We start from the raw sequence: 72,089 nt of genomic DNA on the forward strand, positions 1-72,089 counted from the left end.
GGGGCCGTGCTCTGGGAACCGACTACAGAGGCAGCGGGGTAGGACAGAGACGGTGACATCTTGCCTTCAGTCCACTACGTCCCAGACAGCCTCCCTGGCAGGGTGCCTAGTGACAGCTACCATAGAAACGACCTTTCTCCACACATGTTCAGGCTACTTCCATCTGGTTGGGAGACAGGGGTAGCTCCCTGCAACCTTGGCTAATTCTGGACAGAGCCCTTCTTTTTTGTTTTATTTTATTTTTTAAGACAGTGAAAGAATGAGGCTGAGCAGGGGTGGAGGGACAGAGGGAGAGGAAAAGAGAGAATCTCAAGCAGACCCCACACTTAGTGTGGAGCCCAAGGTGAGGCTCGATATCATGACCCTGAATTCAAGACCTGAGCAGAAATCAAGAGTCTGATACTTAACTGACTGAGACACCCAGGTGCCCCATGGACTGGTCCCTTCTTCAGCCAAGACTGACCTTGGAGCAGGTGACACAACAGGCATCTGGCAGCAAGCAGTCCCCATGGCCCAAGCCGCCCTTGGAGAAACAGCATTGAAAACATACACACGTCATAACAAGACCCCCTGCCAGCACACACTTCCCTCCTAGCTTCCTAGAAACGTACAACTGTCCACGTCACCCTCCAGCCTTGCCTGCAGTTTAGTGGTGCTGCTTATCAAGAACTGATGAAAAATCTGCATACAGTCCAAATTGAATCCAGATACAAATGAGATTCCCCTCAAATTCTTCCCTGTCATCTTTCCCTACTTTTTTTTAGACTGTTTTTTTAAAAAACACACTACTTTTATTTTCCCAAATGAAATCTTTGAAATCAACTGAAATATATGAGAGTGAAAATGACACGAAGTATTATTGCCATTATCTCCATCAGCTCTGCATAGGAAATCATGAGCCGCATACCCGATTGGTTTTAGTTCCAGCTCAGCTGTTACACTTCAAAATTCAGGATCTTTTCTCTCTGTAAACCTGAGTTGCCACCACCAAGCCCCCCCAGACTATCAGAAAGGTACGTGAAGAGCAAAGGTGACAAGATTCTGATATGTTTTCAGGTCTCAGTCTTGGATTTTTAAAACAACTTCCCTCTCGATGTTTTCAGAAATTCTTGACATTTATATAGAGCTTTATTTAGTTAGTTATTTTTTAAGATTTCATCTATTTATTTGACACAGCGAGAGAGAGAACACAAGCAGGGGGAGTGAGACAGCGAGAAGCAGGCCTCTTGCTGAGCAGGGAGCCTGACTTGGGGCTCCATCCCAGGACCCTGGGATCATGACCCCAGCCAAAGGCAGATGCGTAATGACTGAGCCACCCAGGCGCCCCTGTATAGAGCTCCCCCTCCTCACCACCAACTTGGTATTATCAGCGGCTTGGTCGACCTTAATAGGATTTGGTACCTTAAATGCTATCACCTGGGGACTGAGCACCACTGCCCTTGTGTTTTCAAGGAATTATTCTCTCATAACCTCTCATCCGAAGCCCAGTTCTGAAGCACAGCGCCATGCGCTTAGAGGGCGACAGGGTAGAGGTAGTTAAGCTTTGATGGTGGAGGCAGAAGACATGACCAGGAAAGAGCACGTCTAGGCATTTGGGGTTGGCGTGGGGACAGAGTGGATGGAAGGACGCAGCCAGTATGAGGAAAGAAGGTGGACTGGAGCCGTGAGGTGCATCTCCCTGATGAGGCCCTCAGGATTAGCCTTTTCCCAGAGCTCTGGGTCCTTCCTCTCCTCACCTGGGCTGGGCCAACTGAGCTTCTCCTTTTGATTCTCTTTCTTGCCTTAGTAGTCATTCCTGGCTTCTCACTCCTGCTCTGGTTGTCCTGAGTCTCTCCTGCTCTCTCCCTTTCTGCCCAACTTCAGCTTTCACCGTGCAAATGGGACCCGTTCGTAGGGGCTGCTGGTTCCAGGGCCCCGAGCATTACTGGCTTGATTGTATTCCTATTCTGTTAAGGAAGAAACAGAGGTTGTGTGCCTTTAGTGGGCCGAGCTTGGAATCTGACTCTTGGACTGTGAACTTGTGTGCATTTACTCTACATCTGAACGATGCAGTCAGGGGACCGTGTCACCGAGTTGCCCTTTACCATCGAGAGCCTGTGCTCTTGTGCTACAGGGGGTTTACATGCAAGCTAGCCCTGCGACCCTGATGTGGACACACGGCTGTGTGGAGCGAAGGGGAGGGAGAGGAAGGTAGGCTCTGTACAGGCAGCCACCTGGTTCCTCGTGGGCCCCGCCCCGTGCTCAGAGGAATGGACAAATGAATGAACCAGGGAACGAGTGAGAATGGCTGAGTGGATGAAGGAGTGAGTGGTCGAAGAATGCTGTCTGGAAACAAAGGACTGGAAGGTGGAAGCAAAGGATCTTGTGTCTGAAAACCATGCCCCAGCTCCCTGCAGCTGCCGCTGCATCTCCAGGCCACCCCGGGGGAGGCCACACTGCGGATGGCAGCTCTTGACCCTCGGACATGGTGCAGAAGCTAGAGACCCCATAAACAGGCTGCACTGCTCTGTGGCTTAAGATAAATATTCATACTTAGTACTGGTTCTAGGGTATGAATTTTTAGACTATAATTCTTTAAAATTTATTATAGTTTTAAACTTAATTGGGTGAAAATATTTATTGGTGGGGGAGGGGATGCAATTACCCAATTATGAAAGCCAGAATGAATCCTAGGAGGGACACTAAAACTATCTTTAAGTACTGAGAGGATTTTATTACAGCAACTCTTAAAACAATAATGAATGTTACGTGCTCCTCAGTCTTTTTTTTTTTTTTTAACAATAGAAAAGGAACACACAATATTCAAACAGAAAGCATTTTGCGTTTGTGGAGGAAGAAAGGAGAAGGGGCTCCATGCCAACAAATTCTCCTTGCAAACCCTCACCACCTCTGATCGCTTTTTCTTTGAACATTAAGAAAAAGGGTGGGGGGGGCAGGGAGGGAAACTCTAGCGAGGTTACAGACAATGAAATGGAGATGTGGGAACTAGTATTAAAAATATGTTGGCATTTTCCCAAACAGGGAGTGCTGACAAGTATAATCCTATTACCAAAGTCACATCAGCAATGGGGTAAATGAAATCAAAACCTCATCTCGTCCCACCAGAGCGGCTATTCGTCCACAAAATTCTCATTGCGTGGTTTGTGTCTGTCCCCCTCCCCCAAATTGTACATAGTAGAAAACCGTGTTAAGGAGGCTTTTAAAACACATCATTGAGATTACAGCACCTTTTAAAATAAACAGCACTGAATACCAACACAGGTAAAATGTCATTGTGAGATGGGGATCGGATATTCAACGGTGTGCTTTATGGCTTTCCAGTGTGTGATAAAATCTGTTCACCAGATGTACTATTTGTCTCCTGTGTAGCATACTTGAGCATCCTGTAGGCCTGAGGCCCATTTATTTCATGTAATTGCCTTTCCTGTGCACACCTTAGGGCACCCTAATTCTCCATTTTATTTCAGGCACTGTACAGGGTACCATCTGCTAGTTGAAAACTCATCCCGTTTTATTGCACCACCACAGCGGCTGCATTCAGTGGTAGCACAGGCTCTCGGTGCAGACAGACTTCTTACTACCAGCTATTTATTTTTGCCCGAAATAAAGTAGACTTGAGCTATCAACATGCAGGATTCACACGTAGATCATCGCTGGTCCATACGAGCTTGACAGAGGTTCCTGGGCAACCTGCAGACTCGAGGCTGTTTCGAAATTGCTGGGCGCACAGCTGTTAACTTGTAGAACTGGGATTCTAAATTCTTCGCCTACTTCTGCACGTAATGATATCTTTTTAGTATCTCATTTGTATTATTTCAGTTCAGATGAGCACCAAAATAAATGTATTCCATCACATCTGGAAAAGTACCGGAGAGAAATCGCTTCATACACAAAGCTGCACACCTCATTACGAGGTTCGTCACTCATTTCAAACCCAGCCTTACCTCTGTCCCTCATCAACAGCGGCTTTTGTTTCACTGTTGTTTTCATTACATTGTTAAGTCATTTTTCCAGGGAGTTTGCAAGATCTTGAAAAGGCAAGTTTGGAAATAATATACTCGGCAGAAGGAAAATAAATCTCAGAACCTCGCAGCTTCTCTGCAGCAGGTTCCCGATGAGAGCGCCTTCTCTCAACTTGTGCCCAAATTAGATGGGAAGTGACTCTGCTCTGTAGGGGGATTCATGTGTTTCCCCCACCCCTGCTGCTGCGCCCACACTGCACGAAACCACTTTAACAAAAGGTCCCTGGTATGCAAATAACACACCCCAGCTGCACGTTTCTAAATGAGTCATTGTTCACCTGCTGGGTTCTGCCTCACCAGATCCCTCTTGCTGCATGTGTTCTGCATTCCCCATCCCTCTGCCTTCCCTCCTGGTCCACCAAAGGTCTGTGGCTTCTGGAATGGCATGGAGAAGACTGCAACAGGAGGGGGCCGGAAGGGGCAGTGGGACGAGGTGGGTGATGAGTTGGTTTACCAGCCACTGCCGCCTCCTGACATGTGTTATCTCGGCGTTGCCATGGGAGATTACCAGTCTTTGGCCTGAGATACGGAAAGACTTCCAGGGTACAGTCTGCTACCTGGCACCAGTGACCTGTGTAAACAAACAAACCAATTAGGAGATGGTGCCATGCCTACGGGCACCTCAGCCCTTCCTCCTGGTGTTGGTTGACAACAGCTCTGCCATGGTTGGGACTGGACGAATACCGATGAGGGTGGATTGGCTGCCTGGAGACCCGTGTGCGGCAGATTCTTTACATGTTTTGCATTCGTGGCAATGACAGATGTAGCTAAATGCACCTGGTTGTAGCTGTCTGCTGTGATCTAAAGCCTGCTTGAATGAAAAGAATAACTCCCTCTGTTATTTATTGTTGGAAGCAGAGTTTACTTTGCTGTCTTTAGCCTCTGAAGAAATCAGAAATGCCAGTGTGAGAGCAAAGTGATGAGTTCTAGGCAACAGAGCAAAGAGTCATTGGTTGGTGTCTTATAAATCAGTAAAAGAGGACCAGTGACCAAATAGATTCATATTTATTTTCCTGGAGTTTCCCCCTTCTTTGACTCTCAGGCAATCTCCTTCTATAAAAATGTTAATGCTGGTCTGAATATGAAGGGTAATTTTTTTCCCCCACAGCTCTGTCAAACATATCTTCCCAATAATTAAATGTGCATCCTTGGGCTCTAAGAGCAGTCTTGTTGAACAAAGCAACCGCAAATCCAACTAACCTTTGAAGAATGAGGGTGTCAAAGTATAAGCAGATGTTTTAATTTGCACAATGCTGGGATTTTTTGGATGCCAAATGTTCCTAAAATAGTTATTGTATCTAGACAGAAGAAGAAAGATACACTCAGAAATAACCTGCAAGCCTCTTTGTCACAGCGACAGTTTCTTGTTTAGCAGAAGTGATTTTGGAAGCGTTGTTAGGAAAGCTATATGTTAATCAGCATCTAACGAGAGAGTATCGTAACTCTGGGATTATTATACACGAGGAGGGTAAAAGAGGAGAGCGTGGCAACATTTTCAAGTACACGACCCCACACAGTAAGTTCAATGCAGGGTAAGATAAAAACATTCATGCTATCCCTTGCATTTGCATTAAAAGTTTCTCAAGTGATTTAGGGGATGTGTGTGTGTGTGTGTTTTGTTTTTTTGTTTTTTAAAGGAGGATACATACTTTAGCCGTGAAATTAGAGCATCGTGTTGTCTAACCAGCTGAACTTTCATGGCTTTGGGGTAATGTTAGCACACGTTTTTCACAAGTGGATGTATGTGAGAAAGATTTATATTAGACATAAGGAAAAATGTCCTGACTTTCAGAAGAGTTGTGAGAAGTCCAAATAGTTTACCCAAAAAGGCTGTGGAATTTACCTCCTGGAGACTTTTCTCAGCAGACAGAAGACCCATATGTTTGAGTTTATTTAGGAGTAGTTTGAAATGAATAAGAGTTTCCCAGTCTTCCTCATTCTGTCACATGCCTGGGAAACAAGCTGGTAGACCAGCTGCCCTCCACATAGCCAGGCCTCTGTCCTGCCCACCTCTGACTCCATCTTCTCTCAAGTCCCAGTCCCCACCTCCCAGAAACCGCTGACTGAAAAGGTTAAGCCAAGACGCACTCCTGCCTTGCTGGTGTGAGGCTGGGGTAGGGGAGAGTGTAAATTGGGCCACTTCCTATGGTGGACAATGTTTCAAAATCTACCAAAATTAAAAGGATGCATTCCCAGTGTCCCTGTGATTACATTTCCGGGACTTGATCTTACACATCTATTTACACGTTTCGAAATGAAGTATGAATTACTGACTTATTGCAGCAACGTTTGTAATAGCAAATAATTGGAAACAACTTAAATATCCATCAAAAGAAGACTGATTAAATGAGTTAAGGCACATAGCTATTACAAGAAAGAGGCAGCTCTATATCCCTGTAAAAAGGGATTTCTAAGATACTAAAGAATGAAAAAAAAGGTGCAGAAGATCATGTATAATATGCCAGTGCTTGTTTTAACAGGTAGAAATTATGCTTCCCATTGCATAAAAAGTAACCGGTGAATGATTAGACCTTTTGAATTTGCATGTAATACCGATTAAAATTAAATAGTGTAAGTGACTAGGGTAATAAAACTTTTTTGTCCAGACCACAATCCCCCAAATAAAGTAGGGGATTGATTCAGTCTTATGTCCAGTTCTCTCTTGGTCCTTGTCAAGGAGCCACTAGTCTAGGTTGGCCGACCTGTGGTGGGGCTGGGCCGGTTTGACGCCGGTTTCCTCTTCTCCTTCCTCTAGCTGTAAATTGAGAGAGAGAGAGAGGGGAAGAAGGAGATACATCCTGGTGAATGAGTATTGGAGAACGCATCCTTGTTTCCCAGTTTGGTCATGACATAAATGTGAATTGTGTGGAACTGCCTGGGGTTGCACAGAGAATGAACTTCTGCTGAGGATTACGTGAAACAATAAGAGGGGCTAGCGGCCAAAAGATGACCAAGCTCCACAGAGGAAAGGCAAGCCCATTCCCTGGCCCCACTGGGCACAAGGTGAGTGTTCAGCCAACCATTAGGGAGGGTTCCCCTCAGTATAGCCTAGGTGATGAGGCAACTCAGTGACGTTAATCTAGGAAAGTCTCATCTAGAACTCTCTGGAAATCATTTAAAAGCACAGTTGTGGAATCACTTAAAGTATCAAACATCTGTATTTAATACTGTTGTTGGAGGTAGCAGTTGAGACACGGGACCTAACAGACGTGGGTCTCCCTCTGAGAGACCCTGGCAAGTGCCTACACTCTCTAGACTGTCTCATGATGAGGAATGTGTGTCTATGTCATTGAATTATTATGAGGTTTTGTTTTAATTTAATCAAGACTCTATCACACTACCGAACACAGAGATGGCCTCCAAGAAACAGTGGCCAGGGGTATTCTCTGCTAAAATATTTGCCATCCCAGACATTTGGATTCTATTCCAGAAGGCTCTTCACTAACTAGGAAGGAGGGGCCTTTCTTCCCATTACTGATACAAGGCAGGTAAATTAGAGATATTTTTCAACTTAATTTACAAAGTCAAGACATCAGCTCACAAAAGGCCAGAATCACCAGAAAGGCAAATGTTTAGCCGTTAGATATTATATTCCCCTAACTAAAAATACCCTACTTAAAAAGAGAGGAGAGTTCAGTTCCAGGCTCCTACTCCTGAGATTTTTATTTAAAGAAGACCCTATCTTTACTCGCAGCTGAGAGGCTGAAGATTAAAAATTAGCCACTGTATACTAGCTGAGCAGTAACAATTTTTCATAAAGGTTTTTACTACACATTTGGGATTATAATTTCAATATTATGCAAATGCATTTTATGGATCTGTAATACAGAATGTGTACTGGCATTAATGTGCATTAGCAGGCGAGCACAAAAAGGCTCCAAATGAGCCATTTTGGTGTCTGCTTTCAACATGTATTATGAATAATAAGTAAAATGTTCTGGTTTAGAACAAATAATATAAAATCTGAATTCCTCTTGGTGTACATTAGTGAGGCAGCCCTATGCAACTCCCAAGGAATTCTTCCATTGAACACAATTAAAAACCGGCTTTTAATCGATATATTTCTGCTTATGGCTTCTCCATTCTTTTTGAATGGGATGAGAGTAAAATAAATCCTTTTAATATGAAAAGGGGGTAGTTTCCTTCTGTTGATCAAAATCAGGCATTGACCACGTGAGTGAGTTAGAAAGGGCATGATCCCTTATATGGCAAGATGGTGGCCCAGGTTCCTTCTATTTTTAGAGGATCTGAGTATTAAAAATTGAAGAGGAATCTAAGCAGGGTTATAGAACATTATTTTCAATTAATGAAATTAACAAATTTAATGCCTTTAACATGAGGTATTTCAGACAAGACAATTGTGTTTTCCAAAGATACTGAAGGGATGTGCAAATAAGATTTCTTCACAGTGTGCTCCAGTCTCCAGTATAGGGACCCAGCTTGAAATTTGTCTGATGTGGGTTTTTTTTCCAACTCTATCAGTGTGTCTTCTTGGTTAGATTGGAAAAAATGCTCAAAAATTCATCTGAGGCTCTTCCTGAATGCAGAGGCCTGAGCCAGACTACTCTCTTAAAGTCTAAAAAAAGTCTTTCCTTTTTTTAATTTTAATTTTTTTAAAAGATTTTATTTATTTGAGAGAGAGAGAGCATGACGGGGGAGAGGTCAGAGGGAGAAGCAAACTCCCTGCCCAGCAGGGTGCCCGATGCTGGACTTGATCCCAGAACTCCAGGATCATGACCTGAGCCTAAGGCAGCAGTTCAACAGAGCCACCCAGGCACCCCCCCCTTTTTTTAAAAATATTTCTACATTCTGATTTTGCTTGATAGCAAAGAAAGCTAGACCAAGGAATGTCACAAGTACTGAGACTTGTGGCTGATTATTTATAAGAAAAGTGAAATTTCTCCTTTCGTTGGTATACTTAGGATCTTGGGATCTGTCATCTTATTTCTTGCATGTGTGTTTAATGCCCCATTTTTTTGCAGTTCCAGAGGAGGGCATGGTCGCACTCACCGGTGATCATGGGCTGGACATTCAATTGAGTCAATAAAAAAAAAATCTTCCCTCTCAAACAGGTATCCTTAATGTATTTTAGAATGCTACATGTTCCATGATTTATCTTCCAAGTGATAACAAAACTAACCATCTTTTTGGAGTTCTTACTGGGTTAAGTGTTTTGTATGCGTTATCTTAATTGACCCACAAAGCAATCTCCCGAAGTAGGGTTTGTAATCCCCATGACATGGCTGAAGAATCTGAAAGGCTAAGTAATTTGTATGAAATCGCACAGCTGTCCAGGTCTGTCTAATTTTACGATTCAAATTCTTAACTGTGACATACCCTGGGGTCCATTATGAATATGGTGGGCAGTAGTCTTGGCTTCATTTATCATGTAAGTTATAGCAATGCCGTTTGGTCCTTCACTCTGACACAGCCAGTGCCATTAATACTGACGTCTGAACCAATTTCAACCAGTGATTACATCACTATTGTCTACACTGCTGCAGTTGGTTACTGCTTTCCATTTTCCCCAGACCTTTTTCCATTCTAGATGGAGGTCCATGGAAGAAAAGATGGATAGAGCCAACAGTCTATACAAAAACACAATAACTATGTGCTGGACAAATAAATCAGATTTTTTTGAATTCTCCAATTCAAATTCAACTGAAAAGTCTCTAAGTACCTGTAAAGCATAAGCTGTGGTTTCTGTCCTTGAGTTCTTACCATTTCAAAAAGACCCGAATTTAAGCCTACTAGTACTGAGGCCTTCCCAAGTATTAATTCCCAATCAACATTGACAGTAATGGGTATATTGTGTCCTCATTTGGAAATAAGCTTTGGCCACATTCAGCTAAGGCTTCTACTCTATGAGGCCTTCCCAACAGGTGCCACAGAAGATGCTGAAGAGTAAGAGCTAAGGTGTAGCTCTTTTGAAGTGACAGTCCCAGCACCATTGCTGAGTCGTCTCTGTGCCTTTGAGCCTTGGCACAATCTCCCTCGATCCTCACAGCATTAAAGTAAATAGTACTGTCTTCATTTTTACCAGTGAGTACAACTTCACTTTATGGATCAACCCATGGGTATTAAACGGGGGTTTCATTTATTCCACATACATGGACCGAGGGTTTAGTTTGTGGCCCAGTCCAGCAAAGAAGACAAGGCATGTCCTCCAGGAGCTTCTGGTCCTGGATGCTGCTTAAGGAACCACGGCTCCCAGCTGGGTGTGGAGGCGCCTTGAGTGGGGCAGCCGACCCACTCAGGGCTCAGCAGAGCCTTCCCAGGGATGTTGCCTGAACCCACCCTGGGAGCATCAGTGCCAGCCGAGCAGAGTGAAGAGGGCACACAAAGCAGAGGAATAGGGATGTGCAAAGGTGAGAGAGATAAGCACGTGGTCTGTTCCAAGGACTACAAGTCCCCTGGAGCGTCTGGTTCATGGACAGGGTGAAAGGCTGAGAGAAAGAGCGGGGCAGAAGGGAATCGGGGGTGAGGTTCAGAGGCCCTGAGTGCCCCTAGCCCAAGCGTTCGTGCTTTATCTTGACCATTTAGGGAATGAACTTCAGCAGCAGAGAAGCAGGGCAAGCACATGGTTTAGAAGGATGTGGAGAACAGTCTGGAGGAGTGAGTCTGGCAGCAGGGGCAGGAGGGGAAACTAAGTCAGCGGGCCTGCCAGAGAAGAGAAGGCCGTTTTGTGTATGATCGGGAAGGACACACAAATATTTTATTAGGATTCTTAGAGCAACCCCCCCACCCCAATCCGTGTTCTCTCATCGTGAATTTGTGAGAGCCACCCGGACTGAAGGATTAAAGGCATCTTTACTTCGAATGTCCTTGTGTTCAGATATCCCAGCTCACTTCTCGGAGATTTAATTAGAGCTGCCTTGAGGCACTTTTTATCTTAACAATCTCTCTGCGGGCCAAAGTAACAGAATAACAGGAATCAATATAAAACAACCTAAGAGGAATATCGCAGAAAGAAAGAAATACGATTTTTGCTGATACACATTTTTTATTTTGAAAAATCATGACGATCTCCATTAGGAAATCATTCTTCCCTGGCAATGTGTTTGTTGCGTGCTCAACAAATAGAAGGTAAATATGCTAAAATTGGTGTCTTTTTCATGGAAACCACATAACTGTAAAGCTCTTTGTTTCCACCCAACTGCTGAAAACATTTGTGTAGGCAATTTCAGTAAACATTTGGAGAATTGGAAGTACTCTTTCCTACACATATGGTTCTTTATGAAGAGGTAATTTTTATCTATGTTCTACTCAATTGAATATTTATAAGTCTGTTTGGCCTCAAAGGTACCTGGTCTCCCCCCTTCCCCCGCCCCCAAAATACAACTGACCTGTAAAGCTAAAGTGAGATTTATCAGTTACCCTTTAAAAACTCAGCGAGTTATTCTCGTTTTCTCCCTACAAATTTATTCCCAGTACAATCCTAAATTTGTCTAATTTGCTGCGTTATCACAATTAGTCAATTCTCCCTTAGTTACACAAATAATAGCCTTCTAAGTTTGAGGCTGTAAATCATTCATCCATTAAAAATGCCATTTCCTCGTACCGCACAATTCGATTCATTTAGAAGAGAAAAACCATGGCACGGAACAGAATTATGCAATGTCATGGACACATTAACATTTGGATCAAAATTTTACATTGTGTCAGCCAGTAAACAGTATAAATGGTTCCGATTTGCAATAAATAATTGTCTATTAATACCCTGGCATGCTGTAGCAAATTACAGTCTCACTCCAGTGAGCACAGCTGTAGGTAGGCGCCAGGGCCGAGGGAGACAAGTGCCACAATTGGTTTGAGTGGAAAGAGCCCGTCATGCAGGGAGGCAGAGCAGCTCCCTTTGCCGGCGATGGGAAACACGGCTGTGGATTAAATGCCTGCGTTTGGAAATGCGGGAGGAGACCCAGTGGGCCCTTAGTGCAGCTGGGACAGGAGATGCCAGAACACAGCCCTGAGCTATAAAACCTGTAGGAAGCATACCTACTGAACCCACTGAGGGCAACTTTCCCATTGGCTGAATGTGAGAGGGATGGTGGCATATTTTATTAACCAGAAAACTGCTCCCGTGTATAGGACCAACCTTGGCAGGGAAATTGGCTCACGGTTGTAGCAGCCACAACACAATCAGGTGTTGATTATGGAGCCACTGAGGGACTGCCAGGAAGTCAGACTCTGCCCAGAGTCTGCCTTATTAGTATAGGTAGCACTTGGACCCACCTTCCTTCTCTCCTTCCAGAATCTTCCTGAGTAGCCGATTGAAAACCCTAAAATTAATACCGTGTTTGCTGTTGGCTTAAGGCTTTTTAAAAATGCAAACAAGGGGTCTGGAAGAGCTGGTAAATAGATATATTAACATTCATTAGCATCTTAGCATGCTACAGGTTAAGAGTGTAGCCAAAATTAGGACACTGAATAGGATGAGGGGGAACTTAGGACAGGTAACCTTTAATAAGGGTGAGGGGAGAATGCAGTGTGGCCCAGAGGACAATATGGAGGCACTGGGCACTGCAGGGTGCAGGGGGCACTCAGGGAGTTAGGGAATGAGTCTCAAGAGTGACTAGCATTTGCCTAGTTTATTCGTGAGGGCAAGTGTTGCTATTATCACTCCCATTTCCCAGATGAGAAAACTGAGGCCTGGAGATGTTAAGGAACCCACTCATCAAGTTCTCCCAGCCAGTGACAATTTACACTGGTGAATCAGGTATCCCTAAAAGCTCATTTATCTTAGTTCATAATTTAGCCCAAGGTTCTCCAGGAATCATAAAGCTTACTTATGTTAAGGTTATCTGGTTCAGTCAATTGAAATTGTGAGCCTTAGCAAATACCAAAGTTTTATGGAATTCTCAACAATAAAGATTCTAGACTCAAAGCCTTACTTTATTCCTTTATTCCTCCTACCATATCACTTAGCTCATGAAGAAAAAATCAATTTGCCTCCAGATTTAGCATTCATTTACTATATACATTTAAAATACATATAAGTTAAGGCAGCCTTATAAATCATATTTTAACAAAAGTATTGATATCTGAAAAAGCTGGTTGTCTAGAGGAATATAATTTTTCTTGCTTGAATTGGATAATATTTTCATCAAAATTGTAAGAAAAATTTATCGAGCACCTTTTAAGTATAGGGCATTGCCCTGGATTTTAGATGATTGCTTAATTTTGCTTTTCATGTCTGCTGAAAGCCAAGTTTAATTTGGCGCTATTTCTCAAGAAGGGGGAGCAGCTGTGACTGATTTATTTGAATACTCCAGAACATTTGAAAATCGTTTTTCTAATTCACCAGAGAATTATTAAAGCCTTGTGGTGGTATATTCTCTTGAGCAGTATTAGTTTCTCCCTCATGTTTGGACAAATGCTGTGGTCTCATAACTGTGTCTTTGCCAACAAGAGCTACTTTTTCTTGCACACTACTAGACTAATCCTCACAACAGTCATTTTAATGGCATCATTCTCCTACTCAAAACCTCTCAGTGGTTCTTCACTTTCTTACAGACAAACTCCCCAGCTTGCATGCAAGGCCTCCACCATCCAGGTCTGTCCACCACTCAGTGCATATTTCCCATTGGCTCCTTACTTTTTCCTCTGGGCCTGGCATTTTCTCTGACCCCGGTTGCTGCACCCTCCACCCTCCACACTTCCCACCCCTCCGCCATCTCCTCAGCCTGCTTGTCTCTGTCATTCTCTCCGCAACTCCTCCCACACGCCGCCTACTTCATCTGTGACAGACGTCTTTCTTTATCTTAGCTCCTTTCCTCTCTAGAATCCACAGTTCGACACTTGTCACAGAATGATAAAAAGTTAAAACTGGCAGAGAGTAGGGCCATTTGTTTTATATAGCTTCTCTCAGGCTTTATGTAGCGAAATTGTACTGGATTAAGTGTGACAAGACCCGAGGCTGCCATTTTGTCAAGAAGCAACCTTGGGCCAGCCACGTGAGCCCTTTGAGAGTCAGTTACCATATCTGAAAATAGAGCCTACCTGCTCCACAAATTAGACTTGAACATCAAATGTGATAATGTGTAAGGAAATAATTAATAAATTCTAAAGTACTAGTATTGTTCTTGTTTTTCAGATGTCTCCATAGACAGTGCTGTTCTCCTGTCTTCTCTGCCCATCCACCCAGTGCTAAAGAACACTGTATTGGGGACTTAGAAATGTTCCAATGATGATGTCCTACAATTCAAGGATATATCTCCCTGTATTTAGGAGAGACAGATCGTTTATTTTATTTACTTCCGATGGCTCTTTGAGTTGTGGACATTTCAGGCACCTACTTCTGCCATATTGCAATTGGCAAGATCTCTGGGATCCTCAGCTTCTACCCAATGCATAGAGGCATGACCTAAATCTTTAGCTGTCTATCTCCCACAGGTAGTGGTCCACAAATCTTTGTGGGCAAAATGAATAAATATTCAGTCCTTATCTCTCAATGAGGGTGTGATAACTTTTCGTTACTGATGCTTACACTTCCAAATTGGCTCATTGATTTCAATCACAGTCCTCAAATATACCTTTATTTAGTGCTACTTGCTCCACACATCTAAGTGCTTGCGTAGGTACGGAAGCCTCAGACTGTTAATATTTTTCAAATTTACTTGCCGCATGTATGCGTTAGACAAACTTAACAAGATGATCTGCCTGATAAAAAGGCCCACTGGTCCTCAAAATGTCCTCATCTTTTAGTGTTGAAACAACAATAATGATTTGCTTCATTTGTGCACTACACACCAATGACATGAGCTAATTGCATACCTACTATGAAATAATGTCTGTTATTACATGGGTAACTACACATGAACTCCATTGGAAACACCGGTAATTACACAGTATGTTACGTTCCCGCACCTGTGTTATCTTCTGATCGCCATATCATTAATTCAAGCGACCTCTATAAATCTGTTTCCCACCATCATTTTCTCATTCTGGGCTCCTTTATAGCCCTTTCTAGAGTGTTAGGAAAACAATCAATTAATCAATTAAGCTACACAATTAAAACTATTTATAAAAAAGATGATCCAAAGTACAGCTTTTGTTTTTCTTCACTTCCGCTCTGTGCAACACATACAAACAACTCTAGAGCTACATTCTATTTCCTTTTGTATGAAAATCAAACCATTTTCCCTTTGGAGAGAGTTGCAGTATGTTTTGATTAAAAAAAAAAAAAAATTCTGAAGACCTCTCTGGTTCACAAACAGAATCACTGCTTCAAAGGGTCTAAGTTCACCCTGGAAAATGCCAGCCAGGTTTTCACAACGGGAACACAGTTAACAAAGGAAGGTTCCCTTTTGCAACTAAACCCTGAGCTGACTCCCCTTCCAGTTTGCATCTGGTTGCACCAAACCTGCTTCCTCTGCCCTCCGCCTGGTCCTGACCATCCCCTGTCCCTGCAAGGCCCCCTTCAACTGCAGAGCAACTGAGGCCCAGGGGATTCAATCCCCAAGCCATATTCTTAGTTAATGGCAGGGCTACAAAACAGAAAATAACAGCAGGAACCTGAAACCAGTGCTTTTATTGGACTAACTAACGATATAAATAAAATGGTCCCTGATTGAGCTTCAGAGCATCACTGTCTCTTTATCAGGCCATAGAAACAGATCCAGGAGGGCGATAAATACGGCACATAACAGAGTGGAATTAAATGATTAGGCCTGAATTAACACCCTGTTTCTGAGCCTCACTTAGTGTTCCATGGCCCCAATGAAACACTGCAATTCACAGACGCTCAAGGCCCATTTAATTTTTATTTCGAGCTAGTTCAGAAGCAGGGATTACCTGTAACTCCCCCCTGTTCCATTGTATAACTCTTGAAGGCACAGCGCTGATCCTGTCTAGATAGCTGTGAGGGAAATAGACTGTGCTGTAGGAACCACAGACTAGAATCTTGCCTCCAGGAAGCCATGTTAATTAAAAGGGGCCAAATCCCTGTCTCTGTGAAAGGGACAGGGCTGTCTTTGATGGGAAAATAATGAATTAATTAAGTTGACTTGATTACCTTCCGGGTATTAGCCACAGAATTCAGCAATTGTTAGTCCAAATTTTTTTTTTAACCGTTTGAACTGTGACTTTGGCATGACATAGGTCCTCAGTCCTACCTGCAAAATAGAATCGAATATCACCTTAGAGGGTAGTGCATGGTGGTTCCTTTTCCTACTGTGCCCTAGACTGTGTGATTAGCTGAGTGAGTTCAGGTTAAACCTTGCCTGAGGGAGATTCATTCTGTTCTACGCATTTCCATTTCCATAGTGGTTGTCCAGCAAGAAATCTAAGGATGACATTAGAAGACATGGCAATGCCAGTGGAACACTCGGAAGTTTCAGATGAAATATGCAGCAAAAATTCACTTTGTGTGTCTGTGACCTGAACTTATGTATGAGATCAATAATGAGTTAATTTATTTGGAAGGCAAGATCCTTGAGTGTTGAGAGGTGAGGAAGCTTGCGGTTTTGAGCTATTCCTAAGTATGACTCCACATGCTGGGCTTTTTTCTCATTGGATCATCACAACATCCTACAGAGTGGGTACTATCCAAATAAGGAAACTGAAGCGCAAAGAGTAAAGATAGAAATAAAATTTATTTCATAAATAAAATACCTGCCCCAATTCACAAGAAGGTGATTAGGCTGAGATTAAGATCGGTTTCTACCTGATTTCCCAAGATAGACCTTTCTGTCAATACTGTGGTACTGCCTGCTTCAGACTCCCAGACCAACAGGAGCTTTGACATAGAAACTTCTCCAATAACCAAAGAAGCCCGACATTATGTATAAAAGGAATGAGACTGATCCAGTATAGTGTTCAAAGGGTATAAAAAGAACCAAAGGATACTGGGCCGTGTCTGAGAACACCTTTTATAAAGTCCTAGGAGATACAGACATTCAACCAGTTGATGAGCTCTCCTGTAGATGAATCTGCCTATCCAAGAGTGCTTCAGAGCACATGAGTCCTGACTAAAATACAGTAGGAAGATTCTTCCACATTCTCAAGAATATGAGGTCTGACCATACCCAAGTTTTCCCTAACCATCAGCTCAATACAGCATGAAGTTGTGTACAAGACAATTAGAAAGGGACACCTCTTAAATCAAGACTTCTCCCCTTTAATACTTTCTGACAACAAAATTACATAATCCTAACTCAAATTTATGCTTGAGTGCCTTTGATGAAATGCACACTAACATGTACGTAATTCTCTCTTAAAGCAATCTTATTTAACAGGCCTGGCCACTGAGGACTAAAATAAAACCACTTTTTTAAGGATGATCACTAGTAAGTTTACTGGTGATAGATTTACTGCAGCTTAAGAGTGATGAGTTGTGTCTATCCGTTGAATTATGTCTGGGCACTCAATAGGTAGGAAAGTGTTTAATTTCACCTTCTATACAATATCCTTGTAATTTTTAGTACCCAATAAATTAATTAAAATGCTTTTGACACTCAATTAATGTTACATGGTAATAATTACATCTATTCATTTGCAAGTGATAAATTCCCTGAAACTTTATGTTTTGAGAAAAGATCTTTGTTTACCAGAAAGAGATACTAATATGATTTCAGTAAGTTGAATTTGAATTACTTTGTTTTCATTCCTTGGCCAGTAGTTCTTAAGCAAAGGTCTAGGTTGTAACTGCTCACATGTGAGTCTCCGCTTTTGTGATTGTTCTTGGCTATGGTTTTTAAGAGTAACAACAAGGCCCTCGGTATCTTCTGCCCTAGACTTAAATATAATTCCAGGCTTCCTTTTGACCTGCACTTTTCAGTATTAATTCAAGTGAAGTGAAATCTATCTCAACTGTGTCAGCAATAAAAGATAGACTAAGTCTTTGAACTTGACTTCTGGTCTACTTGACTCCATAGCAAAATGTGGCTTCAACTATCTTGTTTGGTAGATAGGACCAACTTGAGAATTTTCTCTGCCAGTTTGCTTATTTAAGTGGTTGTGTTTGCACTTTGAAGATGTAACTTCAGTTTAAAAAATCTGCATAAAGATGGATAAAACTAGGGACAAAATAATGGACTTTACCAGAGTTTTCATTTTCAACTAGCTACAGCAACAGTGAGTATAACGTGATTAAAATTCCTTCCTTTAAAATTATAAGTATTTGAATTTATGAGTGAAGGGGTCAGCCACGGTAGAGAGAACGGCATCGCCATTTTTAAGTTGACTTTTCTGTGACTTAGTGTCTTCAGCTAATGTGAACATTGTAACACCTTTTGGGATTGTTAAGGGAATCAAAAGGCATAAAAAGTGTGACTTGTACTCTTAAAAAAACCATAAAGTGGTATGCAAGTATGAGGTATTACGCTTAATAATTCTCAGTAAAAACTGGCTGGGATTTTAGGTTTTTAATTCTTGCTGTGCCACTTTTTATTACCCATTGATTAAAACCCTGCCCCTCTGGCCTTATTTCAGACCTTGTAAACTTGGGTCTCCTCACAACATTTAATCACTCATTGCATAAAGTTTGGCTCTATGGTGCCAAACTACAAAGCCTCTTCTAGAATGATCCTGTCTGAGCACCGTGGTCTCTTCAACACCCTGCTCTTGGTATAAACCCTTTCCTTTGAGTTTGACAGTATCTTTTTCTTTGGACCAGGAATTTGCAGTGGTGAAATTGTCCAGGGACTTGCTCTGTCAGATGCTCTGTTTTCTGATTTGACATTAAAAAAGCCATCCTCTGAGGTGAACATGGAAACTCACACACCTCAGGTCAGTCTCAGCTCAGTGTCCCTCTTTATTACATGGGAATTTCATTGGTGTGACTTGAAACCCTTCTGTTTACCAGTGGCGTTTATTTACCTGTGTATTTTCCAGCTCTGTCCTCTGGTATGTCTGTTCTGGAAGAGAAGGGGCAGGGTATTACTCCTTTACCACGGTCTCCTGGGCTTACAATCCTTCCTGGAACGTAGGAGAAGCCCGACAAATTGTTGAATGATCAGAGAATTGCTATAAATAGGGAAGGTCACATTTGCTATCACTAAAGCATTTAGGTCTAAATACCATTTTTTTTCCTCCCCCAACGGAAAACTTAACACTTTTCTAATCTCTCACAATAAAAATTTCGCTAGTTAGTTTCTTAGCTATCTTAATTCCTTACTCGCATCACTGTTTTTCTCAGGGCCCAAGCCTGGGCTAAACATGACTGAGGTCTTCAAAAGATACATTTTTAATATAATTTTAAAATATACTCACTGGGGGGCGGTTCATAAGATTCAGCCTCAGCCACAATCTGGACTATGGGCTGCCAAGTGCTGCATAAATAAATCATCAAGTCATTTTGGCATCCTGTGGGCCAGAAGGAATATCTTCTTCAGCAAATTTAAAGAGACATGGTTCTGAAAGAAAGGGGAGCAAAGTGAGTGATTGAATACATACTCTCACATTATTCTTTTGGAGTTTGGACAAGTCCCTTGGAGTGGTGACTGTCCATTTTACCAAGGGCAGATTCTTTTTTCTTTTTTTTTTTTTTTTTCCTCTTTAATTGGAACCTGCAGTGGAGTTGAAAGAATCCATTCCAATATCTACAACAAATAGCCCCCTACGTCCTTGGCAACTATTGGTACACTTGGAAAAGGAAAATGCAACCCAGTAGTCAGAAGAGCAGGTTACAAGGACAGCTTGTGACCACGTAGAGGTGGCGCAGATGAAGTCAGAAGGAGGCAAGCAAGAGAAACAAGGAGGACAGTGGAGGGTCTCGTGCATGGAGTCGACAGCAGAGGCTCACATGGATGTGCAGACTAAGCTCAGCTGTGCATCCTCTCTCTCTCTCTCTGTCACACGCACGCGTGCACACACACACACACACACACACACACACACACACTGTGACCAGCTGCTTCCCTGGTTGAGTTTCCCTGGCCAATCCAGTCCAGGTTGTTCGACTGCCCAGTGGCCTTCAGAAACTTGCCAGAATGAAGAACATTGAATAAAAACCAATGTGATGTATCCATTTCCTGTGGATTCAGAAGTCAGGCCTGGAATCAGAATCCTTCCCCTGAACTTAAAAAAAAAAAAAAAAAAAAAAAAAAGGAAAGGAAAGGAAAAGCAGCTCTGAGGTTTGCAGAAAGTTCTTTTATAAATAACACTGCTCGTCAAAAGATCTGCATAACAGTCAGGGCCAGTAGGGGAAAATTGCAGGGTCTTCTCAGAAGAGTTGATAAAAATATGATGCTGTTGATGTTAAGAACGTATAACCCAAGTCATCTGGAGGAACCCCTCAGGACCTGGTGTATGGTGTACCTTTGGGAGCACTCATTCAGACCCACAGATACCAGGCTAGGCCTCTTGAACACCCCCATATTTGAACACACACACACACACAGCAATCCTTCTTTTGAGAAACATCCCTTTTTTCTTGCCTTGTCTTACATGCAACAATAACCAAAAATTAAAAATTACATGCAGTTCCTTTTGTGCTTTGTATTTACTAGAATCCGGGCCAGTTTGGTGTTCATTCTTGGGAAGACATTTGCTATCTGACTGCTATCTGTATCTGTCTTAGCCGGTAGTTGATAGACCTTCCTTGGGTTATTAACCAGTTAGTTTCTCCCAGAAAAGAGGTCATTAGCTTCTAACATCACTCAGGTTGTCAGGACCTGCAGGTACCGGATCCTCTCATTCTGGTGTATCTTTAATCTCTAGATTTTTTAGCTTCAGCTGCCGTCTGGCTTCTACTTAATAACATATTTGTATCTGGCGGTGTTTTGTTTTTTTTTTTAAACAACTCAATAACCAATACAACAATGACAGAGCTGACAGATTCTGCATTCATGGATTTCCTTCCCACATCTAGACTCTGGAACTGCCAAAACCCAGAAAGGGGAAAATAGATTCCAGGCAGTTACAGGTTAAGAATCATTTGCATAAATTAGCAAGTTTTGCAAATGAATTCATCTAGTGAGAAGTAAGACACGGGACACTGCATTTTAATAATTGACATTCCACATGAAATGCAATGTTCTTGAGGAGGAAATTGAGCTCCAGGTTGCTATTAGAACCAGCGGAGCAGCACGAGTGGAAAGAAATGCCATCCCCCATTATGTGAGTTACCGCCCCTGCATAACAACGACCGTGTTCGGGTGGGCTTCTTTTAATAACGGCACTGGCGCGCGCTCCCCGAGAGGCAGAATCGTCGGCGTCTGCTCATCAGCAGTACTGAGCAGGAAATGAAAATAAAAGAGTTCTTCACATGCAGCCAGTCATTCTTATAGTCTCTTTCTAAAGTCATCTTTCATTTTCTGTTTGATTTGGCAGCCGCGCTCCCCTCCCTCTTCCTTTCCGACTTTATGAAACACTTAGGAGATTATTTAAAATATGCAGAGTGTGAGGGGAAAATTTTTAATTATCCAGTTTGGAGACTGTCTTTCAGAATGTCGGTTGTTGCCTCCTGATTTGGTTAAGAACGTGCCACGGGGCAAACACCGGTGAGGGTGCCCTATCAATGCCTCGGCTGAGGGGGTGGCCTGTCCATCAAAGTCAGGGTATCCAGAATGTGGACAGTACAAAACACTCACATATGCAGTCCCAGAGCTGGAAACAAGTCCACCCGTAACAGTGTTTCCTGGCATAATTTATAATTACCATAAAATGAGTTAAATCACTCACTCGATAGACTTTTTTCAAGTTCATGTAGAGTAAGTGTGTCATATCAATTAATTCTCAATGAACTGCAGCAGCCAATAAAATTTCTCCCAGACACTGGTAATAAGCCAAGATATTGATGGAAGGGGTATCATCATTAATACGAGTATAAGCCTCAAATCATGTACAGAGAACAGGCACATACAGTTCCTTCTGTGGAAGGGGGAACATGATTCTTGCTAGCTGTCTGTTGTTCTTTCCAATTTCTTAAGCTTTCTGTTTGTTCTGCTTTCACTTTTTACACTCATAGCCTTTTCATTTTGCCTACACAACTGAATTCCCCTAGTGTAGCTGTCTGTTTTTGCAGGTTGCCTAATCTGAAAACGAAAAAATGGAACAGATTCAGATAAAAGGGATGTATTATATTACCCATATAATTGAGACATTTTCAGTGGCTCTTCTCCATGTTCTCAACCACAGATAACTGACACAGACAAAAATGAACACAACCAGATCTTTGGTCTGTATAATTCAAATAGGCATCTTAACTGATATTCAGGAGGAATCTTTTTCTAACTAAATTAACCAGTTGATTCTGGTACGATGCAGACCAAACCCCAAAGCCCTACATTTCTTCGTCAATACTATGTGATTGTACAACAAAGGAACCAAGAGCATTGGATTCGTTGTGTTTAATGAGTTAAATGATACTTCACTGATTCACCTAGGTTTTCCTGAACAATAACACCTGTTAACCAGAAATGTTTGATTTTATAGGCGTTTTTCTTTTACCCAGGGGATATGAGTATGGTCCTCAGGTTAAATACGTTAGCTAGTGGAGAGGACAATCTTTTGTCTATGTCTCCATCTGCATGCTTATGGCGACATCAAAAAAGGAATCGTGATGAGCCTGTTGGTATGTGTAATGAGTTGCCGTGGCTCTTCTCCCAATAAAGGGTGTGTTCAGACTCCGCTTATTTATAGACCAATAAAAAGAAATTTCCACTGTTCTCTTCAGCAGGCTGAGGATAAATAGCTCTTCCGTTTCTAACATTTAATGGTCAGAGACACAAAAAACAACTGCTCTGAATATTAAGCCAACACACGTATTTTTTTTTCTCCCCCATGAAGGGGAGAGATCCTTGAATATGAAACAATGGAAGATTCAGATATAATCTTTCCCATTTTAGAACTGTTTTATTGCAACTTGTTTTCCTTAACAAAGGGACACTCTGGCTTCATTTGGTTACTGGATGGAGCGTCAGCTCACGTGCTGTGAGGATTTTCTCTGTGACCAGAGAGCTTCGGGCTCCATGGGATGGACTCCCAGTCGCGAAGGCCACGGCCGCAGTGCCCACTGCCCTCTGACGAGGCAGCTACTGCCAGCTCGGGCTGCTCTTCGTGGGCACGTGTGCAGCAAATGCTTTCTCTTTTCACATTCTAGAGTGAGGAGCAGCATCAATTATCCCCAATTCTTGATTCTGTGATGAAGTAGCCATCTGGTCTGATAGCACAGTGACAATGATATAGGAGTGAACACTCCGTGCTTGGTCTACTGCACAGAAAAGGACAATAGGACATATTTTAAAATGTCAGGATCCATCAGAAACATGTTCAGGAAAGTTTGCATTTATGAAAATAGATAGTATTGAAGATACATCATGATGCAAATCTAATTAGGGCTGCTGGGCAGCTGAATTAAATTAAGAATAAATCTGAATCGTTCCAATTAAAACTGTGGGGTTTTTTTTTTTTTTTTTTTTTTTTTGGCTGCAAAAAAATTTGCCTTGCCATCCTTTGGGGGAAATTGTGTTACGAAGGCTGTTGACCTGCCTACTCCTCTCCTGACACGTGATGTTGACTTCAGGCTGCGCATATGATGAGTCTGGCACTTTCCAGGTAGTTCTTAGTGAAAATTGTCTTCAGCACTAAATCTGTGATAAGGGGTCTATATTCCTGGGACGGGGGGCTATTGAGAAACCACATGGTGTGTGAGCATGAGGTGTATCGACAGAACAGTAAGAGGTTTATTTTTCTAATGGCCTCCTGTTTAATTTATTTACCTCCCGTTCATTCATTCAGTACTTTACAGGTATCAAGCAGGAATAAGGTGTCTCATTGAAATATGGGGGAGGAGAACAGTCATGTATTTTGATAGTCCTAATGTGGTTGATGAACATTACTTTAGTAAGAGAGATCTGCAACCACACGGTGATTGCCTGTGAACAGCCAGAGTCGGTGTCTGCATCATTGCTGTGGGAAGCCAGTCAAATGAGTGTCATGGGTTTAAGATCTTGGGACAGATGAGAGGCGAGCTGAGGGCTGGTAAGAGTCCTGCTTCCTGGGTGAGTGTTGCAGGTGCTAACGCCAGGTTGTTCATGCTGGTAGAGGCACAGAGTACAGAAGATCTGGGGAACTCAGCTATGACTGAAGCAGTGGGAACCGGGAGGTGCAACCCAATGGGCAGAACAGTGCATCAGTAAGTAATGAGTAACAAGGACAGCCTCCAACTCTCAATGGAGGACAACTTGAATAAAAATTGAATATTATCTTAATTTCTAATAATCTCAGCACCCTTTCTAGTTGGAGTCCAGATATGGGGAAATAGTTGTTACTTTTCTTTCTGAAGGATTAAGGAATTCACGCAATCAAAGAAGAGTTCTTGAGTATCTGTTCTGGGCCACAAATAGCTCGAATTCACCATGTACAGACCCATCCCATTACCTTCTCCACACTTGACCAGCTTCTGCTCTCTCTCAGTGGATATGACCCCATCATTACCCAGTCTCCTAGGCCTACAATCTGGAAGTCATCATGACTCACTTGTAACTCTCCCACCCCACCATCAGTAGCAAGTCCTGCACAGCCCATTGCCAAATATTGGAGCTCTATCCTCATCACTACCACAATCCCCCAAATCATTGTCTCTAGACTGCAAAAGCCTCCCAGCTGATGCTTCACAGATGAAAATTTATCATGTGTTGTCATGACTATCAATCCCATAGTGACACTACATTGACTCTGAAAGTGAATCTATGATTCAGCCACTGTCCGTTTCCTTAGCCTCATCTTTCCTCCCCTCACCCCCCGGAGTGTCAAACAGCACAGCCATGCTCATCAACTTGAATCCTGACTTTGTCTCTGACTGTAGCCTTCCACTGGGCCCACTGGGGTCTTCTCATTTTCTTCATTTCAATTTCCATCTAGATTAACAAGAGTTTCCACTTCCTTTCTAAATGTGGTCTGAAGGATAAACCAAACCCTTGGTCCACCCCCAAGAATTTTGAGACTGACTTCTCCAAGTGCTGAAATAGTGAGCAAGGTCCCAGGACCTAGGCCAATCTTCTCACTCACTCTTCTGTTCTTATTCTAAAAGGTCAGTATGCACTAATAGTCCCTTGCCTAGGAACCTTACCTCCCCCAGCCTTCAGTCTGCTTATTGTCATGCTTCCTCCCAACACACAGCAGATGATCTCCTGATAGTCTTACCAACTTTGAGAAGAGCATTATCACTCTATGACCTTTCTGAGCAATGCATCTTGATCCTGGTTTCCCTTTGGAGAAAACAGATTTGCTTTTTCTTTCTTCCTTCTTCTTTTTTTTTTTTTTAACCCCCAGAAGATTGTTGGGATTCTGGTGTCTGGCACCATGAATAGCCTCTTATTTCAGTGAAAACCTACTTCCTGCCTAAGTGGGGTATGTCTTTGACCATATCATTTAAACAATAAAACAATGCCTTAATCAAAAAATATCTTAATATCCACACAAGACTCACTCATAAAAAACAAAGGAGGAATTATCTGATGAGACAAAGTTATATTGTTTTTATGTGTATAATTATAAGCATGGATGTTATGTATTCATTCAAATATGCCCTATACACAAGACCTTATTTAAAAACAGTGACATTGATAGAACCTACATTTTCACAGAAACAGATGTAAGAAAAGTCTGCACACTCCCTCAGAATGGTCTACAGTGCCTGAATCAGAGACATGTGCTGTTCACTGAATATGCATGCTCCCATGTGCCCACTGGGCCATGAACAAGAGTCACTCCAAGTTGAAGCCCTCAAGAGTCAATGTTCAACTTTCTAACTCTCTTTTCTTTCTGACTCTCTGTATCTCTCCAGCCATGATACAAGGAAGAGTAGGTACTAAGGTGGTGGAGGTATAAGGTACAAATGGCTTGCATCTCTATGTCACAGAATGGAGAACAGCTACTCCGAAGAGTTAGCTAACATCGCATTGGGACTTAGCATGAATAAGAAATAAGCCTTTATTTTGCTAAGTCACTAGGACTCTAGGGTTATATTTTTATTACATCAGAGACCATGCTATCTTGACATATACACTCCATTATCTCAGATTCCAACACACAGAGAATATGGAAAGATATTTTTAAATTGATTGAGGTATTGATATAGGGAATCATGCCAATTAATGTCAGTTTTTATAAAGATTCAGTTCATCTTATCTGAATATGCTGAAGACATGGGGGAACAGTGATAACTAGCCTGAGAGCTTTCAGTGCTGGCCTGTTATCTAAGTTAATGTGAACTTTTATCAGTGAAACTTAGACAAGTTGGGAAGTTGGACTCACACCAAAAACACATGCATTGCAGCAAATCATTTTGAAGACTCAGTAGAAACTTTAAATATTGGTTATGTAAAATGAAACCTTTTATAACTAAATCTGATTTAGGCTCAGCTATCCAAAAAAGATTTAAGGCACAGTTTATTCGATGGAACTATTTGAGATGCAGACCTATTCAGTTTGGGAAAATGAATTCCATATTGAAGAAACTGTTTTCCCTCCCATGGTGGATATATAATCCATATTCAGCCACTCATATCAAAGTCTTGGTCTTTGGAAAGATGTTGAACTTGTATATCTTCTCCTTGTTGCCCACTTGTTAATTGCTTGTGATTTAACTGCCTCCCTTTTATCACCTTTAAAATTTTGAGCCAGCAAACCAGAAATAGTTACAGTTTCAAGAATGTTTCTTGGTCTTCTGTTTGTTACCAGAGTAAACTTTCAAAAATATTTTTTAAAAAATTTTGTAGTTATGTATTGGGGAGATAGAATGAAGCTGGGGTGGGAAAAGAAGGATTTTATCAGAAAATTTGAGCTAAGAATTGTTATTGACATTAAACATTAAATTTGGTTCTGAGTTTCCTAGTAGTCAAAACAAGAGGGCAACCTGAAAAGTTTTCTAGCTTTCTTTCAATTTTGACAGAAACAATGCTAGCAGCAAGGGTTACTAGTTGACTATTTAGATCATTAAAAAATTATTTTTGTGGTCTGATTTCAAGCAGCACTTGATCCTGCCTAACCAGAGGAATTCTCTACAAAGGTTATCTCTGTAAAACTAAATTAATTTACCGGTTGAATGAAATTGTTTCATACTATAAATTCTCTTTGAATGCTGAAGTGAGGAAATTATATCTGAGAAGTAGAGAAACAAGTTTAGCAGGATAGAGACCCACCATTTTTAAAGATTTTTCTCCTGGAGTCAATTAATCGTTTGCCTTAGTGTGGATTGTAGTTAGCAGATCCCATGTAGAGAGAGTTCTGGGGGAGTCTACAAAATGTGTAACAATCATTGCAGTACTGGGGAAAATAGCTCACTTTGATGTTAAAGAAAATGTTCCCCTATGTGAGCAATTAAATCCTGAAGTCTTTATTGACCATGTTGTCCTGCTGCAATCTGTTCTAGTATATTTTTCATAAAAAGAGTTGTTTCGTAGAGATAACACATTTCTTGGTAATGTCCTCCAGAGCCATTTTATCTCTCTAACTTAGCTGGCTTTTGTGAAATTCATGGTATATTTGTAAATCTAAAAGAAGATGCCAAGTTACCCAGTCACCAAACCAGAGAAGACAGGGTCTATTCTAATACCATGGTTCCTTGTACATGGTTAATGGTGAAGCCCAGCCCAAGAGACTGGCGTTGGGTCCCAGAAGGTCACCTATGAAGTGGTGTCCTTGCTTCATCCTAGACTAGAGACCTTTGTTTTAGCGCTGCTACTGCGGTTGGCTGCTACTACAGAAAATTCTTGGCTCTGACCTGTCACTGCACTCATGGCCTCTGTAATCCAGGAAGGCAGACAATCTTGGAGTTTGGTTTGACAACAGTGCTCACTTTATTGGCGCCCCATAAAGACTGTTTGCAGTGAGAAGCTAACCAGCAGTACAACTCTTGACCCCCGGGGCTTAGACAGCAAGTTGTAGAGACCCTTTCTGAACTCAGTTCCTCTAAGAAGAAGGGATCTGCCTGGTACAGGTATTGTGATATTCCCAATGGATGCTACTCTAACTAGAGTTCAACTGGGGGAGAATAGTGGTAGAGAGGGCATAGGAAACGTAGGCGAATCTTAGATCCTGCTTCTGGGGAAAGAAACTCAGACAACACATCACATGGAGAGGGCTCTTAAGAGAGATGCTTATAAAGGAATGAGGGAAGAAGGACTGGGCGAAAGGGCAAGTTATACTGTGATGAAGTTGTAACAGGAGTCTCAGATGATTTGACAGGGAGGTCTGGAGCTGCAATGGCCTTTCATAGATGCCCCCAAATTGGAGCAAGGGTGCTGGGCTTTGTGCCCACTTATAGTCTAGGCGTTAGATATGGGCTAACCCTGAGGAAGCAGCTAAGCTTGAGCAAGGTGGCTTCCTTTGGTCAAGGGCAATTTCTGAGGAGGTTCTCAACCATGGGCTGCCAGCAAACAACACTTCTGGAAGCTGGAGGAGGAATGACCCTGATCTTTTAGGACCTTGGTCTAAAAGGAGGAATCTGGGTGGCACACCACAGCATTATTATACCCAACTAGCTGACTTTCTAACCCAATACCTTCATATAGACAATTAAGAAATATGAAAGGGGGACACTGGGTGAGGTGCATAAACAATGAATTTTGGAACACTGAAAAAAATTAAATTCAATTTAATTAAAAAAAAGAAATATGAAAGGGGATCATACATTTAAGGAAAGGAGGTGGTGGATAACTACTTGAATCTTGATCCATACTGTTACAAGGACACATATAAAGTAAAGGGCTATTTGGTAAATAACAGTAAGCCCGTACTTCTATTAGAGGAGTGAGTGAAATGATTCCAGGTTTCTCAATAGCTATTAGAGAAATTGTTCTTAAAGTGGTAGTGGTTAAGTAGGCAGGGGTAATTCTTGCTTACATGACCTAGTAATAATCAAGCCATCCCAGGTTCACATATGAGAATCTTTCTGGCTTGGAGTGGACCGTATATTGGTTATCTTTCAGACTACAGTTGACGTTTAAGGTCTCTGGGAAACACATTATCACCCCATGATCATCTTGTCCCCAGACACAGATTCAGCACTTGGGCATTCAGAAGCTGACCTGATTCAAACCTCTATTGTTAAGAAGCACTATATGACTATAGCCCATGGAGCCCTTCACAGCTAACAGTTTCAACCTGCCTGACTTCTGAAGGTCATTTCAAGTCCTATACTATATTTGAATAAATAAATATACATATGCATTATCAGAAATTCAGGCAATACAGAATGATTTAATGAAGAATTAAAAATTAACTTTTGGGGCGCCTGGGTGGGTCAGTGGGTTGAGCCTCTGCCTTCTACCCAGGTCATGATCTCAGGGTCCTGGAATTGAGCCCCGCATCAGGCTCTCTGCTCAGCAGGGAGCCTGCTTCCTCCTCTCTCTCTGCCTGCCTCTCTTCCTGCTTGTGATCTCTGTCTGTCAAATAAATAAAATCTTAAAAAAAAAATTAACTTTAATCCCACCATGGCTGACATAATGGTGTACATTCATCCTTCTAGTCTTTTTTCCCTAGTCATAGGCAAGTCCTATTCTAAAAAATGATTTCACCCTGGAGGCATACACCTTTGTATGCAAATCCCGGTTCCACCACTTACTCATGGTGTGACCTCAAGTAGTTGCCTCTTGATTTTTCGGTTCATGTATAAAATGGGAATAATTACGGTAACCTCATGGAATTTTATTAAGCTTTAAAACAAGGTGATATGTGTAAACCATATATCCCATCACCTGGTACAAAACAAGCATTCAGTAAATGTCATATCCTTTACTTCCCCACCCGAGGGGCTAAACTGGAAAAACCACAAAGGATTCAACTTTGAGAACTGAGTTATGATCTGAGAAAAGCCTCCTTAAAAACATCTCAAGCTTCATTGCTTAAATTAATTCCAAACTTTTTCAAGCTATTAAGAGGCAATGCACAATTTGATTCAGATATGTAACATGAGACTATGTAATTAAACATATATATCCTGAAATTAATTTTACATTCACTTTTATAATACAGTACACTTATATAGAATAACACATGGCTCTTGATTAAACAGCAGACTGTCATTCAGTCAAAAAGCTCAAGATAGATCATAAAACGTGAAAATGCAGCATCAGCACCAAAATATGGTTATGGGATTTTAATATTCACTTCCACGCTCTTACCTAGGTAGCATAAAAATGGATGTTTCTGAGATAAAGTGTTAAGAAAATGTTAAGCATTAAGTATATCACATTTCTGCTTAAATGCTATTGGGTCATCTAGATTTATTGTAAATAAGACAAGAGGAATTTAGAGATTTGTCTTTCAAAGTAAAGTTAATTAGGACCAATATAATTTTGGTTTAAAATTTTCAATTACGGAAATAAAAAACTTTTAAAGGCATTTGAGTTTATTATTTTCTGTATTTCTTATTTTATTTTCAAAATAAAATCTACTGAACTGTGCACATATTACGATAGAAATATTTTCAAAACCTCTCAACTCTAAATAATCGAAATTCTTGCACAGTTGGGGGAGTAGGGAAAAGGATAAATGAAATAAACAGATGATTCTTTAAAGTCTGGTTTCATTCTTTAATGTGATTTTCTTCCTTTCTACAAACCTTTACCTGAGCAATAAAAAAAGACAGTCAAATTGGCCCTTCGAGTTTCATTTTCCTCATCTTCCCATGTTGGAAGACCTTTCAGGTAGGGAAAACACTATGCTCGACTAAAACTCACCCACTCATTATTCCTTACATTAAAATCATTTTCCCTTTCTCTGATCATGCCCAAATAAGACCTACCTAAAATACCACATAATTCTAAACTTAAACTTGTTATTGAAGTACACCATGTTGAGAGATAATCCTCCAGGGGTCTCTTGCGTTTCTACCTGCCTTGTTCTCAACTATCTTTTCAAGGATCATTGTATAGAGAAAAGCCTTGGAAGATAGTGTCTCCCTCCCAAGCAGAGGACAGGTTTGTTTACTGTCTAGTATCAAAACATACCGTCTCCCTCCATGGAGGTGGATCAAATTGGCTCATAATGAAAGATTTGGGTTTTCTAAGCTTGGGGTTCCTCAGTTGATACAAAGCATTGTATGTATGGCATCCATCTGGGCTTTCCCTGTGCAACTCTGAGGAGGGGGAGCAAGGGCAGTGAGTGCAAACATACAGCTCCTGCTGCCTGTTCAGCTCAGAGTCATCAGTTCCTTTGTCTCTGACCCAGGAATATCGTGTCTTCTGCCAGCATGTATAAAACTGTGGCAGTATTGCAAGCAGAGTCTGTATCAGACAATTTACAGTTCTTGACATAACAATACTTTCACAAATCCTGAATATAAGGATAGATGAATTTTAATGAAGTGAACACATACAAGCAAAACCCAAAAAACAGAATGCAACCAGAGTCCCAGGATTCCCCTCACATCCCTACAAGTCACAACTCCGCTGCGCAAGGTAATCAACCACTATCCTGATTTCTCACACCATTGCTCAGTTTTGTCTATCTTGAATTTTCTGTAAATGAAATCATACAGTGTGTCTTCTTTTGTATGGTTTATTTTCCTCAACACTGTTTGTGGAATTCCTTCATGTTGCTGCATATAGTTTTAGTTTCTTCACTGTCATTACTGAAAGGTATTCCATCATGTGAATATATCACATTTTCTGAATTGCATATCTTCTTTTGAATGCCCACAATCCTTTATTGCTAACTTTCCTGTTCAACTACTTACTTTTTACTTTTTTTAAATTTTTATTTATTTATTTGAGAGAGAGATAGTGAGAAAGAGCCTGAGCTGGGAGGAGAGGGAGAAGTAGTCTCTCTGCAAGCAGGGAGCCCAACTCAGGGCTCTATCCCAGGACCCCGGGATCATGGTCTAAGCTGAAGGCAGATATTTAACTGACTGAGCCACCCAGGCACCGCTTTACTTTGTGTTTTAGTTATTAAACTACGTGTTGTTTCCTATACTAGATTTTTCAACCCTTGAAAACTTAAGCCTCAAGACAACCTGAGCAGTATATTAGTTAACTCATTCATTCATTCATTTAATCATTCTACAGATACTCAAAGAGAGTCACTTATGTCTACAGTATGATAGATGCCAGCACTGTGCTCATCTATATAATAAGTACTAGAAAGCATTTGGTGAATGACTGAGTAGTTAATAAGCAGGAAGCAAAGGGAAAGAAGGCCACAAGAAAATGGCTGACAACGAACAGAGAGAATGTGTCTTGACTAATGTAGAGTTGATTGTGTTTCATGAGGAATGAGACTAGTTTTGAACCAAGATTCAAGGACTAATATGGCAAACTGCCTTGTAAAATCTTCACAAGATTGTCTTCTAGGCATTTTTCAAACTTTACAAAAGTAAACTTGTAACTTACATGTCCTCAAATTTGCTCCTCCCCAAATCATTCCCATCTCATTAAAATGTACCTCAATCCATTCAGTTGCATCCAGCATCATTTTCTCTTTCCCTTATTCCCACATCCAGTTCAGTAAGCCGTACAGACTCCATCTCTAGAACGTATCCCAAATCTGTACATGGTCCATCTCCACGGCGATCAGTCTAGTCCTGAGAGTTTCCTGGCTTTTTCTCAGCCCCTGCCACATAGCAACCACAGATAGCTTCTGAAACATAAATCAGATCACGTTATGTCCTCACTTCAAACCCTCTGATAGTATCTCATTGATCTCACAACAAAATCTAAATTCTTTACTCTGGTTTTTATGGCACATTCTGAACTGTGAGTTAATCCTGTCCTTTCTTACTGAGTTCCAGCTACCTGGCCTTTTATTTGGCAAGCTTATCTTGCCTTATGGTCTTTGTACTTTTTCCTGCCTTGTGCTAGATGCTTTTCTTCCTGATCTTCACAAGACTGACTCTTTCCAGCCAGCTCACAGCTTAAATATCACTATCTCCAAGAAACCTTGCCTAAACTTCCAGTCGAAAGTAGTCATCCAGTGACCTGCTGCCACATCACCATATTTTAATGCTGTGGGTAGCACTTTCCTTCCCTGGTATTTAGTTTCTCATTTTTGTGTCTATTTTGTGTCTGTCTCCCTCAACTGAAATGTAACTTCCATGAGGCCAGGAACCTAGTCTGTCTTGCTCACCAAGAAAGAAGTGGAATGAGATTAGGTAAACACACATGGAGGCTTTAATTTTATTCACAATGTCCTGTTTCTTAAACTGACAGGTACACTGACATTAATTTTATTACCCTTTCTACAGGATACATACATTATATATATATATTTTCATATATTTTATAATTACAGAATTATATTAACTATTTTATAATTTAAAAAGTAAAAATATAATAAAGTTAAATTATTTACTTAAAACTAAAATTTCCATGTTCTGTATTATAGTTTCAGAAAATATTTTGTCTGATTTGTTACCTAAATAGCTATAGGGCTATGAACTCTGTTTTCTATTTGGATATTATGATGGGTTGAACTGTGGTCCCCCTGAAATTGTTTCGAAATCCTAATGTCCTGCATCTCAGAATGTGATCTTATTTGGAAATAGGGTCACTGCATATGTAACAAGTTAAGGTGAAGTCATACTAGAGAAATTTGGCTCCTGAGCCAACATGACTCATGTCCTTATAAGATGATGGCCATGTGAAGACAGACAGGAGGAGCTGAATGATGCCTTTATGAGCCACGGAATGCCTGGAGCTACCAGAAGCTAGGAGAGAGGCATGGAGCAGATTCTGTCTTAAAGCCCTCAGAAGGAAGCAATCTAACCAACACCTTGATTTTGTACTTCTGGTCTCTAGGACTGTAAGACAATACATTTTTCTTGCTTTTAGACTCCCAGTTTGCAGAAATTGTTATGGCAGTCTTGTGAAAGTAATGCAGTTGTGTCTGAGGGCTATAGATCAAACATGTACTTTGTTGATTTAGGTTTTTCTATGACAAGAGTGAGATCATACCGGAACCAACAACGAAATCGAGTTTCTCTACTTTTATAGTCTTTTCCTTCTGCAGGCCCCAATAATGCATGTAGTGATAACACAGTGAGCCTAAGAACCATTCCCAAATTTGAGGGACTTTAGAACATACTAGGGTATAGGAGAAAATTAAATATCTCATTTTCCCTGGGACCTTCATTGCCGTTGGTTGAATCAATCATTGAGCTGCCTTCATAGCTATTATTCATAGCATGTCTGGTACCATTATGACCTTTCAGATCTTATTAGTTTAGTTGAAGTTGGTAAAATTATATTTACATTGATCTGTAAAGGGCGGTGTGTTTGAGAGCATGCTTGGATGGTGTTTACCAAACAGGGTTGATGGGGTAAACACAGATAAAGAGTTAAGAGTGCTCTAGAGTCAGATGGATGATAAAGGCAAATCTTATTTAAGAATAATTGATTTATGTTACCCATAAATCTGAATTGTATCTGGAAATGCTCCTTTATATCTAATCGGTGTATAGATAGGGTTAGAATAAGAATAACATCTAATCTCTCAAGATCACTTCTTGACCATGGAGAATAGATCCTTCTTTGTTTTCAAGACGGAAATCTTGAGAAATGCCAGTGTGTGACAATAGTGCATCCTATGCTCAACTCCCAGTGGCCATTCAATAAGTATTAAATGATGTCCCTTGGAAAAAATCTCTGACAATGTGAGAATTAATATTCACTATTGTAAGATTTTATCTCAAGAAGAGGAGCTTGGGAAAATGGCAGAGTAGGAGGACCCTAAACTCACCCTGTCCCATGTTTACAACTAGATATCATTCACATCCAAGTATATAAGATTTTATCTCTACATGAGTCACTTGGACTTGGTCAAAGGATTTTACTTGGTTGGAGGTTTGGATTGGTGATGGCACATGTGATACGCGCTTAAATCGGAGTAGCTTCTGAATCACACATGGCCGGATAACCTCTTTACAGATGACTGATGGACTAGTGGCTAAAAGTACAAGAATTGGAAGCAAATATACTTGATTTTGAATCTTGGCCCCATTCTTTACTGGCAACTGGCCTTTAGGTAAATTATTTAACTTTGCTACGTTTCAGACACTGACCTGCAAAACGAGAATTAGTGATAATGCCTACTTATTAGAGGTCTTGGGAGGATTAAGTGGGGTGAGGATGCAGACACGAGAGGGTGACTGCTGCTACGAGTGATGTGATGTCTACTCCACTGCCAACCAGACTGGCTGATACAAGAGTTTCCTATAACCTAATTTGTCTGCCCACCTGTGCCTCCACGCTCAGCAGCACTGGGTGCTCACTTCTTGCCCCAACGGGCAACTTGGAAGTCAGGTCCAAGCTGTTAAGCAAGCAGCCCTTCCCTGCCTTTATCCTCTGTGCTCTCTTTCCACCTCTCTCTCCTACTCCTGGATCAGTGGTGGGTTGCCAGGAAAAGGACCAGCAGGCCAGAGTCAGCTTTAGGGGAAGCAGTATCTCAACTGTACAGTAACAGCTGCAGAGAGACCCTGCTTCCTGGCTCTGTCTTCCCTCCTGCTGCTCTGTTCTCTTGCACGCCTGTTTCTCCTCAACTCCCTGTAGCAACCTGTGGTTTCACCTCCTTCTGCTGCATGTTTTCCCGTCATTGTGGAAGTCCAGTACCAAATCCAAATGCACAAGGTTCTCAATTGGAAACGATACTATTAGCAAGGACTACTGACACATTGGATGGGACTATGGCGGAGGGAGCCCTAGGGCAGAATCTAGAGACTCCCTGCAGGGCCAGGAGTCAGCCCTTCATTGGCTGGATTCTTGGGGGTGGGGATATCCTGGAGGGCCTCTAGGAAGGGACAGAGCAACCTGGTAGCAGAGGCAGCGGTCTTGGCACTGGAACACTCCGAGGTCTCGGGGCAATGGCTATTTATACAGATTCCTTCAGCTGTTAGGCTGTTCCCAAGCATATGAGTGAAATACCAGCCCTGATTCCAGACTTCTCTGCTTTCTTAACAAGGTATCTTTTCATTTTCCTTCTTTCCCCTTTCTCCCCTTCTCGATTTGCCTCTGTCCACTATTTCATCTGGCAAATGTCAAATCGCACACATACCAGCCAACATACCCATTCCCTCCCGTGAAGAAGCCAGATGGATACGGACTTGGGAGATATGAAGGGGTCTCCACTGGTTTCCCAGGGTGGCTGTAACAAAGTGTCTCATAGTTCTGGGGGTTGAAAGTCTGGGGTTCAAGTGTTGGCAGGGCCATGCCCCCTCAGAAGCCTACAAGGGAAGCAACTTTCCTTGCTTCTTGCAGCTTCCAGCAGCCCTGGCCATTCCATGGTTTGTGACAGCATAGTCTCTGCTCTGTCTTCACAGTGTTCTCCTGGGGTCTCATCACCTATCTTCTTTCTAAATCTGTGTCCATTTCCCCCATTTTATAAGGACGCTAGTCATATTGGGCTAGTGTGCCCCAGGATGAGCTCATCTTAATTTGCTTAAATCTGCAAAGACCCTGTTTCCAAATAAGGTGACATTCCTCAGAATGTGGGTTAGAACTTCAATATATCTTTCTTGAGGAGACACAATACAGCCCGTAAGAATGGTCCTTTCCCACTAGGTAGCCCTTGGGTACAAAACTCGTGAAATTCTCTGTTCGTGTGCCAACAGCAAAGCCCCGATTTGAAAACTGAGAGCATTTGCATTCTACTCAGACACAAAGCATGCTAGGCTAGGGACAGATTGAGAGAGCAGCAGTGCTCACTAAGCTTCAATGCTAAAAAGCATTTCAGAGGTTTCTGTAAGCGACCTACCACGTTACAGATGAGGAAGCTGGAGGGCCAGAGACAGGCTTTCCCTGTTGTAAGGACCATAACCATGAGTAGGACCCATGCTTCTTTGCTCCCTTTCACTGTTCTACTCTCACAGGTAGGGTGTTGGGGGGGCAGTTAATATATTTGTTTAAGATTGTATTTGAAAGAGAGTGAGAGCAAGAGAGCACAAGCACACACAGAGGGGGAGGGAGAGAGAGAAGCAGACTCCCCACTGAGCAGGGAGCCCAGAGTGGGGCTCGATCCCAGGACCCTGGGATCATGACCTGAACCAAAGGCAGACGCTTAACCGACTGAGCCACCCAGGCACCCCAGGTAAGGTGTTGGTTTAACCAACATTGCATTTGCCTTCTTTGGGGTCCTACTTTAATCCATTTCTCCCCTTACCTTATCTGTGAGGACACAGCCTTTAAGATGATCCCTAAGGAAATACTTCTCAGAGACACCAGTGTATCCAATGAGTAATAATAGGAACCAGTGGGTAAGGCATTCTAACAATCCCCAAATGTGTTTTTAACACTGTTATTGTTGTTTTAACATTGAATACACTTAACCAGGAAATTCAACTTCTTTCTGAAGCATTCCAACTGTTGTGTTTATACCCAGTTGCCACACAACATTTGCTCCTACTGTGTTTTAGTTGGCAAGGGCTGGAGGAAGGGTTTTTGTAGCCAAGTAGCCTCAGATAGGGAATCTTTCCAATCCCCGGGGACATGGCATAGTTCCAGAATCAATAGTCACAGGGACAGATGCCAATGCTCATTTTATCCAGTGTTTTAGCTAACCTTGGACCAACCCTCTAGTTAGACCCTGAACCTGGGTTGGAAGAACCAGCTGAAAAAATAGAACCTCGAAAAGCTTATAGATAAATAAGAGAAAGCTGCATTTTTTTTTTTCCATCAGGGAAAAAAGGGAGAATCCTGCAGAGGATATATTAAATTTTCACTCTCCCCCCTGCAAAAAAATCTCAAATACAGCCATGTTGCCAACCCCCTGAATTAAAAATGGATAAACACAGTCAGTGTTTTACTATTATTACATATTTTCCAGGCTACAGAATACAGGATTCTGTCACCACCACAGAGTATTTCCTACTTTCATTAGACAATTTGGAGGCTGTGAAATGAAAATATACTTGATTTAAATAGCAGTGTATAAATCTGACATCCTTCTCTACAAGACATATCATTTATTTATTCAGCAAACTTTGACTAAGCACCTACTATGACATACCAGCCCCGTGCTCTGCCCTGTGATTCTCATCTGAATGAACGTGCACCCCGGATGTGCTTACAGATTGTCAAGCCAGACACTGTGCACCAACTCGACCCCACTGTGTCACTTGCTGGAATAAAGGTGGATGGGCAAGGTTAGGGGATGTGGATGAATGATGAATTCTGCCTTTGAGGGAGAAGTAGAAGATGGGGACGTATGCCAAGGAAGGGTCAGTCCAATCGGTATTTCAGAGAGATGGCTACATTCATGGTGGGGTGGCCGCAGGCAGGCAATGGTTTCCCTCTGTGCATCTACTCTGGGCCCCAGCATATTACATGAATACTTAAAAATGCCTTCAGTGGTGTCTTTCTCAGAAGGTAGATGAATATGGAGAGGTTCTTTGTGACCATGCTAACATACACTGCAGTGAGAAGGCCAGGACTCTGGGCGGTGTGCCTCACCTTTCTTTTTCTTCCTTCCTTCCTTTGATCTTATTTATTTGACAGAGAGAGAAAGAGCACAAGCAGAGGGAATGGGAGAAGGAGAAGCAGTCTTCCCACTGAGTGGGGAGCAATGTGGGACTCGATCTCAGGACCCTGAGATCATGACCTGAGCTGAAGGCAGACACTTAACTGACTGAGCCACCCAGGTGCCCTGTATCTCACTTTGGGCTGGAGCAGGTTGGGCTGGAACATTTCTGATGCTCCCTTCCTAATATCTGTTCAGGCACAAACTGCAATTGTCCACTTGTCTGGACAACCTCTAACTGAGGATGCACCAGGAACTGTAGTTGTGGCGAGGTGAGGAGGGCAGTAGAGAGGTAAGGAGGAAAAACGGGGGCGGGGGGAGAGTGGGACCAGAGAAGGGGAGGCTGCAGGTGTGGATTGCATCTGGCTTCGTTTCGATATTGCTCTCCTGGACTCCAAATGAAAACTAGAACTGAACACCCATGATTAAAAAATGCAATACATGCTAAGAAAGTCTAAAGTAATTTACACCAGGCATTAAAGTGTTTTGCATGAGAATATAGTATGATGGAGACAACCGAAGAATTATGGCTTTCATTAAAAGGTTTGCAACTCAGTGTGCTGTGATATAACTATAGCAGTTTTTCTGTCTTGGTGATGGTTTTTTATTTTAAACGCTGCCTTCCAAGCCAAGGAATGTAAATGCATGGGGAACACTTGGCCTCGGGGTTTTAACTTACTGCCACCTCTTACTAATCACTTCCTTTTAGGACTCTACCTGCTGATGCCAAGGTGAAAGGTGACCAGTTACACCTCCATCGCCCCTGAACCTCATGTATCCTGAGCCCAGCCATAAAGTAAACTGTCATTGCTTTCTTCATTATTCAAAGTTCGCATTTGCTAGTTCAAAGCCCATTGGAGATGATGCATCAAGAATGATATACATTAAGGTTGGGATTAAAGGAAAATCAGTTACATGAAAGGAAGGTGTTTTTGCCACAAATCTTGTGTGTGCATGTCACGAAGTATATTCATTGCCTAATTTAAAAAGAAACCAGGACAACTCCCAGAGATATATACCTGCATCTGGCCAGTCTTTCAATAAAGACGCTTTCTGTTTGAAGTTTGGCTGTGAAGTTAGAGGAAAAACATCCTTCCCTGGCTAGCACATGCAGCTTGTTTAAAAAAAAAAAAATTGCTAGGTAGAATTCTGATTTTAGGAACTCATTAAGAGTAAAATCAAAAGTTGATTCATCACGGATATGCTTAGGGTAGGAAAACTGGGCTTACAAGTAAGATAGATTTAGACTACCTCTAAGGAGAAATTAGATGAACTTTCAAAACCTCTTTTAACCCAATGATGCCATAATTTTATCAGTTATTGCATAATTATATTCATGATCTTGTTGGCCTGTTTGGAGCAACCATTCACTGACTTGATACAAATCTTGATGATGCTCAGTTGGAATCAGGAGAATGACAATAAGCCAGGCACTGCATTAGATGCTTTTCATGAATTGTTCCATTTAATCCTCAGAGCAGTCCCTCGATTCAGATGTTCTGAGTTTCTACCGTGCCCTGTCCTCCCCGGCAGGATTTGCGTATTCCTTGGACTATCTTTAAACTGGGTACCTGTGGTCTCAGATCTGATGCAAAACCGAATCTGGAACTCGGTGTTCGAGTTCTGTCCAATGTCTAGGACACTGTGAGGTCCTGCATGTTAACCAACAGAAAATAAGAACGCCTGTATTTTGCTGGATTGGTTTTGTAACCTATAAAGAGAATATAATGTGCAAACCAAATGTGAGACTGTGAATTTATGAAGATGCTGGTGCTTGGGAACGATTCTGGCTCCAGAGGCTGAGTGCTCTGGGTCTCTGTGATGTTCCTAATTCCATCCTGGCTCCTGGCATGTCTGGCATTAGGAATGGGTTTGATAAATGGGGGTGGAACCGAACTGAGGCCAACTAACCTCTCTTCCAGGACCTCCTCAAGGGCCCCCAGTCCTCTTGCTTCCAAATACTATGATGGGAAGGTCAGAAGGGCAAGACCTTTCCATGTGTTTCTGGCATTCTCTCTGATCAAGACTTGATAAGCACGAGTGTTATCTGAGGCCTCCAAAGCAGATGCTCAGCATCCATTTCTGCTTTTAACTCAAAGGCAGATTTTGCTAAAGGACTTTTGGGGTCTGGATGGGAGCTCTGTGATCTGTAGGATTTGAGGAGAAGCATTCAATTCTTCTGTAACTTGGGGAGGGTGCAGAATATTTCAGTGGGTAAAACCAAGTGGAAACCGTACCTCTGTCTCATAGTTTTGCACCCAGCTTAAGGCATCTCATCACTTCCATCTGGTTTTGCTCTTGTAGAACAAAAACATCAAAGTGGACTTGGCAAGGATCATCCCCCAAATATGCTTTCATTGTCTATGTCAGTGAATCTCTGCCCAGTCAATAAAGGGGAATGTTTTACCATGGATAATGTCACTTGCTTCGTGGCAAGAACTAACTTAAGCAACTGTACCTAATCCCAAATAAACCCAATGGTTTTATAACCAAGGAGAAAGCAAACATTTACGGAGTGACTTAATTGGATCCAGGCATTTTATTTCCTGCAACTCTGTTTCTAAATATCTACCTTACCAGTGAGGAAACACAGGCTCTGAGAGATTAAACAATTTGCTCCTGATCACAGAGAGTATTGGCTGAGTTAGTGACTGAGTTGGGATTTGTACACAGGTCCATTCGAGAAGGGAGTTCCAGCTTTTCTGCCAAACTCTAAGACCTTTATTTGATCTGCAGAGACACAGAAGCACTGACTCATGAGTCTCCCTCACTAGCCCGGCATGGCATGAGTTACTCAGGGCTGTGCCTGTCTGTTCTCAGAGGGCCCCTGCAGTGTGAACACAGAGGGATGGCCTCTGGGGGTGCTGGAGAGCTGGGTGGATGCTGGCATGGGCTCACCGGAGCACTCAGCAGCCCTGGCGAGCCTGGATGGTAGTTGCCATGATTGTTTCTGACCATACAATGCCAGGCCAAGCCTTGGAGACTCTAGATGGACACGCCTGTGTCACTCTTCCTGCCAGATCCCTGGGTTGGGGGTGGGGGGCAGCGGTGATCATGAATCCTGTGCAGCTGCATCAGCACCAGCTGGCAAACACACTTTCAAATACACGATTGCCATTATTCCTTAAACACTTAAATGTATACTAAATTGCAAGTCAAATACGCCAAGTTGAATGTGATTTTAAGGTTATCCACTGCCCAAATACTATCTTTAAATGAAGATGAGTGCCTATACTGTTCGAATGAATTTACTTAAGTATGTTTATAAACAATCCACTCTCTAGCTTGGGGAACCTAGTAAATGGGTGGAAGGAACAGAATCAGTGTGATTTTCTATTCTGTTGGCATACGTACGTTTTTAATTAGCTTGAGTGTCTATTTCTCAGGTTGATTAAAAATACTATACAGTGAATAGGCATGTATCATTATACACTTGACATGTATACATACATATCAACTTCGCAACTGATTGGCAGAAATGGACAACCCATTAGATGGGGCAGTAGCCTTGAGTTTGTTTTCAGACATGAAGAAGAAGCAATAGCACAGGAGCGCCTGGGTGGCTCAGTGGGTTAAAGCCTCTGCCTTCTGCTCAGGTCATGATCCCAGGATCCTGGGATGGAGCCCCGCTTCGGGCTCTCTGCTCAGCAGGGAGCCTGCTTCCTCCCCCCTCTCTCTGCCTGCCTCTCTGCCTACTTGTGATCTCTGTCTGTCAAATAAATAAATAAAATCTTAAAAAAAAAAAAAAGAAGAAGAAGAAGAAGAAGAAGCAATAGCACAGAGAGGCCAACTGTCTGTTTCAGAGTACACAACAGGCGATGCGGTCCAACACATGTTCTGGGTCTCCAGCCAGAGCCAACTTAACTTAAATAACTGATAAAATGTCAGGAGGCAAAAATTCTAGTGTGGCACTACAGAAGGTTTTCTGAGAAATCATGCCTATATCAAGATGAATTCTTGAAAGTACAGTTGGTAACAAACATAAAATCTAACAAATATGTGCAATGCAAACTCCTTATTTTTGCACTCATTTCACAGCATCTTGATGAAGGCTTTTGCCTTTGAAAAATATTTAGGTCTGGTAGCTATAGATATTTTTCTTTTCTTTCAATGGGAGCATTTGCTAAATATCTTTCTCTATGGTACCTGACTTACGTTCTGCTCACAGCCACACTGTGAGAACCGGAGCTGACGTTCAGGAGGTTTAAGAGGTTTGGATAAAGCCCAAGGGTCAGTAAGTGATAGAGCCAGCCCTGGGACTCAAGTTTCTGCTAAGGCACATGCTCTTCCCAAGTCTTTGCCCAGAACTTGCTCAGGAAGGCTCTCTGAGGGTCCCCTACTCCTGTGACTGGGAAAGGACATGAAGAATGTGAATGAAGAGAACCCATGCTAGATGTACAGAATTTCTTACAGGCCTAGGGTTGACCTCCAGTAAAATGGCCAAGTGTGCATTGGGTGGTTTTGCTACAGGTGCAGGCTTCCCCTCCTCCAGGGTCTTCTGGAGTCCATGACGATCACCCGCAGTCCTAGAATCTCATTTCTGGCCTGTTTGCTTTTTTGACCCAGATAAAATTTTCTTACTCTCTCCATCCTCAGAATCTTCAAAATATCGATAGCTACCGCTTCTAAAGTATCGATGGCTACCAACAGATGAACAACTAGTGAATCTGATAATCCAAGACTGTTTTTGACTGTGACCCTATGGAGACATTCTTATCCATAGACATGACTGCTCGGTTGGAAACTTCAGACATGGCTGCAGATGAGTGGAGAAATCTTAGAGGAAGATTGACAATCATACAATAGCCCACTGTTGCTCCGGGAGTGGACATGTCTGGCCTTAGACTCCCTAAAAATGTGTGCCATGGCCTTGTCTCAAACATATCAAATGTTAGATCTGAGAATAGGCTGCATGATACATTTTTGATTATAAAGAACAGAAAAGAACTTAAGCTAGCCAAAATGGGGGAAAAATCACTCTAAGCATAAAGATAGGAGAACTTGAGGAGAAACAAGCAAAGGTTGAACAATCACTTGTTCTGAGAAGGGGCTGTTTGTGGGATGCGGGAGTAGGAGTTCAAAACATTTTGTTTTGGTAGTACTGTGACTTGGTTCCCTATACCCAGACTAATTCCTTCCACTTGCCCTTCCCCCTGCTGACACAGAAGTCTTCCAAAAGCCAAAATCTGATGACACTGCTCAGCCCAGAGTTTTAAAAAAAGGAGCCACACTGAGCCAATCTGAGTCAGATGATCACTTTGAGCTAATCAGCTCTAACCTGTGAGGGTCATGAGGTCCATACATAATGTGGGGAGGGGAAGGGTTTACAAGGAAGGATTTCTATGGGAAGCTGGAGTGACCACCCCTTGAGTCAACTCTTCTGGTTTCACAGGGGTGGAAGCAGGGGCCCGGAAAGGTTAAGTGACTGCCCCAAGGCCAAATGCCTACTAGTGGAAGAGCTCCTAGGACAGTGTGCTTTGAGCTATCCTTCTGCCTTTGTCCTTTGCATATTTCATGGCTTCAGTCTGTCTTTCCTCCCACTTTCCCTTCCCCCTGCTGACACAGAAGTCTTCCAAAAGCCCAAATCTGATCGTGACACTCCTCTGCTAAGTAGTCATCTATCATTTCTAGTCCAAAGTTTTTAGCACTGCATGCAAAGTCCTTTAAATCATGCCTCATGGAGTGTAGTAGTCTGTTTGGGTTGCCATTACAAAATACCATAGCCTGGGTGGCTTAAACAACAGAAATGTTCTCATAGTGCTGGTGGTTGGGAAATTCAAGCTCAAGGTGAGGGCAAGGTAGGCTTTATTCTGAAGCCTCATCGCTTGGGTAGTAGGTGTTGGGAGTCTCACTATGTTTTCACATGACCTCTCTGAATGTTCAAGGAGAGAGAGAAAACTTTGGTGTCTCTTCTTCTTTTTATAAGGACACAAACCCTATTGTATTAGGGCCCCATCTCACTTAACCTTAATTACTATAAAAAAGCCCTGTCTCCAAATATAGTCACTTTGGGGATTGGGGCTTTAACATATGAATTTGGGGGGAACACAGATTAGTCTACAACATGGACCTTGTCCCATTCTTCAACACAATCTTTTCCCCATTCTCTTTGCATTCAGACACTGGAACTACTGCACCCCAGTCCCACAAACCTTGCCCTTTTACATCCCCTCCTCTCGCAATGTACTCTCCCCTTTGTTTTCTGCTTGTGCTTCAAGTCCCAACTCAATGGTTGTTGTGCCATGAAAGCTTATGGATGGACATCCTCTGGGTAAGATGCAGCCTTGCCACGCATGTGTGTTACATGTGGGTCCCATGTGTAGAGCATGTGTATATATCATTGCATTTGCCACATTCTAATTGATTAGCTCATGAATTGGTCTCTCCAAATAGAAGGTGAATTCTTAGAGGGCAGGACCTCTCATTGCTTTTAATGTTTTCTCCCTATTGCCTGTCCAGCATTTGGCACATGTAGGTACTGAATAAGTATTGGTTGAATAAAAAGGCAGCATGATTATAAAAAAGGAAAAGACTGGTTAGAGTACTCTTTGCCTCCATTTCATCAGCATCTGTTTCAGGGGAAAAAAATTCATGAGCCATGAAGGTATATGTGTGTCAAGAATTGGAGGGGAAAGCAAAGAATGGACATGAGAACATTTTTCTAAAGTGATAAGGAAAGCAGAACCTTGCTCATTCACTAATGACAATGGGGAGACGCACTCCAGATTACAAGATTTTGCATAGTGGATTCCTTGTGCATAGGCAAGGGATGAATTTATCTTACTCTTTCACATTGCTCTCTAATATTGCTACGAGACCACAACAAAAAACTGCAAAGGGAGACCTCACGAAGTACCTCGATAGGCAGATGAGAAACAAACATGATAAAATACAAGAGTACCATACCGTAAGACTCACTTTTTCATTCACTTTGACAAGGGTAATGTAATTTTAATTACTAATGATAATATATATTGCCCACTAGTAAATGTCTTGTGGTGTATTTTGTAAACCTTTCATCTTAGAACACCACACTACTCCCAAATTTGTTCATTAAACCTTTTCTACAAACCAAGAGGTTATTGGCTATCAGGAAAAAATGACAGAGTCAGTGAATTAGCAAAAAAGAATTAATAACTTCTTATTGTAACAGTCGTATACTTTGAAAAGTAGAGCACAAGATGCAGTGGTCTTCTAAAATATTTTTATTTAATTGGAATATTATAATTTCAAAATTAATAAATTGAACAAAGGCCATCTTCAAATCTGTCTCAAAATGATTGAATAATTCATTAAAACCATGTTTTATTTTCAAGGTCAAATAAGTAGTATATAAAATGTGTTTGCCAAACAAGCTAGCAGAGACAGACAATTGTTTTATTTTGTTTATGTTTATAATTTGTAGCACTCAATGCTCCTATTGATGTGTGTTTGTCTTCCTAACAAATCATGCACAATTATCAATAAGAATTCAAAGAATGCCGCCAAGGTGTGAAATTATACAAATCATCCCACTGCAAAGAAAAGGCCCTGGAGGTGAACAGAATATTGAATTTTTCAAAGGAAAATTATGTGTTTGTGAGTGTGTGTCACTTGATGAAATGATTGTCATGGGAAATTAAATCTCACCTTGAAAGAAATGAGTAACAAAGAGAAAAATCACCATAAATTCTCTCGGTATGAAGGAACTGTACCTTTGTATAAGGGAATTTTTTCTCTAAACCTCTAATCATAGTATATGATACATGTCAATGACTCTTATGTTCACCTATGGGTGATGTAAATATTCACTTTTAGCAGCCCTGTGTTCTTTGGGCCTACATCAGATTTGTGGCAAAGGGAAATACAGAACTTTGGCATCATCTAATTTTGTGTCCCCGAAAGGATGGCTCATGGGCAGCCTATATTAGAATCCACTGGGATGCTTGTTGAAAACACAGCTTTCCATCTTCTGATCAAGACCTGTTGAATCAGAATGTTAGAGGCGAATCTCATAATGAGGCACGTTAGAGAAGCACATGTCTAGCTAATTTAGGCACGATTTAGTTACAAACCATCCAGCTGGTTTCAGGATGGACTTTACATTGGTAGAGTGACATTGAGTGAAGTCTGTCACATTTGCTGATGCTCCAAAGGCTTTTGTGACTTGGAAAAAAGCCTCAAATACAAAATACTTTTCAAAGAAATTGGGTTTTAATATTTTTAAATATTGTATATATTATAAATGAAAACATAAATGAGTACTAAGAAATTTAATAAGGAACACTTATGAAAAAAGTTATCATTCACAACAGGCCTGTCCTGCATAGTAAAGCCTCCTAAACATAAAACTTCTATAATATTTAAGAGTTGGTTACTGGACCCAGTGATGAAAGCCTCATGAGGAAATTCATAATTTCTGAGTCCTTGGCTGAATAAGCTTTAATTTTTAAGACTGCATTCTATTTATTTGAGAGGAACTTCCAGGAATTGATAAATAAAACATTTCAACCCTTTTGCTAAATAAGTATCGCATAGACATTTTATGAGTTATAGGAAGAGCCCAGATTAAAGAGGCATGAATTAATGATGTTTGATTGAAAGAGTTCTGCAGGGTATCTCGGCCATGGACGTGTGGGAGATCTTGGTGACATCAACAACAGAAATGAAATCCATGATTTCATCCCTGGGTGAACTGCTCAAAAGAATATAACTGTAAATTTCCTTGTAAATATGACCTTAATACAGTGTGCTTTGCGCTAATATTCTTGAGTGCTGTACTTGGATTCTTGGATTTTATGACACTTAGGAGACTGCCCGGCCCCTCAAAATCGCTCCTGGATCACTGGAAGGGTCCCTGATCTCAGTCTGAGGAATAATCCTTGCCAAAGCTGTGAAATGGGTAAATTTTGCCTCCTTGCACCTATTCTATAACCCATACCTTCCTGTACGGTGGCCTCTGCGTTGGGGACAGGTCATATGAAGGGTAATGGTTACGTATGTGTGCCTTGCAGTCAGAAGGAGGTTTTGTTTGAATCATGGTTTTGCCACTTACTAGTTATGTGACCTTAGGAAATGCACTTAACCTCTCTGTACCTCATTTTTCTTTCCTGTGTCACCTCCATGTCAGAGTGAAATGGAATGAAGCGGGCTATTCGTGTAGCAGAACACTCGGTATGTAGTAAGCACTCACTTGTGTCTGTATTTGTCTCCCATCCTGACTCCCATCCCCGTCTCCACGTTTTCTGAGCAAACTGAGCTCCGGAGGATTCCCGCTGCTGCGTGCCATTCAGGCCTGACCACAGTCTGCTCACGGGGCTCCTCTATCTATTCTTTTCTCGGAACTTAAGTTGTTCGAGTGGGTCCGTGGACTCCGGTAAACAGTTAAAGGGAGCATTAGATAGCATTCATCTGATTGTAAGTGGTGGCAGCTGAACTTGAGCTAGCTCAGGAAATGAGGGATTTATTGGCTCCCATGACCAAGAAGGGTGGGGACGTAGCTAGGGACGTCTGCCTCTTACTCCGTTTCTCTCCTTCTCAGCAAATGGAAGGGTCGTTTCCCCTCATTGCCTATAGGCTTCTTCACTGCCCCAAAGCCATGCCACTGGCAGCTCCAGGCTAATCTCATTCCTGGGGAGCTAAGGGCTCTTATCTCTAACTCCCAAGAGAACTCCTGGGGAAGGACTCCATGGATTCCTTTGGGTCACCTGTCCACCCACCAGCCAGTTACGGTGAGGGCTTGATCCCTCTGAACTGAACTGCCTGGGAAATCAAGGGCAAAGGTCGTTCCCAGAAGATTGGATGGGTGGAGCGCAGACATAGCTGTGGGAAGACTTACCATAAACGAGGCAGCCAGGTCTTGTCTCTTTTCTAGGTGACTGTGCTTAAGGTAGAAGAGTTAATTGCTAACAACAATTTCAAATAGCAATTGCTGACCTATGGAGAATGGAGATCACTTATGACACAGAGACTGAGAGCCCTCCAAAGAGGGCTTATTACAATAGGACTTTCTCTTTGTGGTCACCAAATTGTCAGTAAAGAAATAGAAAAACCGAGTAATCTTACAGATGATAAAAGCTGCTTGGTTCGGCTTAGAAATTGTGCTCACTCAAGTGCTGGTTAGCTACAGGTTTTAGATCAATGTTGAGCAATGATGTGTCTGAGCAGGAGGTTCTGAATGCCTGATGGAGTGCAGTGGTTCTCAAAGTGGTGCTCTAGGCCAGCATGGTCTGGGAACTAGCTAGAGGTACAAATTCTTGCACCTCACACCAGATTTAATGGGTCAGAAACTTGAGGGATCAAACCCAGAGTCTGCATTTTAATGAGCTCTCCAGACGATGCTGATGTGCGCTAAAGTTTGTAGACCTCTGGTATAGCCAGCCAGGGTAGCTGGCCCAGATTCCCCTGTCAGGACTTAGGTGCCCACTCCCCGGGACCTTAGAGATCTGGCAGCTTCCAGCTCTGAACTAAGTCCCTCTCCTGGCGTTGCTGTCCACTGAAGAGAGTTCTCTCGTCTAAGGTCACACTTCCTCTCTGAGGCTCCCTGCCGGTAGGACTAATCTATTGATGTAAGGAAAGGGGATCCAAAGGCTTGACTCCCTTTCCTCAACATGCGACAAGTAAAGGGCCATCCCAATCCAGAGCCCCTCAAGGGACGTACAGAGCCCTTTTTTGTGACTACATCACAAATGACTGTTCAACTCCTCCCTCTGCCCAGTCCTGCTGTGCTCGGCCCTTCACCTGCGCTGGATCTAAGGACATGCCCCAGTAAACTTCCTACATGCAAATCACCATCTCCAAGTCTGTTTCCAGGGTGAACAATCTTGGCTAGCTGGCCCTCCCTAACCCCCACCCCCACCCCCGATAAGAGTTAGGACCACGCACACCCAGTCCCATAAGAGAGAAGGCACCAGAGCCACCACTCTGCAAATGTCCAAGGCAACAGGACACTGCCTCTTCCCTGCTGTTTTGGTTCCTCTCTTTGAGGAAAGAGAGGTGAAAGTTCTATACATCTTCCAACCCACTTCACTTTCCAGAGGACCTTACTGAGAATATTCTGTCCATATCCCTTCCCTGGCAATATAGTGTGCTAATCCCTGCATGTGGCAAGAAACCATAAACTGTGATCATTAAACCCCCCCTCTTATATTAGAACTTGCCTTTCCTCTTCACTAGGTCTTCTCAGGACCCAAAAGATCAAAAGGCTTTCTTGTTCCTTCCCCCAATCACCGTGTTTGCATCCCTGTGTAAAGGCCAGTTCATTTAGAGCAAAATGTATCTTCTTTTAATATCATTAATACCTGGCCACTTTGTGTGCTTGGGCATGAGACCTGCTGTGGGCTGTATAGTAGAGCTCTCCTCCCCTCTCCTCTGAAATCCCAGAATGAGAAACAGTCCCAACCCTTTGCAAGCAAAGATGCCACATTCTGGACTCTCTACCGTCTGGCCTGGACTCACAACTCATGTTCATTCTCGTCGTCAGACACCTTTATCTAACTCAACTGCTCATTGTTCCCCAATCTCAACCAGGGTTTTTGTTCTGAGCCTTTGTCCATAGCTCTGTGAACCATCGTTCTCCCCGTTTGGCACCAGCTTCATCTCACCCAGACCCAAAGGCCAATTCAAGTGCCATTTCCTCCATGCAGCCTTCTTGGATTGCTATGTGGAAGTAACATTTTCCAGCTCTGAGCTCCAAGGTCCCCTGCACTTGTCTCACAGTATCATCATTCTCTGCCTTGAGGTTGACTATACATGGCTTCTCTCTTCTGCTAAATTACAAATTCCTTGAGGGCAGGGGTTGAGCCTTGGACAGCTTTGTAGCCCCCATAAGACCCAGTACAAGTGCTTTCACATCATGCAGAAAGGATTCAAAATATTTAGTACATTGTCATTACTGTTACAAAGAAATACTAGCATATTGTTACCGCTGAGACACTTTTATAAACATAGTTCTGTCCTTCTCCAAAAGAAACACGAGCATTAAAAATCAATAAAAACTATATTCCTAAGATCTGTGCCCAGTGTCAACACGTGTCCTTTTTTTTTGCCCCCAGGACAGTCCCTATTTATTCCTGCTGTCTTGATATAATTATTAATACTGTCTCCTTTTACTTTCAAAAGTGCCCCAGATTGGATCATAAATTTTATGGTCATCCTACTTAGGCAACTCAAACCATTAGCTGGCAGTATGCTCTGCTTACCTATTTGTAGGAAAATCACATGGTAAGAATTGCACATATTTTTACCTGCGTGCTCTTGCACACTCTCCTTCCTGTATATGTGTTTTTTTTACTCATGGCCAGTGCACAAAGCTCTTCCATGCCAGGGTCTTATGGGATGCTCTTCAGCCGGTGGATACTGGGGCAAGGCAGGTAGATCTGCTGTTCTGGTCCCAGCAACTCGTCTTCTGCCAATGACAGAACCTGTTTGAGGGTCCCTGGTTTCTCTGGTTCAGTTTCAACTGCAGCTAAATGATTTCTGCCTGAGGACAGATAGATCCCTTCCAAGGCTCTTCAGCGAAATTACTCAGATTCGCATGGGGGGACTGGGGGCAGATTGTATCTGTGGCTTTTCTGCTCTCCAGATGGAAACATCTGCTGCCAACAGAAAATAGCTCAACCCACTGAAATGGTGACAGAGACCTCAACACCGTCTTCTTAATATTTGCTTCCTAATCATCAAGTGAGTAGATAACCATAAGTAATTTACAAACATGTGCTTCATCTCATCCTCACAGTGGTCCTACTGGATGCTATTGTAATTACTATTCTACACATTTGCATATTTGTAGTTTGCATTAGTAGTAGCTTCCATTTCTTAGCCACTGCATAAGCAATTTATAGATATTAGCTTGTTTCATCCTCACCACACTGGCTGAATACAGGCCTATTAATTATTCATTACCTGCCATATTCCAATACGAGCTCTGTAAGGGCAGGATCTTGTCTTGTTCACAGGTGTATCCCTTATAAACACACTGAGAATTCTGCTTAACACAGACTAGAGTCTCAGTAAATACTTTTTGAATGAATGGAAGAGCAAATGAGTGAATGAATGAATGAGAATGAGCGAGTCAATAAGCCTATAAGAAAGGTGTTCTTGGTCACATTTTGCAGATGAGAAAACCATGGCTTAAAAAGGATAAGGAATTTGCCAAGATCCTATAGATCACAAACCAAGAGCTGCAAGTTTCAAGTCTTAAAGATGACAATGTACCCTCCCCTCTCCTTTTCCTGATGAAAAAATTCTAGTTCAGGAAGTGATCCGCTCAGGCCCAGCTAAGCATTAAAGTGTTAAAACTCAGACCGAGAAACGCTGACTTTGACTCACCCTACTTTCTGCTTGTCGTGCTGACAGGTGGCAGAGTCAAACCCACATCCCTGGAGAGTACAACCAGGCACATAGTGTCCTCTGCAGGGGAGAGGGTTGGGCACTTTCCCCCAAGTAAAATAGAAGCCCTTCTGGCCGGAGGAAGATAAATTATTATCTCCTAACCTACCCCTGGTCATTAGTGTTCAGCCAACTGAGAATGAAGTAGGGACCAAAGTTTATTATCTAGGTTAGCGTAATGCTTGCTGCCCAAACTGTAACATTTCAGTGATTTAACCCAATAGCTGCTTATTTCTTAATCATGTAACATACCAGAGAGGCATCTTGGTGAATGGACAGCTTTGCTCCATATGGACCATCAGAAATGCATACACCTTCTACACTTTGACTCTAAAACCCTAAGGGCTCCAGTCCTCTGCTTTCAGGGGCACAAGAGGGAACAGAGAACACGAAGGAGGCTTCTTGAACACTTTGGCCGAGAATGGACACCCCTCAGTGCTCCCAGACCATTGATAAGAACTAGACCATGGCTCTGCCTAGATGCAGGTGGGGCAAGGAAACGGCAGACCCTAAGAAGCCATTTCCCTGTGGAAAGGGGGGCACAAAGTTTTGGGCAGCTGGCCCTCACAGCCATTATGAGAAAGGTGGGGGCAGGGAAGACACAGGAGACAGAAATCTAAATCTGCCATTTAGAGAAGGGTGGAAATGGAAAGGAAGCAGTGGGGGCAGGGCAGCAAATGCCAACTTTTTTAGCCTTAGAGGATTTTGTAGACTTTTCCTCTTTAGGAGTGATGGAGGTGGAGCAAAGTTGTCTTTGCTATCAGTCTGATGCACACCTGGAGGAGAACTTGAAACCCCTCATCTTAGGTATTATCAAGCCTCTACACTCAAAAGTACTACCCAAGAGGCTTGCAATTTCCATTCGTGCCCACCCCTGCCTTCTCCATTTGGGTTCTAAATGATAAATCATGCAAAACTGGGCAATAGCATAAAAGCCACAAGATGTATTGAGTGCCATAGTCTTCAGTTATCTTAGTTCATTAAACAGAAAAATAGGTGTAATTTTTTTTATTTATAGGAAAACAGTATCAGGTAATGTCACATAATATTTCAAAATGGAATTTGTCTTTGTCAGCCAAATAGTGAACAATAAGGAAACACTGAGTGATCTTTCTAAGAAGTGATTTGAAATTAATTTCAGTCCATTCTGATGGTTCAGTAAAAAGAGAAATACAGGCTTTGGTAGGTTTCTTAATGTAGATTGCTATAGTAATTTAAGAACAACAAGTAATAATAAAGTAATAATTCTATCATGCTGCCAGTGTGCTTGACAGCAAATAGTATATTTAAAAAAATAAATTTGCCAGTGCAATATATGCCAATGAGTAGACTCCAGGCATTGTCTTCAGATTAGAAAGATTCATAGGATCATTTTCACGTATTTTAGAAAGTTATTTATTCTGACAGAGGTAAAAATATTAAGAGTATAATTATTCACAGTCCTTCCTCCCCTCTAGCCTCCCCAGAAGGATCCTTTTGTAGCAGGAGTAATGGATCAGGCAGGGTAATGGGGAGAAGCACAGACTTGGGGAAGCAGAGAGGCTTACTGGCCCTACATACATGTGAGCTCAAGGATGTCCAGAGAAAACCAAACTGGCAGAGAGTGGAAAGAAGGTGAATGGATCTTGGCCCGTGAGGGAAGAACTAAGAACTTTTCAGAGCCTGAGCCAGACAGTTACCATGAGGATAGGACTGTGGTGAGAGGGTTCAGGTCAAGAGGAACCTTCTGAAGTCTCCACTCATGCTGCCCACAATAGCTCCCACAGCTCCTGCTGCTGGAGAGGACTTCTCCTGAACTCCTCCACCACTGGCAGCAGAGAACAGAGCCTGGCATATGGAGATAGTAACAGTAGTAGCTGGCGCTTCCAGAAGCACACCTCCTATGTGCCCAAGAGCAAGCTAAGCTTATCTACATTAATCTTTTAATCCTTACAATCCTTTATGAGGTTACGCTATAAGGTAACACTCTCCGCAGTCCTCTTTTACAGTTGAGAAAACTGAGGTTATGTAACTCTCCAAGGATATACCAGCTAACAAGTAGTAGAACTGGGATTCAGACCCAGGCAGGCTGGTTCCCTAAGGGCTAGACTATGATACTCATCTCTCAGGCTGTTGAAAAATCAGTGTGGTCAATACATAAGCCTTAGGTCATGAGAACAATGGAAATCTGGACTAAACTCCCAAGTCAGTCGTGCACACTTTCACAGTACTCTCAGGTGAACACCCTTTCAAGAAAATAGCGTGTAATTGTAGGTGCCCAAATGCCAAGGTGTTTGTGTGCTCACGATATTAAAGTTGATTATTTGTTAAGCTTTGGGAAATAAGACTGAGAAAACAAAGGGCTTTCCTTTTCTCCAAATTTCATTTGTCTCTGGCCTCTTTAGTAGGTGTATATGAGTTTGATTATAATGGAATAATATTGTAAAGAATCTATGCGGCACACAGTCTCTTTGCTGTGGAGGCTCTGTTTTGAGTGGCATCCCAACTGATTCATAGGAAACCAGAGACTCTTATTTGTCCAGTTCTTGGTCTCTTCAGGTCATTTATTTTTAAGGGTAACTTCCCCATCAGCCTTGCTGGCTCTGCCTTCAGGACAAATATCAGGGACATCAGTACATTCTGTAGATGTTCTGGAATACTTAACTGATGTTAACCACAGACTCTGGTACCTAACTTTAGAAATTGATTGTTCTTAAGTTAATTCTAGACTCAGGGCATTCCCCCATAGTTCATAATGGAATAAGATAAAGAATGCAGAGCCAAGATGAGTAAGATGGGTATGTGGGAGGCTAAATGAAGGCTGAGTTACTCTAATCAAAAAAGATTGAGGTGCTCTGGGAGATAATCGTCTTATTGATGATGAGCTCTGGGAAGATGAATTGACTTTAGAATCAAAGTAATGCTTTGTTCCATTCCAGGTTGAGTACGTGACTCAATGGCCTGTATGTCTTAGATCTATTTGTTCACATCACATCTCATCACCGAGATACATGTGTCTCAAGTAAACTACAGTTTACTCACTAGCTAAAGTGGTCATGACCTCCAGCATGGGTCTTTCATGGATTTAGATGGGAATAGGGACCCTACCGTTGCTTTCTTCTAAAAGTGAGAAGGGGACAAAATTCTACCTTTCATAGTTTGAGAGATAGTGATGCCATGTTCTGCAAAAATAAATTGGAAAATTGTGTTTTATCAAGGGGTATCCATTGGGTCATCTTTTCTGGGTTGACGGTAAATGTCGTGGACCCACCATACTGGGAATGAATGTGCTAGTGAGATGCTGGCTTAAGGACCGATCTTTAGCCATGACAGCAGAGTCCTGGATGACAGCAGCAGACTAAGATAGCTACGACTGGCCAGTCTTCTCCAGAGTCAGAGTTGCTGCTTCTATCTTATGATAAATTGCATTGATCATGTAGGTTACAGAACCCCTATCAGTATCAAAGAAAAGACATTATGTTTTGACATTGTCAATTTCTGGAAGGGTCACACAGCCCTACAGGGAATGGCTCATTTAATTTCCGTTTATAAATTAAACAAAGCAGAAAACCAAGATGATAAATCTGAAATGTTCCAAATATTTAAACTTGGAATATATCAACTTCCTAGACCTGGGGCCAAAATGTAAACTACCAAAACTTCACCAAGGCCACCTTTGGGGGGAAAAAAAGGTTAAAATGCTCAGAGGCAGAAAGTTTGTCAGACTTGCCAATGGGAAGCTAGAATCTGGCCTCTATTTCGGGAGGGATGATATGAGAATAATGACAACAGGTATAATTTTCATTTTCATTTTCTCTTATTTTGTCCTACTGAGGCTCTAAGTTCATGTTCAGCCCTTCGTTTTGCAATTAATACCATCTTTTAAAAAGTCAGAAATAAATTTAACCTTTTAGAGTATTAAGTTCTTCCGGCATTTTAAATAGTAAGTTGGGGGAGCCCTTAGAAACACTGTTCTGGGTGTCTTTGGCTATTTTTGCAAGAAGTGTTGCACATCTGTGTGTCTCCACATAGCCTGGGGTCTCACCTCTGGGCTCTCCTCACAGAGGCCTGGCAGAGCTTCATTTATCTTAGGAAGGGAAATGGTGGAGTGGAGCCTGCCTGACTCTGGACCTGTGATTCCAAGGTGGAAAGAGTCCAAGATTGTTGCTCAGTCCATTAAGCAATCCCTTTTAGCTGAAGGGATTCATCTATCAATCTCGCTTTTCAGCCAGTAATCTGCTTATTTAGAGGTTTAATTACATTTTCAGGTCACCCGAGCGCTTCTCCTAGATATTTAATAAAATGAGTCCTTATTTTATTTATCACACAGTTTATTTTCCAGGGGGTACTCAGGACCGGGGTGGGGTGAAGGGGGCAATTACTTACAAAAAGATAAACAAGCAAGATTTCCAGGTTCCAAGTGTCCAGAGTTAACACAGGAATTATTTGGGTCTCGGGGCTCAGGGAGGATTTCAGACTGATCTAAAACTGCGTGTGGCAGCCACCATTCCAGAAACGGAAAGTCAAATATTGATTTCCCAGTGCTTTTATGACCCATTTAACAACAGGCATTTTGGATTGGTTATTTCTTTGGGCTGGAGAGAATGTTCCAGCCAGCCTCCTTTTGAGCTTCCTCTTAATTATCTTCTCAGGAGATGGGTAAAAATTGATGTTTAGCTCTGGCCCCAAACACACACATGTGAGCGACCGTGTACGCGCGCGCGCACACACACCCACCCACCATAAAGGAGGCTGACACACTTGTGGCACTTAACACTATGTAAGTTAGCTTAGGTGACGGGTATTTAGATATTTTCCACAAAAACTACCAAATTGGGTGAGGGGGAGGTCCCTTTGGGTAGGTCTGCTAACAAATTCTCACTAATTGACATCAAGCCAGTTAATTTTTACGTAATAAGTGTTGAGTGATTCAAGGCGCGGCCCCACCCGCCAAGGCTGAGTCGGTACAAAGACCTCTACCTGTTTGGCTCTCGGAACAGAACATTTAATGTTTTGCCAAATTTTCCAAAAATGCTGGGAGTAGGAACAGCGTTTTTAATCTTTTGCTCTTTGGGCTACTAATTATGCAGCAAAGGGTATAAAGAGGGCTTTACAAATCATTATTTCCATTAGGAAGGTGTTGGAACCGAGTCCGCAGAGGGCTCCGCTCCTATTTGCGCAGCTGCTGTTCCCAGGGGAGGCGGCCGCTGTGGTGCTGCCTGAAGCGGGGCTTCTGTTCTGTTTCCCCAGCACTTGCAAGAAAAACAAAACAGGCCTAATGAAAAACACACACGGGAAATGCTTTATTATTTCATCATGCTCACCTAGGGCGCTCTGGCATGGCTCCGTGCGTGAGTGGAAGGACTTCTCCCTCTGGCCGGCTCTCGCTCCCTCTCCGAGCGGAGGCCGAGTGAGGCCGAATGGGGCCGATACTCTGTCATTTCCTGTCAGATCATTTTGGAGGAATTTGCTCTTATTTCCTCCCGGCCACGATTCCCCACCTCAGCACTGGCCGCCTGCCCTGTGGCTCAGCGGTGTTGACTTCAGAACACAGGGGGCTTGGTGGAGAGTGGGGGGCGTCTGGAAACTCTGGGTACCCCAACGCAGTGGACCTGTATCTTCCGAAAACTGAGAAATGGGTCAAGAACCAGGGCCCAGTGAATCTTAACCTCCAGAAATGACCAAGGAGCGCCACTTCTCTGGAAAACCTGTGCATTTGGGGCGAGGGTGCCAAAGTGAGTCACATTATTAATTCAGACTGTAATCATCCCACATGCATTTTCTTGACTTTTCACCAGAAAGGAGAGTCAGAGAGCAGACATTCCCCAAATCTCATTGGACCGTTAGCAAGTGAATAACTCCTTTCATATAAAAATGTCTCCGTTTCTTTATTCCACACAGAGTGAAGCCTGGATATAATAGACAATGCATTTATTCACATGATACTCAGCAACCCCCTACCACCAAATAATCCAGACATGGTCAAAGCAGGTATGGCTACCCACGAAATTAGAAAGCTTGAGGCCAGACCTCAGTGGGGTCATCACTAACAGCTTTTTTCTGTTGTACAGTTTGGCCAATTGGACATGGTACCCGGTCTTCTACATTAGAAGGCGCGTAGTGAATGTTTAGTAGATATTCAATAAATATCTGACGAGTTGAACTGGAACTGTATGTCAGAGAGTGGAATGCCAAGCCACCACCCACTTTTGTGGCAGCGGAAAGCGGGTACTCCCATATAGCACCCCCATATATTACCACTCTCTTGGGGTCAACACCTCCTACCACCATAGTTAAAGAGTAAGAGTTCTGGAATATGCTCGATGGGCAACTTTTCCTTGATGACATTTCTACCAGACTGTCCTCTAATGGGTAGTTGTTATCTAAGATTTGTTAAACTATAGTGCATGGTGTGGGTAATACAGTACTGTCACCTAAATGTCTCATTCAATGTGTGCATCTACTCAAAAAGTGTTTGGTAAATAGATTAATGAGTGAGTGTGATATTTGTGTAAGTACCAAAGGAGTTTGTGGTGGTGGGGGGCTTATGGTGAGAACTGGTCTATGTGTGTAGATATGCCTAAATGCAGGATAGGCCTGTAAAAATAAGTCATGTAAAGTAGCTTATCTAATGGAAAGAAAAATTAGAGATGGGAACAAAATGATCCTCCAAAGCAGAAGCCAGTTCAGATACCCACCACCAATAGATGGTGGGAAAAGTTCTGTCTGTATTTCATTTTGAGGCATTTGATAAACATCCTCAATTCCATCACAGTTGATAACTGCGGAAGTGCTGAGAATCCTAAAGATGCTAAGTGTATAATTATGATGGAAACAATAAACTATTTTTAGAAAAGCAGAAGGGCTAAAAAAATTAAAAAAAAAAAAAAAAAGGAAAAGTGCTGAGGAAAACCAAACCTTGCTCATAGATATGGAATGGAACCTTGACAGTGAGATTAATGAAGAAGGACGAAGAGTAGTTTTTTAGCTCGTGGAAAGGTATGAGCCTAGGCGATCGACAGTTGTTGCCAAGAGATTGACTAAGTAGAAGACATTCTTGTCTGGGTGATTCCAGAGATTTTCAACCCTCATTGCACATTTGAATCATCCAGCGAGCTTCTAGAAAATGCATACTGGGGCCACACCATAGATCAATGAAATCAGCACTGCTTGTGGTCAGCACAGGCATCATGACTATTTAAAGCTTCTCATGGGATTCCACTGTGTCGTCAAAGTGGGCCACAGCCGTGGTGCTCAGGTTTTAGCATCAGAATTACCTGGAGGGCTTATGAAATTACAGTTTTCTGGCCTAGTCCGGAGAGTTTCTGGCTCACCAAGTTTGAAGCAGATAAACTAGGAATTTGTATTTCCACCATTTTAAAAAAATTTTCTTTTTTAATAACTTTTTTTATAATTTTTAATTTATTTGACAGAGAGAGATCAGAAGTAGGCAGAGAGGCAGGCAGAGAGAGAGAGAGGAGGAAGCAGGCTCCCTGCTGAGCAGAGAGCCGGACGCGGGACTCGATCCCAGGACCCTGAGATCATAACCTGAGCTGAGGGCAGAGGCTTTAACCCACTGAGCCACTCAGTCACCCCTGTATTTCTACCATTTTTTAAAAAAAGAAATTTAACCTGTTTATTTGACACAGACTACAAGCAGAGGGAGCTGTAGTTTCCCCACAGAGCAGGGAGCCTGACATGGGGTTCGATCCCAGGACCCTAAGATCGGGGGGCAAAGGCAGATGCTTAACCCACTGAGCCACCCAGGTGCCCCCTCTACCATGTTTCTGGTTGATGTTGCTGCTGCTGCTGCTGCTTAACCTGATATTCATTCACGAGAAACCTCACGGTTTATTCCTGACTTTATGGTGATAAGGCACCCAAGGAAATGTATTTGTCTTCCACATACAGTTTGTTCTTCAGTTTCAAGGACTATATGAATCTACACATGATGAAAGTAAGTCTAGAGCAGAGTGTGAGATAGTGCAGCTGCTAAGTCATTTCCACAGTGCTTAGGTGGATCATCGAGGAATGTGACGTGTCTCAGTGTAGGTAGAACTAGCCTTTCTTAGAAGATACCAGACAGAGCATGTATCAGCAAGGAAGAGAGAATGGTGGGGTGAGAAGCATCTCAGAAATTCATTTTGGGGTTGCAAGTTCATGCCCTTCCTCCACCAGATTTTACAAGAAATGCACTTTTCAGCACTCATCTGGAACTTCTGTGTTAGCCATGCCTATTTGCTATGTTTGTAATATTAAGATTGTGATAAGCACTAGAAACAAAAACCCAAGCAAGTTATAACTGAAAACCATTCAAACTTATGTGAGAGAGAATTCGACTTAAACAATTTGACTCAAGAGTTTGAAAGTCGGAGAAAGACTGAATTAATTGCCATACCAATTACTGTTAATTCCTAGCTATTAACTGTTTCAAGGAAGAGCCAGGTTTCACTTCCATCCTCCTCTCTCCCTGGCCACATGCCCATCTTCTCACTGCCACCAGATGCAAATGTAACTCCTGGAACCATCCCACAGGAGCTTGAGTAACCATCTCTGGTCCTCCAGTAGATGTGGCCACGGTCCCTTCTTGCCCCACACTTTCCATTCATTTATAGTCAGTCATGTTTGGGTTCCCACAATTCCATAACAAAAATTCTAACCTAATTTCTTTGAAAGGAAGAGATATTGAGGGGCACAGGGTGGAGAGAGAAGAAGAAAGAGAATTTTAACCAGGCTCCATGATCCATGCAGAGCCTGACGGGGCCTCAATCTCATCATCCTGAGATCAGGACCTGAGCCCAAACCAGGAGTTGGATACATAACTGACTGAGCCACCCAGGCACCCCTAACCTAATTTTTAAAAAAATACAAGCTACCCTCCACCAGCAGTCGCACTACTGGCTATTTACCCTAAAGATAAGAATGCAGTGATTTGAAGGGGCATGTGCACCCCAATGTTTATAGCAGCAATGTCCACATAGCCAAACTATGGAAAGAACCTAGGTGTCAATCTACAGATGAATGAATAAAGAAGATGTGGTGTATATAAATACAATGGTATACTATGCAGCCATTGAAAGAAATGAAATCTTGCCATTTGCAACAACGTGGATGAAACTAGAGGGTATTATGCTGAATGAAGTAAGTCAATCAGAGAAAGACAATTAAATGATCTCTCTGATATGAGGAATTTGAGAGGGAGGGCAGGAGTTTGTGGGGGGTAGGGAGGGAAAAAAATGAAACAAGATGGGATCGGGAGGTAGACAAACCATAAGAGACTCTTAATCTCATGAAACAAACTGAGGGTTGCTGAGAGGTAGGGGGGCAGGGATAGAGTGCCTGGGTTATGGACATTGGGGAGGGTATGTGCTGTGGTGTGTGCTGTGAAATGTGTAAGCCTGATGATTCACAGACCTGTACCCCTGGGGCAAATAATACATTATATGTTAATAAATAAATAAATAAAAATACAAATTTTTCAATAGAGTTACGAAGGCTACCATTTCTTTTTTTTATTTTAAAGATTTTATTTATTATTTATTTGAGAGAGATAGAAAGAACACATGAGAGAGCACAAGCAGGGGGAGCTGCAGAGGGGGAGAGAGAGAGAGGGAGAAGCCAACTCCCTGCTGAGCAAGGATAACTGACATGGGGCTCTATCCCAGGACCTGAGTTTAACCAACAGAGCCAGCCAGGTGCCCCCAAAAGCTACCATTTCTAAAGCTCTGCATTAAGAAATGCAGCCATATCTTCAGGTCTTCTCTTTTAAACAAATATTTTTTAGTGCTAAATGAAAAGAGTGTAGTAGCCAGCCAGTCTAAAGAGAGACTCTAGGTGCATTCATGATTTACTAAGGTTTGATGGGTGTTGGTGGGCAGCAATCTGGTAGTGATCCAACCCAGCAACTCTCCCTATTCTTTTAATCTTCCCATTAAAATCTGATCATGTGATTCTTATGTTTTCCATTTTGAATGGTAAGTGGTGGGCATATAGAGGGCCTTTTAACTTGTTCCTCAAAAGTGGGTGGTGCCTATAGTCTTTGATTTCATCCAATAGTTTGGAAGCTTGTTGGCTTTCGTATGAGATAACTGCCCAGTGAACCATACAGCATTAAAACTCCAAGAAAGGTAAAGTGATGGGGTTGTGGCTGTCATAGAGGGAAGATTGAGCCATATATGTGAGTGAAGAAAACAAAGGAAAAATATGCGTTTTGATGGTTAAATATTATAGCTTATTTTTAGAACATGTACTCACATATTTGTGGTCTAATTAAAAAATTAGAATGTTTGGAATAAGACACTCCTTTTAGTATTCTAGTTAACTGAGTATTGATCAAGATTGGGGGGATGAGGAGGAGAAATACTTAACAATTTTTAAAAGAAGAAAAAATTGTACTGACACAACATGTCATCTTGGCAAATGGGGTTCATAAAATAAAACGTGTCCTTTTGCAATTGCAAAACTTGTGTCGAGTTAATCAAGATCTACTAAATGTGGAGTTCAGATTAGTTGTTATTTATTTAGTTTGTTTTTCAGTGTCAGATTAACCTAACAATTACCAAATAAGAACACCAATTTTGGCAGCATAATAAAGATGAAAAGGGAAGGTTCCCACGACATTAGTTATATATAAAAGTCCTTTGTAGAACATGTTAGATATTTGTATATAAAAGTATTTAAACGTGTTAGATATTCATAATGTAAAAATATCTTATTGGTGTCAGTTTTTGCTTGAACACATTTTTCTTTTAAAAGTGTCTTTTTCAGTAAAACTGTGGGAAATTTTTCTCTTCTGGTATTTAAAGTAAGATAAAGTTTAGCTGATTTCTTTCCCTGACTATCCCCTTCCCCCTCCAAAAGCTTAATAACCACAATCCTAAGATTTATGGTGAGTGAAAAAGAAAAATAAGTAAATTATCTGGCTGAGGAGCCATTCTTCCTCTCTCTGGCCATACAGACTATTTTAAATGCTGCTAGCAGCAGTCTAATTAAAATAATTTCTGTCAGAAGTCTGTGAAATATGCAGCCACAGCCCAGCTCAATGTTCTCGAGCAGGAATGACAAATCTCTGCTTAATTGGTACTTAATATGGTAGTCCAGGATTAGTAATTCTCCAGGATAAAGGAGATAACAAGTAGAAATCTCTTGCTTGGGGCAGGGAGCCTTGGAAGATGAACAGACCAAATAGCGCTTACCCCCAAACTGTTCCTATCAAAGGTTGTTATTTTGGCCATCATTTATGAAATAAAAGACAATTAATGCACATTTTATGGCTAGCTCCAAGTCCTAATTAAATACAACTATGTACAAAGAATGTGAACAGTCTGACTTACAGAGACCAAAATAAATACTGACAGAATTATGGTGACCACTGCAGCCTTAGCTCATCTTTTTATCCTATCACGGGGATAAGAATCTTGGCAGAGGCATGAGCTACTTCTGAGATGCAGCCATTAAGCTGAGACTCCTAGTGAATTTTAGAAAATTCAGAAAATGTCAAAGACTGTAGAAGAGAGAAGAGCATCCATAGTACCATCGCTGAGACGTTGGGTACAAAGTTGGGTCCATAGCTAACAAATTGTAATATTTCCTTCGTGTGTGTGTGTGTGTGTGTGTGTGTGTGTGTTATTTCCACTGTATGGTTTCTGTGTTTTACTTATTCTACACAGAGTTGCAGGCCTTTTTGTATCTTACTTTTTTTTCACTTATTATTAAATAGAAATATATATACATATATATTCACAAATGTTCAATGTAAATGCCACTTTTAATGTTTTCGTGGTAGTCTATCAGGCAGAATAATAGTTGCTAGTACCTATCTTGTGCTGACTGTGTGCCAGATGCTTCTACAGGTTTTGCTCATGTTCACTAATTAAATCAATAATAGCCCTATGAGTCAAATATGTTCATCATCTGCATTTTGTAGGTGTGGATACTGATGCACAGAAAGATTGCATTAATTTCTCCAAGGCTACATAAAGTGGTTAGTAGAGGCAACATTTGAATAAAGCAATCCAACAACAAAAACTGTGTTTTTAATTATTCTACTATGTCATCTCTGGAGGCACTACCTCAACCCTGCCAGGTGATGCCCTTGATCAGAGTCAGCGAACTTCCTCTGTTAAGGGCCAAATACTAAATATTCTAGAATTTGTGGTTCAAATATCGTTTTTGTGGCATGTTCCTCTTCTTCTTCCTCTTTTTTATTTTTTAACAGCCATTCTTAGCTTACTGGCCATACAAAACCAGGCCATGGGGCAGATTTGGCCCATAAGCTGATCCCTGGTATACATTAAAAGTGAATAAACCCCCCCAAAATAAAAGTGAATAAAACCTAATTGTGTGAGTAGCAATTAAGATAACTAATTTTTAAAAATTCAATACCATTGAAGCCAAATAATTGATTTGGTTGAAAGAAGTATTCTTATTTCAGCTTTTAATGTTAGTATTAGTATATTCACAACATTAGTATTAGGAGTATACTGCACAAGTATTTCTTTGATATATTTATAAGGGCAGCCGAACTGATTGAAAACATTTGCATTTCCATCAGTTTCAAGTAATTGTGATTTTCCTTATGGACAAAATGAATTTGTTCTTGGGAAATCTCATAAAGTTAATAGAAAGTCACAAATTTACATTTAATCATCAAATCATGCCTTTTGATGGGCCGTGTGGAATTCTGGTATGCTCTGTTCATTCTTTATGCTAACAGTTCTCAAACCGTGGCCTTGAAACCAGCAGCATTGGCCTCATCTGGCATCATCTTGTTAGAAATGCACATTCTTGGACCCATTCCAGAAATACTGAATCAGAGACTCTGGAGATAGAGCATATTAGAAGTTTGAGAACAACTATTTCAGAAAAATTTAGTTCCAAATAAATTATTTTTAAGAACAAAGCTGTGTGTGTGTGTATGCGCACACATGTGCACACACATGCACGTGAGTATCACAAGACACAAGAATCAGAAAGAGCAAATTTTAGGGCTGCATTTGTATCTTATGCAGGAACATGAATAAATCTATACTGTTGCACCTATCTTTTTATATGACACTGTATTGATTTTGTCACAACTATTTCCTGGTTCATTACCTAAGCATGCCTTTCTTTATAACATTAAGAGATTTAAGACTTAAATATCTGAAAACTTCTTTTTAAATTGAATGCCGTCAATTATGGAGGACACTCTCCCTGAAACTTTAGTTGACAAGTTTATTGTAACAAAATGTGTCATTTTAAAGTGTCACTCTCTAAAGATTCAGGTTCTGGGTAAAATGGAAGAAGCACAATCTTTTCTGCTTTCCATCTGAATACAAGTGTAAAACCTTGACAGAATGTGTGGAGCGGTTATTTGAAAACTCTGAAAAGTAAACAGTAAAGAGAAAATTGAGGAAGAGGGCCCACATTCAAAGTGTCACTGAACTGTGTGAGTTTACCATTATTGTTTCCCTGTCACATGGCCCAGAAGCAGGTACAGCTATAGAAATGCATAGCACAATCTCAGCTTTCTGACTGAAAGCTTCAAAAGAGGAGTCCCAGGAAACCAGAAAGCACTGTGGAAAGGGAAGAGCTTCTGAAAGCAACCCCATATAGTTATTCACTAACTCTAAGATTCTAACAGTTGCACATGAATGAATCTCATCATAATCAGTATATATAAGACTTTGAAAAATGAATAGACTTTCATCAGGTCTCAGACTTACCATTGGGTGGTACACTCATGGCACAGATCTGTATAGCAATGGGCTTTAAAACCCTGTGTTTAAAACCCAAAACACAGGGACTGCAGTTCATAGAAAGCAAGTTGGAACTTATGGCTTGAAAATAGGTCAATTCCCTACTGAAACAGAAATACCAATATTCTTCATAAGTTTTAAGATCCAAAGTCTCATAGAATAATAATCATAATTTCCAGAGTCCAATCAAAAATTACTTGATACAGGAAAAGCTAGGATAATTCAACTCATACGGGAAAGGGCAATTAATAAACATCAGTGCCAAGATGACATGCAAGTTCAAATTATCTGATAAGATTTAAGGCAGCTATTATAAAAATGCTCCAGGGGTGCCTGGGTGGTTAAGTCATTAAGCGTCTGCCTTTGGCAGAAACGATCCCAGGGTTCTGGGATCTAACCACGCTTTGGGCTTCCTGCTTAGTGGGAAGCCTGCTTCTCCCTTTCCCACTCCCCCTGCTGTGTTCCCTCTCTTGCTGTTTCTACCTCTGTCAAATAAAAAAATCTTAAGAAAAAAAGCTCCAATAAGCAATAACAAACTCTTTTAAAGCAAAGAGAAAAAAGTCTGAACAGAAAATATAAAGAAGGATTTAATGGAAGTTTTAGCACTAAAAATACAATAACTGAAATAAAAAACTGGATGGGCTCAGTAGCATAATGGAGATGACAAGGTAGAGTCTATGTAAAGACTGATCAGTAGAAATTATGCAAATTAAACAACACAGAGAAACTAAGATTGAAAAAATTAACAGATACTCATGTATCAGTGGGAAAATAATAAAAGGCCTAATATCAGTTCAGTCCCAGAAGAGAAAGGGAGTGTTGTTAAAAAAAAATTGAAGAGATAATGCCTGAAAATTTCCCAAATTTGGTAAGACATAAACCTAGAGATTCAAGAATCTCAGTGAACCCTGATGGAACAACGCAAAGAAATCCAGGTCTTGAATACATCATAATCAAATTGTTGAAAACTAAAGACAAAGAAAAAATCTTGAAAGGAGACAGAGAAAAACAGCACATTATCTATAGGAGAATAAAGATTCTAATGACTGCAGATTTCTCATCAGAAACCATGGACACCAGTGGGAGGTGGCACAATCATTTTCAAGTACTAAGACAATTTTCAGCCCAGAATTCTATATCTAGAGAAAATATTCTTGGAATGAAAGTGATAAACATTCCTAGATGAAGGAAAACTAAAATAATTTATTGCTAAAGAAGTTTTTCAGAAAGAAGGGAAATGATATTAGAAGGAAACTTGGAATATCAAGGAATGACAGAATACAATAGAAATGGTAAATATCTGGGTACATGTAATAAAATATTGTCTTAAGTTCTTAAAAACGGATGGTTGAAAAGGAAAAATTATAGCATTGTCTGATAAGGTTTTTCAATGTGTGTACATATAAGACGTGACAACTACATCAGGGAGGGGAGTATAAAAGGACCAATATGGTGCTAAGTTTTCTACATTCTACTTGAAATGGTAAAGTATTGGGTCCAAGTAGATTATGAATAGTTAGGTGTATACATCATAATCCTTGAAATATCCACTAAAAACTTATACAAAAAGATATAATTAAAACACAATAAATTAGGATGGAATAGTCAAAAATAGTCTAAGTAAAGAAGGAAAAGGATAGACCTAAATCTAAACATATCAGTAATTACATTAAATGTGAATGGTCTACATACATCAATAAAAAAATAGAGATTAGCAGAATGGATTAAAGAATCATGCTCCCCACTTCGTCCTTTGTACAAGAAACACACTTCAACATATAGGGATCTAGGTAGGTTAAAAGTAAAAGGATATGCCATGCATAAATAATAAATGAGAAAAATAAAATAATCAATGAAAAAGGATATGCCACAAAAAACGTGAATTAAAATATTGCTTCCATTTGCTCTTCCTGGGAAAATATCTGCCATTCAAGAACACTGACACTACAATATGAAGTAAATTCATTCAGTTATTTCAGTGGGATTATTTTGAGTGATCATCAGCTATGCTTAAGCTTCTTTTTTATTTTTAAGTGGGCTAAGTACAAGCTTAATTCAGAACCAATTAAGCTTTCTTTTGCCATTTCAAAGGAAGCTTCACATTTTCACAAATGGTTTTGTGTAGTAACTTTAGCACCACAAAGAACAAAGAACAAAGATTGATTTTAATTCTAAGGCAAAATCAGTCTGAATATTTACATATAATTTTTTAAATGAGAGAAACACATAGTCCCTAAGCTCACATGAAGCCCTAAGTGTTTATTAAATATCATAAATATATCAGATTTGCACATGAGCTCACAAATAGACATGCGTACACAGGCAGGTCACAGCTTCTCGGAAAACCACCCATGTTCTCTTCCTCAGCTGTATTATGTAACACATATGGTTCCTGTCAGTAGCACTCATTTAGAGAGATAAAAATCCTGCAACAGCTAAGTTCAGCCTTTCTCCAGTGGCCCTTTCCTTTGATTTCCAAGATATCAAGTGACTATTCACTAAACCCTATAATTGCCAACCTTAGCCAGTCCCACCTCTGAAAGAAGAGGAAAGAAATGGTCCACTTAAAAAATGTTTTCCTAATACATCACATAATTAACCTACCTTGATTCTTTCTGGTAGTAGCTTTCTTTGTTAATTTTTTTTTTTAAGAAAGAAAAGACATTGAAAGACATATGTGTTATAAACTGTCCATAAAAATTTGAAAAGTAATTTAGAGATGTATTTTTGTTAATATACAGTATTAAAATATTTGATAGCATAATAATAAATGGTAGTCATGGGCATGGGGAAGTTTCTTTCTTGGAAACTTACAGATATGAAGATAACATTGTTTTCTTCAAACCTGGCTTGAATTCAACTTGACACATTGTTCTTTTTCTTTTTTGTTCTTCCTGTCCTTAACTTTTCTTCTGCAATGTGAAAATACAAGGCAGATGTCTTCATCTCACTGGAATGCTTTTAACCTTAATGAAGGGTTGTAATAAATCAGTACTTTCAACCTGCTTTCTATCATCAACACATACATACTTTTTGAGATATTAGTCTCTACAGAGATTATTAGAAATAATTAGGACAAGTTAGAAATTACAACTATTATTTTGTTAATGGGCATATAGTTGCTGTTTGTTTACTTTATTATTTTTTTTTTCAAGTTTTTATTTAAATTCTAGTTGTTAACATATAGTCTAATATTAGTTTCAGGAGTAGAGCTTAGTGATTCATCACTTACATACAACACCCGGTGCTCATCACAACAGGTGCCCTCCTTAATGCAGAAAATTATCACAACAGGTGCCCTCTTTTGCAGAAAATTATCTTGTTCATGCATCTAGACAATGTAGTTGCTGGCCAAGATCTTTTTTAAAAAGCCATCAATGATTCATTTTTTATGCTAGAGTAAATGTGGAACATATATGCGTATTTACACGCACACAGATACAGTCACATAAAAAAGACTATTATAGTATAATTGGGTGATTTTTTAAATGTACCTGTATAGATCATACCAATTTACAAAGAAACTAGGAAATGAAGGACTTTTTTCACTTTAAAAATTTCCTGATTAATATTATAAAATTAGAATCTACCTCTTCTTGACCAGATAAAGTATTCCATTATTTCACATTTTGTATTTATTTACTCAGGATTCAAAGATGTCAATTTCTTCAATAAACAAAATTCAGCACTCTGAACTCCTTTCATTAATACCCAGAAGAAAAATAACCTGCAAAACTGAAGTCCAAAAAGAGAGAGGTGGTAAAAATAAACTCATAAAAATGTGAAGTCTTGGTGACCTATTTTTAATGGATGCAGTTTGGTGATGGCAAAACAAATCACTACTTTCCAAGAGCACATCAATTAAGATGCAGCTGGAATTAATGCTAAAACCCTCAGCTAACAATAGCTGGATCCGAAGATATGATGGATTTGACTAAGCTTTGTCGTATACTAAGCAAAGATAAATTTTTTGATGGTGACATCCGTAAGAAAATTTTATAAGGCAGACTAACTACCTATCTTGATTCTCAAATATTTAAAAAAGCTGTTCTGACTTCCAATGAATCAAACCTACTCATTCACCTTTCAAGAGGCCATAAAGTTTCATGCAGGAGACTCTGGATCAGAAATTATGAGATTTAGGTTATGGGTCTCCCTTCTGGAAGAGGAGAACTAGGCCACCCCAATTCTGTGGCATCCTTCTGCCACATGGGTGACCTCCCACGTGGGTGAATAGGTTATAAAAACCTTTTATGTATTTGAGTCCATGGAACAATGGAGTCCAAAGACTTTGTTTCCAAAGTCAGCTCCGCCACTTGGGTGAGCTGCCAAACTTCCATTTTGCCATTTTAAAAATGGGGCTGAAGGTATTCCTAGGATGGCTGTGCAGTTGCTTATGACCAGCAAAGTGATATTCAGCCTTTTACACAGGCTGTGCTGGATATTGTAGTTGCTGTTGGTGGCTTGATCTTTATTGACTTGTCTGACCTTTAGCATTTGAAACTTGCTCTTTCCCTTTATGACTTCCTTTTCAGCAGAACACACATTTTTCTGATCATAATTCCAGGCAGAGGATGGGATCTCAAAACTAGTCTCAAAGCTGACAGGTTTGAGAAATAGAGGCCCAGAGAGGAAGCCAGATTCCCTCAAGGAAGCATGATTTGAATTTAGGTCTTCATACCACTGGTGTAACTCTCTTCTCTCTTTTATTCACTGACTCATTCATTCTGTAAACATTTACTGAGCACCTGTTATGTGCTAGGCACAAAGCTACTCTAATCTCTCTTTCAAAATGTAGTCTATAAAAAGTATTAGACCTTCTTTCAGTGCCGGCGTCTATGGCAGAGTTAAGATTCTGGTCATAATTTAATCATTACTTAAATCACAGTTTTATGATGATACTGGTACTTTTCTATGATCATTATTGTTGTCACTGTTGTTATTGTTAAGGAAGCCTTCCTTTACGTGGGCGCCGAGAAAGAGGCCCAAGGTAGAGCTCAGATAAAAGCAGGTCTGTTGTGGGTGAAGTAGGTGTACCCTGCCCCAGAACTTCGGAGGCACCTTGGCCAAACCCCTAGAGTTTCAGTGGTACCAGAATCTGAGAACCATGGCTTCACATGATTCTCTTTCTTGGGCTTGACCTAGAGATTTCATCTCTAAATAGAACATAGAAGCTTCAGAGGAGCTTAAATCAGCCAAAAAAGTTGAACAGCTTTCTTTCCAACATTGTTTCTATATCCTTGAGATACAGGGGATAAGAAATTTATATTTCCTTGTTTGGGAAAATGCTTTCTTTAGGTCTGGGTATATTAATTTCACTCTCACTGGCTACTATTCTGTGAAATACACAGGCCTGTTAGGACTATTCCAACTCCAAATGAGTGAGATTGTTCATTGGCTTGGTTATAGTCTGTAATAATGTTCCAGTGATATTAACAAACTCATCATCAGGGTATGTTTTTATAGCTCCAAAGCCTTCTTTCCTCCCAGGAGCATGTGTTGGGGGGATTGATGTTTTGATAAAGCTCTTTGTCACTAAAAATTCATTGTTCAGCGAAGACTACTGAATTAGGAACACACATGGGCTAATTATGGTGAGCAAGTCAAAATACAAAAAAATTATGTATTAATAAATCTTATGAATCTGAAACAGCTGTATTTGTCTAGATTAAGAAGAAATATTTCACATTGCAATAAATTGATTGTTTTGAAAGGAGGAGTTTTGGCAAAGGGTTACATTTAGGACAGAGTAAAATGTAGTGACATCAGTTTCTTTTATAAAGAATGGATGTAATAGAAAAAAACCTTCCTTTGAAAATAATTGAGTTTGGAATGTCCATCAAGCCAATCCACTTTTTGCACATTTTCATGCAATCCATAGGCCAGATGGCTTTCAGTTGTCTCTAGGATTAATTCATGACAACTCTGGTTTCCACATGCCTTGGACTAAGCCCATTTCTGTCAACTACTCTGGAGGCATTTGGCCAACCTTTGTGCTTTTATTTAGGTTGTGAAACATAGTTTCATATAAGTATATAACTATACCTCTTTGCTAGATTATCATTATTATTATTAAAGCTCCAATTTCTTCTTTGTGGTCAATGAACCACGTCAACTGATCTAATCCTCAGGATTTTTCACACTAAATTATTTCTTCTGCCTGCTCACAAGAAGTAAAGGAAGGAAAACAGTATATCTGCTCTGTGTGACTCCGAAGTAAATTATGTGGAATTAAAGCAGTTTGCCCTGTAGTTTATTACATAGACATAACTAGATAATGAAGGACTGATGCCATAAAACAACACTGTTTTTATCCAAAACAGACATCTTATTTGAAGAAGTGATTTTGCTTTGTTTTAGTATATTTGAGATAGAACTCTACTAGTTTATGCTTCCCTATTTTATTCATATGTGATATATGTGGGAAAGAAAAATGATTGATCATTCCAAGTGCTTTCTAAAAATAAAAAGCTGGGATTTCATTTTTCAAATCTCTGATTAAAGATGAAGTAGTCCCTTAAGAGTTTAGGGCAGATACCATTCTTCCAAGAGTCCAGCCCAATTTTGGAAGATTTTCTCTGTGGTTTTA

At 41.2% G+C, this 72,089-nt stretch overlaps 1 long non-coding RNA gene across 4 annotated transcripts; it reads right to left on the bottom strand.

The window, feature by feature from the left end:
• Nucleotides 1–1,313: 1,313 nt before the first annotated feature.
• Nucleotides 1,314–37,168, bottom strand: LOC106003914. 4 transcript variants are annotated; one of them, XR_006602535.1, is made up of 6 exons: nucleotides 37,059–37,168; nucleotides 32,352–32,519; nucleotides 19,233–19,375; nucleotides 18,840–18,877; nucleotides 16,036–16,135; nucleotides 1,314–4,593 (listed from the first exon to the last, which is right to left on the bottom strand). It is a non-coding gene; the product is annotated as an uncharacterized LOC106003914 (long non-coding RNA). The 4 variants fall into 4 exon arrangements; XR_006602534.1 differs by having other exon boundaries at nucleotides 18,840–18,938; XR_006602533.1 differs by lacking the exon at nucleotides 16,036–16,135.
• Between the last annotated feature and the right edge of the window lie 34,921 nt (nucleotides 37,169–72,089).

Source organism: Mustela putorius, unplaced genomic scaffold (genome assembly GCF_011764305.1).
Source record: "Mustela putorius furo isolate JIRA1106 unplaced genomic scaffold, ASM1176430v1.1 tig00003869_pilon_pilon_pilon, whole genome shotgun sequence".
In the NCBI taxonomy this organism is placed as follows: domain Eukaryota; kingdom Metazoa; phylum Chordata; class Mammalia; order Carnivora; family Mustelidae; genus Mustela; species Mustela putorius.